We start from the raw sequence: 72,089 nt of genomic DNA, 5'->3' as shown, positions 1-72,089 counted from the left end.
TGGAGCTATCAATGTTAGCCTTTACCACATGAATAAGCTGTTCATGTTCATAATGTCCAGTTGACAAGGATACACATAAGACCTAGAGGATTCACTGTACCCACTGGCACCCACATATCAATTGGAAGTGTAATTTATGGTCAGGTTATAACTACAAGTATACATTGTGATGTCCATAGAGTTGTAGGTCATACAGGATATCTGGAATCCGGACAACCAGCCTCAACTATCAAATGGTTGAAAGAGGAAACATGTTCAGTGACAAGAAATGAGGTGATGTGCAGAAAGTAAGAGCACCTTAAGTGCCATGCTGGACCACCACAGACACAGTCCTTGAATGCCTCCTGCATGTCCTCAGGCCTCTGGATTATCAAATGTCCTTCCGTTCATTCACAGACACAATGTTGCAACATGTTTAAAACTTCCTTTTGCATCCTCCACACAGGTCTTCAGTTAGCTGGGCTTAGCTTTATGCCCTTTTTGGTTAAAGCAGTTCCTTTTTAAATTAAGTAGTGTAGCATATATTTTTCCACAGCATTGTACAACAGCAGGGTAGTTCTGTCGTCGTAGCCTTGGTCCAAGCCTAGTTGGAGCAGATACTACACTATTGGATGTCTTAGTCCGGTGAGTTCTCCGATGTGTGCTACATGACAAAGGGAAATCTAGAGTGAATTCAAGGAATTGATTTTAAAGGATGAGTGAAAAGTGTGCCACCTTTTGAAAAAAATATATACAATAATATTCGAGTGCATTTCCATACAGATCTGCATCCAGCCTACCCAGGAAATAAACCAGCTCAGACTTTTGTTGTCTGACAAGGATCTGTCTGGGAAGCTGACTTCTCCAAGGCCAGGAAAGCTGGAGAAACCCAACACTGAATGAAATCAAAGTAAGCACACACGAAAAAGGAAGGATACCCAGTTGTGTGACACTGCGGGGGTTACTCAGTGGGTCAGTAGATACTCATCCTATTGTCACAGATACAAATTAAAAGACTTTTCCTGTCAATCAGCTGCAACCACCTATCAGTCTTCTCTTAAACTGCTGATGGGTCAGTAGGTTAGGGGTCGAGATAACCCTTGGATGTACTCAGACAAACCGGGTCTAGCATTCCTTCCAATGGAATAACAAAATCATTGTTGAACATTAAAGAAAGTCTTAACACTTAAGACCACTGGGCAAAGAACACACAAGCCATGCCAGAACATACAGAACATCCCATGCTAACCAGAGTGACTCCAATCATCAGTTGGCTGACCTCCTGTGTGAGCTACAGGGACACAACAAGCTTCAGAGGCCTCCTTGCAATTGCCCAACTGACCTGCTGCATCAGGACTTGGCCGGACCTGCAAATGGACTTGCCTTAGCCCAACTTGTTCTGCTAGTGTAAGTCTCTGATCCCCAAGATGTGACCCCATCCAAGGTCATGGACCCTTTGCTGGTATCATAGTGAACTCCTCCCCATGAAAATGTTCAAAAATCTAAATGCCTGGGCTCCTCCCATCTGCATATGGCCCCTCTGCATCAAGACTCTGCTGCTTGCGATGACTACCAATGCGAAGCTCTGGTGAGACATTCTCTGTACACGACAGGGGCTGCCAGCGCCAACCAGCAAAGCCACAACAGCACCTCATCCTACAGCAAAGACCACCCACAGTAACTGCCAAAGCGAAGCTACAGCATGGATCATCTGCAACACACAACTGGCTCTTCATGCTACAACGATGACAGCCTGCCTTGCCTGGCCTGCTCTTCGCACTACAGAAATGGCCTTATGTAACACTCTACCTACTCCTCAAGGTTTCTTTCACCATGAATGGAACACTTCTTGCCAGCTCAGAAGCTAACTCTTCAGTGGGACTAAATTGGTCCCTGTATCCGACCCCATCACTGTGGGCCTGAACTTGTGACTTAACCCCACTCTAGTGGATTCAGATGACACAAGTAGCACTTTGTGGCTTTAGGTGCTATTTTTCACTATACTCTTTAAAATTGAATATCTCAAGGTAAACTAAATTACATTTTTGTCATTCTGGTATTTCAATGTACTCTGTTTTTCTAAATTGGTTTGGATTTTTCTTGTGTTGTGTTTTCACTTTATTTTTTAGTGAGCTACAGAAATACTTTATACATTGCCTCTAAGTTAAGCCTGGCTGCTTTGTAGTAAGCTGCCCGAGAGTTAAGCACAGGGCAATTTAGTGAAATTTTTTGGTTCATCCTCACAAGGATTGTTGTTGTTGCTTGAGTGGGGTTTCCACCCTACTGAACCAATAACCCAATTTTGTACAATACTGATCACAGGTTTCTTCACAAATGTAATCAAGAGATGCTCCCTGAAAGGAATCAAGTGGTCTGGTGATTGAACCAGATATTCAATTCTAGTGCCTCCCTCATGGAGAAGAGCCAACATTACAACTTTCTGTGGCTCTAATGTAGGCATTCAGGTGCCAATTCTACAATATTTAGGAATTCCCCCATATACAAGATCTATGTCTACAACTCACTATTCCAACCACAGGTGTAGCTGCCCAGACCTACACTTCCAAATATTTAAACTGAGGTCATATGAACTTGAGTGAAAAGACAATTAATAATCTTGAGCATGATTTTAAAGATCTTATATCTATACTGTGGGAGGGAAGGAGTTAGATTATTGTGAAACAAGTATTTAACATATGGAGAGAACAAGCAAACTAAAGTTAGGGTTTCTCTGTAACATATGTCAGCCTTGGGTTTCAAAAAATGGTCGCCGAAGTGATCAATAACAATTTTTGAGTTTTAAACTCCAATGCTGTGCAATTCCATCATTTATGCAAAAACAGTTCAATTGCACAAACCAACTACCAATCACTTTCCAATTCCCCTTTTTCCCCAGGGAGAGCCATAGCTAACTAAGCCTAAGGATGGAAATGTAGAGATACTGCAATCTAGTATTAGGGTGTGTGTGAATTTTGCAAATTATAATTTTGTGCAATAATGCAAACTTTCGATAAAATTACACAAAATGATGCTAAATAATTAGAAATGTGAAGTTGGCCTTTACCTCTATATTTTAGCGGAGAATGCATCTTCGAGTCCATTTTGTATGTGAGAACCTATTTCACATAAAAAAAGCAAAAAACCCACAAGTAAGGCGAACAGCAGCCACTCATCTTCTGTTTGTTTGTGTTGTTCCAGAGCTCACACAATAGGAATTTTACCCAAAACACTCTAAATTATACAACATAGCATAATGACATCATTTAAAAAACATTGCATAGCAAGTATGATGCAAAATGACAGTAATTACACAAGATTACTACGGTGTAACTAACATTTCACCTGGGCCTACTAGTAAGCTGATTTCCTCCCTGGATACCTTTATTGTATTGGGCTCATTCTCATCTACTGATGATTTAGTTAGCTTCTATAAGAACACACTCCTAAATATCATTAATGAGCTTTGCCTGCTTAACTTGTCCATGGCCAGAGACTATGTGTGTTCATCACTGAGAAAGCCTCATGTGGAACAGAAGAATTGGGAAGCAGGACCACCTTACCTCAGATATAACTGTTGGAAATCTGTTTTGGAGCTCCAAGATATCTTTTAGGGAAATCAGAAAAGGGGGATCCAGGTAGCTCTAAACTACCTTAAAGAAACATTTAATGCTTTATAAGAAGTAAGTTTCATTCCCCTCCCTTTAATGCTGCCCCTTTACAGATGACCTTAATATTAACTTAAAAGCACCTCATTTATAAAAAATTCTGCTATCCAGGAAGATTATGTTGGCAAGTAAGGCTGGAAAAGGGCTTACATTCCTGGAAAGATTTTTCTCCTAACCCCACTAATAGGGTTCTTTCACACAGGCCTCTCTTGTATGGAGTGATAATCTGGAAGGGAAAGCATGATCTCCTTTTTTTAGTTTATCATCTATCACTACTATATTTCATAGAAAAACCTTGTTAATACTATAGCAAGAATATGTCTCAATGCATTCAGGACCAGTCGTGGTAGAAGGCTGTGTCAATCATTTATATAAGTCATAGCAATAATAATTAATGCTTCATTTTAATCACTTCATCTAGAGACTGAAAAGATCAGGGGTTACTCCAATGCTATAGAGTGGATGCTGCCTGTTCTCACCATATTGCTTGAGCTCCGTTTATTGCTAAATTGGGGAAAAGTTTGAATTTTCTCAACTTCATCGTCATTTGGAAACTCATTTCTTAGTGGGCAACAAGCAGTCAGATATACATATGGGTAGAGACACTAAACCAGCCCTCCTAGATATAGGAAAGAATTGCTTTGCCTCTCATACAATTTCAATGATGGAAGGAAGTTTACAAATATTTGCATATGCTGGGTTTAATCTGAGGTGGCATGATGGGCAAGCAAATTATGGGGTTGAACGCTACACTAAGTGATTGCCAATGGTTAGACTATTTGCTAGCATTCCTCCAACCACGTTTTGTGTGTTTGATGTAAAACCCTAAGTAGCCACGTGTATGCCCAGACATGGGTAACATCCTCACTGTGCCACTGGATCCAAACTTCACACAACTAAAAGGACCCACAGGTCTTGGGTTGGTTGTGTTCTGGTTCATAAAGGACTTGGCTTGGCAGATCGGGCTGGACTGTTTCTATTGAAGCGGTACCAAAGCTGGTTTGCATATGTCTGGGTGTAACCAGAGGTGGTATGTTGGGAAAAAAACATGATGTGTTAAAATGCTACTCTAAGCAATTGCCAGTGGTTAGTCTATTTGCATGCATTAATCACATCATTTTTTGTGTGTTCAATGTCATTTATCATCAGGCATGGTCCTGAAAATGTTTCTGGTTGTGAGAATACCTTAGTCTAGATGCAAACAGATTATTAATCTCAATAGTACTTTTAAAACACAAACATACTCCACACAGCCACTTACTCACCTATACAGTTATACAAACACACCAACTCACTTATTCATACAGATACTAACACATACTCACTCACCTACACAGTCACTGACACAAGCACCCACTCAATCATACAGCCACTTTCACAATCACTCACTCACACATACAGTCACTTATATAATCCAACTCTCACCTATACTGCCTTTCACATATGATGTTACTCACCCATATACCACTGACACATCCATTCACTCACTGACACAGCCATCCACACTCACTCACCCATACAGCCCCTCTGAGGTGCACTCATGAACCTATATAGCCAGTAATTCACCCACTCACTCATCCATGCAGGGAGACACACACACCCTAACCCACCTACACAGACACTCATACACCCATACAGGTACTCAGACAACCAATCAATAACCTATATAGCCACTCATGTACCTACTCACCAACCCATGCAGCCACTTACTTACCAACTGAGAGATTGATAGACATTCACACAATTTAGTCACTCACACATACATTCACTGCTACACTTATAATCACTCGCTTATACAGTCAGTCATGCACCCTCTAAATTATCCATACAGGCACTCACATACCCACTGATTTATCAGTACACCTTGGTGTATATATATTTAACACTTATGAACTTTTTAAAAACACTCACAGTCACCAGACGATGCAATCAGTGATGTCTTTTGAGATGTCATCAGTGATATCATCAGTGATGTCACTGACCATGTCATGAGTGATGTAATATGTGAGATCGTAAGCAGCACATTACGTGGGCATGAGTTATAGTTATCTCCGCTAATTATAACTGCTGAATTTCTCTGGTTTTGTCAAGTGAAATATCAGCCTAACTATAACGTCCTTGTAACCTTTGGTTTTTTCAGTGAAATTAAAAAAAAATATATATATATATATACACTGGCCCGAGTGATTGTTTTCAGATATATGCCGCTTGGCATTTCTTTGATTTGATTTTCATGAACTCACGTATTTTCTTACATACGAGTCAATTTCTTTTATTGTTGATTGAGCAATATATAATTAATTCACTCATGAATTTTAATTTATCTTATTTAGAAAATAATTTGTGACTGTGTCGCTAATTACTAACGATAAAGTTTTGTTGTTTGAATTGTATAGTCTTTCTTCCAACAAATGTTCAGGATACACTTACATAGATGTAAATATGTCTTCTATGTTTCTGATGATAACCCGGAAATGCTTCTTTAAAAAGACATGGCTGCCCGTTATCTAATGTATGACTTTTTGACAAAGACAGTGTGTCAAAACGCGTCAAGTCAATAAATACTTTATCTGCTTAAATTTATCCTGAGTGCGACTGTTTCTTGCGTTGTTCGCAGCGCGAGATATTGACAGAGATATATATATATATATATTAAATTCACTGAAAAAACCATAGGTTTCAGGGGTGTTATAGTTAGCTGGACTTTTCACTTGTACAAAACCATTGAAATTCCCCCGTTATAGTTAGTTCAGCTAACTATAACTCGCGCGCCCGCAATGCACTGCTGATGACGTCACATATTACATCACTCATGACATGGTCAGTGACATCACTCATGACATCACTGATGACATCTCAAATGACATCTGTGTGTTTTTCTGAAAATTAAATATGTTTTATATATGTATATCTCAAGGTCGATGGAAGAATAAATGGGTATATAAGTGTCTAAATGGATGATTTGTTTTTGAAAAATTGATTGTGTAACTGACTGATTAAGTGTATCATAGTGAATACATGGCTTAGTGAGTAATGTTTAAATATGTAAATATCTGTATCAGTCTCTCACTTTGTGTATAAGTGGCTGCATGGGTTGGTGAGTAGCTACATGGGTGTCTATATAGATTATTAGTTGGTTTTTTGAGTATCAGTCTGAGTGTCTGCATGGTTCGGTGGGGAGTATTACGTAGTGTATAGGTGCATGAATGAGTGACTCACTGTTTGTACGTGTTGAACACAGCATGTGTGCAGGACTGTATGGGTGGATGAGTGTGTGTATGGGTGTGTTAGTGAGTGAATGACTGTCTCAATAGTGTCTTTATGAGTAACTACATATGTTTTAAACTAGCATATGTGACTATTGGTGTATATATGTGAGTACATGTGAGAGTGAGAGATTGAAAGAGTTCCTGTATGAATAAGTATGTGTTTCTATAAGTGATTGTTTAAAAGACTAAGTATGTGTAAGTTTCCGTAGAAGTAAGTGTGGTGGTGTGTGTATAACTGAATATGCAAGTAAATGTATGTTTGATTCTTTATTAGCATGAGTGACTATGTGTGTGAGTAACTCTATGGATGAGTGTCATTGTGTAACAGGATGTATAGGTGTATGAGTACATATGATGAGTGAGTACATGTATGAGTGACTGTATAGGACTGTTGGTGAATGAGTGGATGTGAATGTGGATCTTAGAATTACTGAAGAGGTTGTTGTAACTGGTATTGGTATGTCCATTGTTTTGAAAATTTTAGTCTCTATTTTTGAATGTGTGTATCAAAGGTTATATTAGGGTGAGAGGAGGTCTGCCACTCTATCACAAGGATGATGTCATCAGTGATGTCATCAGTGATGTAATCAGAGATGTCATCAGTGATGTCATGAGTGATGTCACTGACCATGTCATGAGTGATGTAATATGTGACGTCATCAGCAGTGCATTGCGGGCGCGCGAGTTATAGTTAGCTGAACTAACTATAACGGGGGAATTTCAATGGTTTTGTACAAGTGAAAAGTCCAACTAACTATAACACCCCTGAAACCTATGGTTTTTTCAGTGAATTTCTGAGGTTTTTTAAATGCTAATTCCTAACTATAACGTGCCTGAAACCTATGGTTTTTTCTGTGAATTTCAAAGGTTTTGTAAATGCTAATTTCTAACTATGCCTACAGAGATAGGACATGTGAAGAAAGAAGAAAAAATGCACAGAAAGAAACAAAAGAAGTGCAGAAAGAAGCAACAGAAGTCCTCAAATACGAAGATAAGTGCAGAAAGAAGGATAACGTGCAGAAAGAACAAAAAGAAGAGCAGAAAGAAGCCTTGTTGCAAAATCATCCTGTACCGTCAACTTTTTCAGAAGGATACTGGTGGTAACTGAGTCTGACTAACCAGTCCTAGAGCCAGAGCTATGTTAAAAGACACTTAGAATACAGTGAAAACACCTACATACACTAGGGAACATTATGCGTTGGGGTCCCCCTGTGATTAGCATGACCTCCTCTGTAAGCCCCTAGTATTTAATAGGGCATGGGGATTAAAACTACCTCTTAAAACAGGCCACAGGGTGTTTTTGCACACGTTAACTCAGGCCCCGTCCCCTCCCTTCACCACTGTGTAAACACGTCCTGTGTCCGTTTTTAGTTGGGAGATTAAGTTCATTTGAATCCTGAGGGTCCCTAGGGTCCAACTAGCCCACTAGGTACCTCCAGTAAGTGCCACAGAGCTGCGTTGCAGAGAGGTGTAAAAAGTGGCACGGCCTGGACCACCTCTCTGCAATGCAGCTCATTGGCGCTTACTGGAAGCACTTGGTGGGCTAGTTAGCCCCCAGGGGCCCTCAGTATTGAAGGGAAATTATATCCCCAATTTAAAATGTGCTATAGTGCGTGTTTGCACACGTCACCTCAGGCCCCGTCCCCTCCCTTCACCACTGTGTAAACGCGCCCTGTGGCTGTTCTAAATTGAGAGATTAAGTCCCCTTGAATCCTAAGGGTCCCTAGGGTCAAACTAGACCACTAGGTACCTCCAGTAAGCGCCACAGAGCTGCGTTGCAGAGAGGTGTAAAAAGGGGCTTGGCCTCAGAACACCTGTCTGCAGCGCAGCTCCCTGGCGCATACTGGAGATGCCTGTTGGGGGCGCGTTTGCAGAGTGCTGCACGGAGGGGGCATGGCCTCCGGCACGATGCCAGTCTTTTATTTATTTTAATTTTTTAAGAAGGGGGGCTGTGTGGTTCCACTTCTTATTCTAATTTAGTGGCCCTGATGACCCCATCCCCCAGGGCCTGTCTCCTAATTATATTTATTTGACCCCAATCCCCAGGGCCGACCACAGTTTTTTATTATGTTTAAAAAATATATATTTATAGACACACCTAGGACATGCTGGAAAAACTGTACGTACCTATCACCATGACGATTTGCGTGATATTCATTAAAAGGCGACTATGCATGCAATGAATCCACGTGGAATGTATTTACACCACTAGTGAAGCTCTGACATGTCTGATGCCCTACCGTGCCTAATCCCGGTAGACACCCTTGTCGTTTATTTATACAAACATGGTTAGCTATTGACGGGCACATTTAATACACATGCACACCAAGCCATTCAAAGGGGATTCGACAAAAATTCGACCAAAACCATGCAAGAAACCCCCCTCATGGTTAATAAAACACACATCCACTGCCGGGTGTGTAATACTTTTAATTTTACTCTCTGGAAAGGGGACGAACATCACTTGAGAGTCACAGCGCGCTCCTGACAGAGCCCAATGCTGTGTTACACCCACCATTGCCTGCCGAGTGCCACACACCTCTGTGTTGTATTCCACTAGCTAGTGCATATGCTATGACACTCTCATGCCCATGTGCACTGTAACACCACCCCGTGAATATGTCATGCAATACTTGTCTTTGCACGGGTTATATTGCCCCATCTAACGTGCCTTCCTCGATGCCTATGTTATAACGCACAGTGCTATGCCATACATAATACAATCTGGGATCCATATCTTTGTCACAGTGCATATGCAAAGTTACACTCCCCCGCAACATATTTTATATTACAACTTTAGAGACTAGTTAGGTTACACAACACTGCCCTGTGCATATTACACTCCAAGGCGCATATCGCATAGCACGCGCTAGTGCCTGTGCTATCTCGGGCTCTCCAATGAATCTGTCATTGCGCACAATGTATTGCATATTATATTTCACGCCCGGTTCATCTTATATCACACTTTTTGGTGCATAGTTTATACCATACACTATATCTAGTTTTCATTTTCAATCGTGCTCTCAGGACTATGTTCTATATAACACTGTGTTCACCTACCCTTTTCACGGGCATTACATTTTGCGATAGGGGGTGGAGGGTCAGGGGGTGTTTCTGCCAAGTGAGCCCGGAGTCACAGTCACAAACGTCCTCTTCTTCCTGAATAAAAGTGAGATTATGCTGCATACTTGTTCATATTTTAAGTAGTTCGCACAGGCACAATGTTTTAAAAACAATAAAGTTCCTAATACCGCCTTCTCTGAACAGTTAGCTTGCTGCCCCATCCCCCTCCTCCCTATCCTCTGTTGTGTGAATCCATGGACTAGCCTCCTCCCTCCTGCCATGCATGGTCTGATGTGCTGCCACTGCCCTCAATTTAGTATGATGTACCAGTCCGCTCCTCCTGCCCTCCATTGCCCAATTCTATGCCCCATCATTGACATCCTGCTTAAACTCTGTGCTTAGGTTGCTGCCCCTATTCTCCTTCCCCCTGCCCTCCGATGTCTTTGTGCATGCCCCTGCTCCATGCTTTTTGCCCACCATGTCCCATGGACCTGCCACTCCTATCTACTCTGAGTGTTCTGTTGAGCTGCCACTCCCCTCCCACCTGCCTAGCATTGTCAGATGACTGTAACCTGTCCCTGCCACCTCCACCCTGCCTGTCCACATGCCATGCCCCTACCCTCTTCCTCCTGTCCTACATGGTCCATTGTACTGCCACACCCTTCTGCCCTCCCTGGTCTGTTGTGCTGCAACTGCTCCTCCTGCCTGCCCCGTGTGGTCTGTTGTGAGGCCCCTTCCCCTGAACTTTCTTGTCTGTGCACAGGTCCTGACCCTCCCTTCTATCCTCCATCGTACTTTGTGCATGCCCCTGCACCCTCCTTCTTGCCCATCATAGCCATTGTGCTGCCACTAACCCTCCCACTTGCCATGCATGGTCTTCTGTGCTGCCATGGCCCCTCCCACCTTCCCTGTGTGGTCAGTTAGCTGCCCCTGACCCCCTCCCACCTTCCCTCCATGGTCTGTGTGTATGCCATCACAGTCTCACTGTTGCTCTTCATGGTGTGTCTTGCTTCTAGTGCCCATCCTGCCTGACCTCCATGGCTATCTTGCTGCTCCTGCCCTGCCCCCTTGCCCCCAGCCCTCTGTTTACATGTGCAGACCCCTACTCCCTCCCTCCTGGCTTGTCTGTTCCATTGTAATGCCCCTGATCCGTCCCTCCTGCCCTTTATGGTCTGTTATGCTGCAGCTTTCTCCCCTGTCTGTCCATTATGGTCAGCTAGCTACCATTGCCTCTTGCCCCTCTGTTCTCTGTTGTCCATGTGCATGGTCCTGTCCCCTCCCTCTTGCTTTCTATGGTTTGTTGTGCTGCACTCCCGTCCTGAATGCCCTGTGTGGTGTATTGTGCTGCTGCAAACCCTGATGCATGCTCTGCAGGGTCAGTTTGGTGCACCTCTCCATGTCCCTCCTGTCCTCTGTTATCCAAGTCCATGTCCCTATCCCATTTCCTTCCATGATCCAATGTACCATACTTGCGAATATTTTGAACTTGGTAAGAGGGAGATTTTGAAAAAAAACTGGGGTATTGATTTTCCCCTTTGAGTTACATTGAAAAAGAGGATATTGTAGACAGGAGACAGATCAAATAAAGCCCATTTGAGCTTAAAAACATTGGACGTTTCCTGGCTGAATCGGGTCTGTTGGCATGTATGGTTGTACTACCATTGCCTCTTCCTTCTGCCCACAATGGTCTATTACATTGCCACAGCCTTGAAGGAGGGTAGATTTTGTATCACAGGGGGCCCCTGGCCCGTTCTGTCCACACCTGAAGTATGAGACCCTTGTCCTTGCCCTGCCAGCCGCATTTGTAGGCCGTATTAAATTGACCAGCGGGTCCTGTGTTGCTATATAATTATCCTGAGAAATCCTTACCACTCAGCCAGCATAAAACCCCTGTGTAGGCCCTTCTGTTCAATATGTAGGCCTCTTTGTTAAATTGACCATAGCTCTGCAATTTTAGTGTATAGCAGTCTGAAGGCAGGTCTGCGAGGCCTTCTGCTCCAAACTAGTAGCCCCCACCCTACCCGAGTGCTCCGTGCTCGGTATCAAAGTTCAACATCCCCCTGAAGCTGTCGACATACAGTAGGCTGCATCCTGGACTGGTACTTGCTTCCTGGGCAGGTTTCCCGCTTTTAAGGAAGTGGCAACCGCAGAGCGTCAAGTTAGGAGAACTGAGGAGATTTTATACATGAATATATTGAATTCCCGTACAATTCCCATTATTTTCTGCTTGCTCTATGGAACTTACGATAAGCGATTGGCCTGAGAGACTGACCTTTTCACCCAGTCCATTGTCAGCATTAAGTGGGTAAATGACGAAATGTCTGGTAAAATCTGCAGACGAAGCTTTTGGGTAGCATACGTAGGTAGATGTAGCGTGCAAAGGAACCCACAAAATGATATAAAAAGGGAGCACCCACAGATATCGACGGACTACCTCGCCGTCTGTATGTAGGTTAACAGGCTGTGCAGGTTTTCCCCAAGAGCTGGGAGCTCTTGTCTTCCTTTGCTTAAAATGTCTTGCTCTGCTTTGCTTGAACTATCTTATTCTATTTTACCTATATGAAATGTCATGTTATGTTTAACTATTGTTCTCTTAACTTTTGCATTTAAAAGATTTTGTATTGTAATTGCAGGAATGCTTGCTCTAAGAGTAAACATGAGTGTTCCTAGGTAACATTTTCCTTGGTGTAACTTGTTTCTCATGATGCATTTATAGATGTGTTTTCTCTCTCTCTCTGTCAGTACATTAATTGAGATACAGAGAATATCATGACAGCTGTATGATTATCTGTATTCTGTATTTTGTACTTTATGTCTCTATTCCGCGGTTTCTTTGAAGTTGCATCTTCTCATTAAACTGCCATTGTATTCTGCCTCCAATTCCATGTCTCATATGTCTGTTTTCTTCATTTTTGGAGCAAGCGTTCCTAGGCACCCCGGCTCAAATTAAGGTGCCCCTTTTGTCCCTGACTCACTCTCCTGCTCAGTTCTGTGGTGGCTCCCGGAGCTCTGGGGACCGCCCCTAGCTTCCTAGACCCGTAATAGATCTTCCCTCCAACAGCCTCTCTTGCAAGTCCTGTATTGTTGGTTTGTTGCCCCTGCTCCCCTTTCCACTGCCCTCCATAGTCTGTTGTGCTTCCACGGCCCTTCCTGCCTGCTCAGTGTGGTTAAATTGTTGCCTTTGCACCCTCCTACCTGCCTTCAATTTTCAGAGTCCGTGCCCCTGGCCTCTGCCTCTCAACAGTATCCTAATGAACAACTAGATTGCTAACATTCTATATTTATTACAAAAGTGTGGAACGCCTGACATCATCTTGATGTAATCAAAACTGTAATACCTAGAGCATTTCCTTTAGAAATTACATATATGAGAGGGTCTTATTTGCATCAAAATTATGGTTAGTGCTCTAAAAAACTAAAATGAGGACATATTTTCTGAGTTTTCAAATAGCGACAAAGAACTTTTAAATTATTTGTAATCTTTATGTTTTTTTATCCAGTTGACCACTTGATTAAATGTTGCACTTAGGGGAGAGGATGTGGTGTTACTTCCAGAGCTGCAGACTTTGCAACTGGGGAACCAGGTTGGAGTTTCTGCTTCAGCTCAACATTCTGTGATTCTGGTCAAATCACTTAACCTCCCCATGTCTACAACCAAAATGAATTTGATCTTGTGTGATGTAACCAATGCTCATGTAAAGCACTCCAATACCTGACAAGTCTCCACTATATAAAACTGCAAAAACGCAAAATAATAAGTGTTTTGCACACTTCTGTCATTGGGCTATATTTGGGCTACATCTGGGTGATTTTGGGCTACATTTGGGCTCTTTTGTCTCTGGTGGCCATCTTGGGAGATTTATTTGTTATGAAGTTTCCTAATTTCCTCATTTACTGCAGTCTCCTCAGTAGGAAATACTTTCAGTTTTTTACTTTGATTCCATCAAGAAGGCATTCAGATGTGTCACACATTTGCCATAAATTCAGAATGTTAGCACTCTTTTTGCTCATTAGATCACTGTAGTAAAGCTACTGCTCACCAGGGAAAACTGCTGCTGGTATTGAAAGTGCATGTTTCAGTCTGCATGTCAGAATTATTTAATGAAATAGAAGAGGATTTGAGAAGTCACTCAAAATGTGCCCTAATTTTTCTTTCTGCAGCACTAATCATACTTTTTATGGGAAAATGAACCCCCTCATTTTGTTCCTTTATAAATTAAATGTTTTAAGAGTTACCACTTTAATCCAAGCAAGATGGCTTCAGGTGTGCCATACGTTTATCATAAGTAGGACTGTTAGCGCTCTAGTTGTTCTTTGGAACACTCTGGGAAGCTGCAGTAGAACACAAAGGAATCAACTGACAGTCTCTGCCCTTGTTGGATGTACATGTTTTACTGAGAATGTCAGACTTCATTCTCACATGACTGAGAAAGATAATGTGAATTTACAGAAAATAAGCTCTCAGTTTAGCTTATAGATCACCTTCCAAACCTCTGTGGGAAAAGCATGAGAAAATATTTTTCTCTCAATCATGATATCCCAGCAGAAGGCTTTTTCACATGGTGAAATCACCTTAGAACATACCACAATTCCTAAAATGAGTATGGTACCATCAACAAATGATTTATAATGTAACTAAAGTCTTAAAACCTTCTATTAACTGCAATGCTTTTTAATGAGGTGCTATCATGCATATTGGTCCCAAGATGGCTGCCAACACTTCTTGGATGAAGTGCTGACAGCCAATCAGATCTCAGGATGAGATGTGTGGTTAGGCTCCGCCCACATATATATATGCTTTTAAATGCTATTTTCTCAGGAAATACGAAACAGATTTACACCAGACCTGTAAAAGGCACTTCCTTGACCTTATGGCTACCTCTCTGCCAAATTTCAAGTAATTCTGTTCAGCCGTTCGGGCTGTAGCTGTGTCTAAAGGTCCTATGGAAAAATGCATGGGGAAAACGCGTTTTGGGACCCCCCTTCTTTCTCGGCCCCTGCTTGACGAATCACCCCGAGACTTTTAGGGTAGGAGCTTAACGGAGTGCCCCATTAGTTTTGAAAATTTCGCGAGGATTCATCAACCGGCGCCAAAGTTATTCAAAATAGAATTTTGAGATTTCCTATGGAAACTAGGTTGTAACTATAACTATCTACTGGCGACCGCCAGTAGATAATATATAAAAACCATAGGTTTCAGGCACGTTATAGTTAGGAATTAGCATTTAAAAAACCTCAGAAATTCACTGAAAAAACCATAGGTTTCAGGGGTGTTATAGTTAGCTGGACTTTTCACTTGTACAAAACCATTGAAATTCCCCCGTTATAGTTAGTTCAGCTAACTATAACTCGCGCGCCCGCAATGCACTGCTGATGACGTCACATATTACATCACTCATGACATGGTCAGTGACATCACTCATGACATCACTGATGACATCTCAAATGACATCACTGATGACATCACTGATGACATCATCCTTGTGATAGAGTGGCAGACCTCCTCTCACCCTAATATAACCTTTGATACACACATTCAAAAATAGAGACTAAAATTTTCAAAACAATGGACATACCAATACCAGTTACAACAACCTCTTCAGTAATTCTAAGATCCACATTCACATCCACTCATTCACCAACAGTCCTATACAGTCACTCATACATGTACCCACTCATCATATGTACTCATACACCTATACATCCTGTTACACAATGCCACTCATCCATAGAGTTACTCACACACATAGTCACTCATGCTAATAAAGAATCAAACATACATTTACTTGCATATTCAGTTATACACACACCACCACACTTACTTCTACGGAAACTTACACATACTTAGTCTTTTAAACAATCACTTATAGAAACACATACTTATTCATACAGGAACTCTTTCAATCTCTCACTCTCACATGTACTCACATATATACACCAATAGTCACATATGCTAGTTTAAAACATATGTAGTTACTCATAAAGACACTATTGAGACAGTCATTCACTCACTAACACACCCATACACACACTCATCCACCCATACAGTCCTGCACACATGCTGTGTTCAACACGTACAAACAGTGAGTCACTCATTCATGCACCTATACACTACGTAATACTCCCCACCGAACCATGCAGACACTCAGACTGATACTCAAAAAACCAACTAATAATCTATAAAGACACCCATGTAGCTACTCACCAACCCATGCAGCCACTTATACACAAAGTGAGAGACTGATACAGATATTTACATATTTAAACATTACTCACTAAGCCATGTATTCACTATGATACACTTAATCAGTCAGTTACACAATCAATTTTTCAAAAACAAATCATCCATTTAGACACTTATATACCCATTTATTCTTCCATCGACCTTGAGATATACATATATAAAACATATTTAATTTTCAGAAAAACACACAGATGTCATTTGAGATGTCATCAGTGATGTCATGAGTGATGTCACTGACCATGTCATGAGTGATGTAATATGTGACGTCATCAGCAGTGCATTGCGGGCGCGCGAGTTATAGTTAGCTGAACTAACTATAACGGGGGAATTTCAATGGTTTTGTACAAGTGAAAAGTCCAGCTAACTATAACACCCCTGAAACCTATGGTTTTTTCAGTGAATATATATATATATATATATATAACGGGGTATTTCGTCAAGAGTGCTCCTGTGCACCAGGAATCAGAGGGAAAACAGGAACAGACGAAGACTAACCCAGGATGCAAGTGAGAGAATTACTTTATTTTCATTTTACAGCAATGCCTGCATGACGCGTTTCAGCCTACGAAAGGCCTTAATCACATGACGCCGAGGCTAAGCAGGGCAATTTAAAGTGCAAGTGCAAAGTATGTAACCTACATGATTGGCTAACGCAGAAGTGGCGTGATAGACATGGAAGAAATATATTGGAAATACTGTACATGACAATACGTAGTTCACTTTTAGTAAAATACATAAAAGCAACGAACATTGATAAACAGTTGGTAAAACAATCCTTAAAAACAAAGAAAGCACAAATATAAAGTGCGATCTAAATTTAAGGTAAAAACCAATGGGCAGTGGCAGTTTAAAACAAGCTTTAAATGTTTTATAAAAAACTAAACACCTGCATATGCAACAACGAAATAAGCTGTGCAAAATACGCAATATGTGCAAATGAGACCCAAGTGGGTAAAATCCTGATCATGTACGTAATCAATGAGCATATATGATAAAAATAACCATCATAGATGAACACTAGCATGTCTATATCAAAGCACCAATCAAGATAGTGCTTAGTATACAAAGTGCAAAAAATAGTGCTATATTAAAACCAATCTTAATATAATATAAAGTAATGTTTCAAAAATTGTGATTATTTCGGCATACTTAAAAGGTATGGAGGCTATACATCAATGGAACAATGGATATAGGCATCTTTAAAACTGATGGAAAGAGTTGATGAAAATGGTATGATTACAGACAGGTGAAGAAATCTTCACTAGCGTTAAGACCCACAGGGGTCTTAGAGTCCAGTTCAAGAATATAACGGGTTTCTAACGCACGGAGAAGGGCCTCACGATTGCCTCCTCGTCTCAACGGGGGCACAGAGTCGATGACAAAGAACCTAAGGAGTTCACTTTTGTTGTCATGACATTCCTTAAAGTGGCGTGCAACAGGGTATGGGGGATCACTGCCATTGATGGCCCGTATGTGCTGGAGTATCCGCTTGTGGACCTGCAATTTGGTACTACCAACATATTGCAGGCCACACGGACACTCCAGCACATACACCGCAAATTCAGTTCTGCAGGTAAGGAATTTGGTGATGGGGCGAGGGATGTCACAGAACGGAATGCAATATTCCATCTTGTTAGCCCCATGCCTGCACGCTTTGCAGCTAGAACAGCGTTTGAAGCCCTTGCTCGATTGCAACCATGTTTTAGTCGCAGCATTTTCAGGACTGGATTTAACTAGCGCATCCTTCATCGAACGAGCTTTTCTGAATGTAATGACTGGACTAGCTGACATCAGGTCCCCAATGACAGGGTCATTACAAACAAGGCTCCAATTTTTCTTAAGTACTTTGCGTAGAGCCTGATGTTGACGATTGTAGGTCACAATTAATCTGATCGGTTGATTAGTAGGTAAGCTCGTTTCGATAGGTACAGACTTCTTTAGGGCCTCTCTCCTAGGGATGCGATTGGCTTTTTGAATTGCACTATCAACCATCGCAACAGTATAGCCCCTTTGCAAAAAACGTGCCTCGCTAGCTTGTTGAGCTTTAACACATTCTAGGTCAGTGCTGCAAATACGCCTTATATGCAACATCTCCCCATAGGGTATGCTGCGTATGAGATGTGCCGGATGGTGACTTGAGGCATGCAACACTGTATTACCCGCAGTGGGCTTCCTAAATAGTCGAGTTGTTAACTGGTCATTGCTGGCCACGATCTCTACATCTAGGAAGCACACCGACTCCTGGCTTATGTGGGACGTAAAGCAGAGGTTGAGAGTGTTAATGTTAAGTGCACTAATGAACTCAAGGGCTGCCTGTTTGGTACCCCGTCATATCAAAAAGATGTCATCGATATAGCGGAGCCATACACTTACATGTTTGGAAAATGTGTCATGGTGTTGGCCAAAGAGGACCTGCTCCTCCCAGCAGCCCATATGCAAACAGGCGTAGCTGGGAGAAAAACAGGCCCCCATGGCTACACCCCTGACCTGTTGGAAGTATTGGTTACCAAACATAAAGAAGTTGTTGTACAAGCAAAATGAAATCATATCAAGTAACATCTTATTATGATTGGCTAGCATAATGGGTCTATTCCCCAGATAGTGTACAATTGCTTTCAAGCCATCAGAATGATGTATGCTTGTATACAACGCTGTTACATCAAGTGTAATCAACCAACAAGTGGAATCCCAAGGAGTGTCTGCGATTTTTCTTAGAAAATCACCTGTGTCCTGCACAAATGACGGTAGGGTTTGAACATGTTCCTGCAAGAAATTGTCAATGTACACAGATGTGTTTTCCAATAACCCCCCACAGGCTGAGATGATAGGCCTGCCAGGAGGCTTGACGGGGTCCTTGTGTACTTTGGGGATGAAATAAATCACCGGAGTGATTGGATACTCATTCTTGAGGTACTTAAATTCATCCTGGCTCAAAAGTCCGGTACTTCTCCAAGCAACCAAACGTGCATAGAAGTCATTTTGTGCTTTCCTCATTGTAGCTGCCTCACACCGTTTATAGCAGAGAGGAACATTAAGCTGGCTATGGGCTTCATCTAGATAAAGTTGACGAGGCCAAAGTACTACATTGCCGCCTTTGTCTGATTGGCGGATAATGATGTTGTTATTTGCCTGCAGTTTTTTAACCAACTGGATATACCAGGTATTCTGTGCGGTGTGTTGCGTTTTTTCACGAAGCGTGGATGCATAAAGTTTTTTCATGCCTGCTATAGATAATTCGTGAAACATGTCTAGATTATCATGCAGCATCAATGGAGAAAACGTTGATTTGGACTTAAATTTGGTAAGGCCTGACACATTAGGAATCAATTCATCATTAGTACAACTGGAGCTGGAATCTTCAGTATGCAGTTGTTGTAGATCTTGCAGCAGTTGAAAATCACTGGCTCTAAGTCCATGAAATTGTGTAGCCATAGGCAGAGGTTGGGGTCGTGGTGCTGGAGGATTAAGCCGAAAATACTTCTGCAGTTTCAGCTTGCGAATAAACTTGTATAAATCTATTTGTATCTTGGAATAACTGAAATTGCTGACTGGACTGTAGGACAGGCCCAAATGGAGGATTTTGATGTCGGCTTGGCTCAATTGAATATCTGTGAGATTTAGAACAGATATGGAGCTGCTTTCTACCCCTTCCAAATGATGCCCAACTACTGTTTCTTCCATTTTCTGTTGTAATTTCTTTTTGGCTTGGCGCTTGGAGGCTGCTTGTCGGCGCGCTCTGCGCTTTTGGTTGATTCTTTTACACTGTTGGAGTTTTGGGATCTTGGTCTCAAAGTTTCGCGCCGTTCTTGTCGCAAGCAGTCCACCTCTTGCGCTAGGGAATGTTTGGTAAACCCCAAACGCATTAAGTTACTATGGCGTTCACTGTCAGACTCACTGTCGGGTACTGAGCTCAGGTCAGAAATTGAAGATGGCCCTTGATGTACTTGAGTAGCACTTGAGCCTGGCTCAGATAACACTTGCATTGGAGGTGGTTTGGAAGTCTTGATGGCATCGAACTTCCTAGCAAAGGTGAAAATCCGACCTTCTTGATAATCGATTTTGTCGCGTTGAAATTTAAAAGCCTTGCGTTTTTTGATTATTTCCTCCTCTTTGCGAAGACGAAAAACCATCTCCTCCCTGAATTTAACACAGTCAACAGAGGAATCCAAAGCACAGATTTCAGTCTCGACAATGTCAATCTGGGTCTGCAGTGCTGCGCGGTCACTCTCCGCATATTTGACCAAAATAACCACCAACTTGCGCGATGACTCCAGGTTACACTCCGCCCATTCATTAAGCATGTTAGGGTCAGGTTGCTCATAGCTGGGTGCCAGCATTATTCGAAGCCCCCGAGGGATGCGCCCCACCTCTAAATAACGATTCAAGGAGCGGTGCTCCCACCATTTGGCTTGTTCAGCCTTCATCAACTTTTCCAGCCGTTTAAAGATTTTGCGTGGGTTAGGAGTCCCACTGATGTGCTCAATTGTTTGTTTTACGATGTTAGACCCACCAGCCGGTGAGTCATCAAACACACCGATGGCTGCCTCCTCCCTGCTTCTCAAGGTGTCTGCAGACATGGCGCTGTATGTATCGAAACACAAATGTGTACTCACGGGATCCACGGGCAGTTGGAGAAAATCAGAAACTGCCCAAATCCTCTGCACTCCTTCACCGCAAAGTACAGCCAGACACCCCACCGGAGTGAATCCCTTTGCGCTTACGATGTCGTCCGACACTCAGCAACTCGGGTCCACCGCCGATTTCGGGAGTATTACAGGTGATGCGGGGGCTGTAGCGGCTGAACCTGACAGGAACAAGAGAGACCTTCCGGAGCACCGAAAAGAACTGCTTCCTGCCGCTTAGCCCGTTGCGAAGGAGGGGTCAGTGTAGATACCGGAGAAGCAAAGCCGGTAAAGTAGCTAACGGGGTATTTCGTCAAGAGTGCTCCTGTGCACCAGGAATCAGAGGGAAAACAGGAACAGACGAAGACTGACCCAGGATGCAAGTGAGAGAATTACTTTATTTTCATTTTACAGCAATGCCTGCATGACGCGTTTCAGCCTACGAAAGGCCTTGATCACAAGCGCCGAGGCTAAGCAGGGGCAATTTAAAGTGCAAGTGCAAAGTATGTAACCTACATGATTGGCTAACGCATAAGTGGCGTGATTGACATGGAAGAAATATATTGGAAATACTGTACATGACAATACGTAGTTCACTTTTAGTAAAATACATAAAAGTAACGAACATTGATAAACAGTTGGTAAAATAATCCTTAAAAACAAAGAAAGCACAAATATAAAGTGTGATCTAAATTTAAGGTAAAAACCAACGGGCAGTGGCAGTTTAAAACAAGCTTTAAATGTTTTATAAAAAACTAAACACCTGCATATGCAACAACGAAATAAGCTGTGCAAAATATGCAATATGTGCATATATATATACATCATGTTCCACAAGTGTCCACACTTCAGGACACACTCACCATCGGCAACTTCATTCCATAAGGCAGCTGCGCATACAACAATCCATTGGTAAAATCACCAGCCTTACGCGTTTCAGACATCTCCTTTGTCCTTGATCACAGGCAGCGAGCAGCAGTTAAATGGAAGGCACAAAAACGGCTGCTTAAATAACATCAATAACTTTATTGGCCCCAGGTAGCCTCACTGAATATCCACAGATGTCTTATGGGATCAGTAGTCTTTATTTAAAGCCTCAATTCGTATTAGAATTCATGCTGCCATTCGAAATAATAAACACAATTCAGCCATAAATGGGCTCCCCATGGAGTGTGTAATACGTTGCCAAATAAATAATTGCCCTGCCAATGGTCCGATAACGGCTCGAATTTCACAGAGCCTCTAGGCCGCTTCTTCTGCAGTGGTGCAGTCACATAAATAGAGAGAGAGATTGTGTGTAGGGGGTATCTTAAATATTGACATCTACCGATTTCTGTTTCCATTCAGATGAATACCCCGGTTGGAAAGAGGTTCTTTTCTACTACCTCATCTCTCACCTTTCAGGTTTGTCAGCTGCTGGGGACCAAACCTTGAACCATTTATTTGTCAGCTGCTGGGGCTCAAACCATGAACCATTTCTCACTCCCTTATTGAGATTTACTTGACTGTCATCTTCAATATCTCTGGCTATGCTGGATACCTTCGGTTCACCTTCCTTGTTGATCTGGGGAACTGGGAGTTCCTCTCACCTCTCACAGCCTTTCTTGTTCTCAGTCACTCCTAGTCCTGCACAATTTACTTTTTCAAAATTATACACCAGGAACTCATTTGCTTTCTAAAGTGGTTTCAACTGTGATCACCAACGTGTCCCCTTGGAGAGGGAAATCAATACTTTGGGCCCCAAGGGTGAGCTAACACTTTGGTGGAAACAATTGCTATGTATTTAGTGCATGCTCCATGTGATGTATCATATGTGTTTTGTGTCTTGTTCACTTAGCACTAGGTGTGATCTTACTCTTAGTTGTAGGCTGAGTCAATTGCTACCAACTGGTTCATCTCTCTTAAAGAGCAGCTTCTTTGGTCGAGAGCCACCCTCTCTTCATAGATCCAGTATAAGGTGGGAAATTGTGCACGAATCCCTTTTTATGGACCACTTTTTCCTGTTCATCTCTTTATGATTCATGAGACTTATCTCTTGCAGACCCAAAGCTATCCCCAGGAGGACGGCTTTTTGTAGACTTTGGTTTTCCCTGTGCACCAACAAACCTGCAAACCTCTCCTATATTTGAAGTATTTGCCTGCCATACACTAGTTTTCTTATGGGGCTTTCAGTCAATATTCCTAACCACTGTACATACAAGAGAGCAACCTATCTGATAGCACGTTTTCTCTATCTGAAGAATGCTTTTGTGCAGCCTCAGGCTTGATTGGTATGTGCGCCTAGCAGACCGCTGCTTAGAATACTTTTAAAGATCTACCGACTGAGAAATATTTTTCATTGAGATAACCGAATAATAGTTTTTGTCCCTCCTGCTCCTCAATAAATGCATTCAACAGAGTAAAATAAAATAAAAATGGCCTCAGGGCTTTCAGGCACCCATTGTGGAGAAAACAATGTTACTCAGTGAAGCTTAAAATATTTCAAATAACCTCCCTACACGTTTTCAAAATGAGATCTATGAATTTTCGGCACCGTAAAGCTCTGCTTGCTAAGCACAGTGGAGAGTTGGGTATGCTTTGTGTGGGACAGTAATGAGCCATGAACATTCTGCTGCAGTGTGAATCTAGTCTGAGCATTGACAGCAAATTGCTTTTCATATATGCTAGCGTGCACATTTTCAAGCCAACATATGCATTATATTATTTTAATCTGTGGTCTTTGTAAATATAAGCGTTTCCACACTTTTCAATTTAGTAACGAGAATGGAAGGTTTCTTTCTTACAAGAAAGTAATTAATGAAACAAACTTAAAATTAAAAAAAAAATCACCCCATAATCCAATATTTTATAACTAACATAACGAAATCAATAAACAGTGAGTACAGTTTCTGTCACTGCCATCTATACAATTGGGAACGCCGGTGTGATGTACTATCCAAAATGGCCCAATTTCAGACAGTTCCTGCTCCACCTTCAGGGCACCAAATCCATTCTGGGCTTTGTTCTATATTTGTCGATATTGTTTCATCTAAACTGAATGCCACAGTTTGCTACACCAGTAGGGCTTTCGTGTTAGACTTACACTTTTAAAAAATGTCTATTCCACCAATGTCCAAAATCATTCATATAAAAACTCATAATGACCCTTTAATTCATCCCTCTTTCAGATGGTTTCTCACAGCCAATGGGTAGGCAGCACTGCGGTCCTGGCCAAATTATGGCCCATCAGTCCAGGCTTCAGTCCAAGTGAGTGTAAACTGCACACCTGACATGCAGCTCCTCCCCTTCTCTTGCACTGCCTGGTGAGCTGTGGTGGGGCCTTTTCTGTCGTGCTAGATAGGTAAGATACTCATGTCAAACACTTTACTTTCTCATCTGTAGCCTTTATCACAGTGGCTTCCTACACCAGCAGCAGTCTACCTTTATTTCCCACATTCCAGATAAACCATGACCAGACACAGTCCCAGAGCCTGGCGTGGCACCATAGTCGTGGTACAAACCCTCCTCTAGTCTACACATTGATCACTTCTCTTCTGAGTCCCATCTGCGTGAGTCCCTAGAAAGAGTCAAGTCAGCCCACTAAGGAGGCCAGGACTGGGAGCTCAGCAGCGCTCTCAGATGCTGTTTACTCTCCAGGGCCCACGGGGCTTAGGGGTGCAATAAACGTTTGGATTGAGCCATGGCAAGAATGGGAGTCATACACAGCCCTGGACATATGTTGTAACCATCTCTGCTTCCTTCCTCTTCTCGCTCTAGCTCGCTTTCTTTTCATCCCTCCATTCTCTGCCCCTCTCTCTCTCTTTCTCGCTTCCTCTCTCTCTTGAGTGACCCCAGCCGTACCTGCTGCCTGCTGTAATTAGCATCCATGACCTGGAGAAAGTGACCGTGGCATCAGCGGTGGCCGTGGAACTTCAGAACTGCTGTCCTTCACAGGGTCCAACCCTCCCTTCCCCCAGGTAAATGTCTGATGGGAAAAATGGCCCGCCCAGCATTGGTGGGAGCTCGGGGAAGGCATGTGGGAAGGAAGAAAAAGATCCTAGACTGAGGGTGCCCAAACTGTGCTTCTTTGATACTGTTCTCAGCCTCTTTACAGGAGTGCACAGCGTTCGTTGGGGGGGGGGGTTGGAGGGGCGAGTACTGAATTGAGGACGGTTATGCTTTCGCATGATTTGTTGGCTGCATGGTACATCTAAGCTCTGACGTAGCTGTGGTTCCCTGTCATAAGGGATGCCTACATTGAGTCGCAGTTTTTAGCAAGCAGGCTTTTGGACTCGGCGATATAAACCTCTTCACTTACAGCAGGAAAACACAAAACTACTCATCCTGTGATACAAACTGCAGCTGCCTATGCAGCTATATCTAGCTGATGGTGTCAAACAGCGTTGGATTGGTAACACAGGCACTCAGGCAATGCCCAAGGGGCCGGTGTCCGAGCTCCAGCTGTAGGCTGCTTTTTGAGCAGCCTTTGGGGCCGAAATGGGCAGTTTCTGCATTGTTCGATACCGCCAGCGGTCCAGGGGGTGCCTGAGGGTCCTTTCTGGAGTCAGATGGGCGTTCATCACCCCCCTTTTATCACCGGAAAGAGGTGTCACTCCCTTTCTCTCGCTGGGCTGGCCCATTAATATATGCATACAGAGTGGGGGCAGGGGGCCTGAGCAAAAGTTGCCTCACTTGTTTTCAGGTGTGTTTCACAAGTGTAAACTAATGCGTACATTTTTGTTTAACGCCTCCACCTTTTTAATAACATTTCACCGAAGCAGTGTTTTACGAAAAGGCAATATGCAAATGTGGGCCAATTTTTTTTAGTGTGCCTGGGCCGATTTTTAATCCCAATCTAACCCTGGTGTCAAACATGACATGAGGCTACGTGGTATCTATAGCTGAGACCTTTAGGTACCCTCAGGACAGGGGTACTTACTGTATGCAAACACTGCTATAAACAAGCAATTGCAATGCAAAAGGTCTCGCAATTACGAGAGTTTGAGCTATTGGCATTGTAAATGACAATGCCTTTTTATGTGTTGTTTTTGAAACAGATAAATAAAAGACATTGGCATAGCTCAAACTCTCGCAAATGTGAAACCTATTGCATTGCAAATGCGTTCGGCAAATGCGTTCGGCACCCGTGCAATAAAAATTAAGCAAAAGGATTAAAAGAGAGAGTATCCAACCACAGGCAGGACACAGCTATTCGAGAACATAGTGCTCAGAGACTGAAATTAAACCCTACCACGTAACAGGGGGTGTCGCCATGGGAGGATACAAAATGAGAGAAGGCGGTACTAAGGAGGGACTACTAAGCCTATTGACCAATGAACAGCTACAGTTAACAGTGGACAATCACACAATCCAATGAAAATTATGGGCGGAGAGTGGGCGGGGCTTCAAGTCCCTACCTGAAAACAGCATGCCTCGCAGGGCATGCGCTGCCCATGCTCGTCCTAAAAAGAACTTAGCTGTAAGCATATCTTTCAGTGAGTACACTCTTTCCTCAATTACTCAATGTAATTTCTATTACTACCGGCCCCTTTAGCTATTATTTCTATGCAAATTTAGACCTTCAAGTAGTAAAAAGATCGCTTCCCAGAATATTTGAGTGTCCATATGTCCTCCTCACCATCAAACAATCTTAATTCAGCTCACAAAACCATAAAAGAGTACAGAGCACAAAAAGCAATAATGTGCAGACGTTAAAACTTAGCAGCAATTTTAACGATTACATAAGTTAATGTATAAGGTGATTGGGCGAAAAAGGGGAATATTAACAACAACATGCGAGTAACTACCATTTGAATTGTGCGTGAAGATGGGGAATATTGAGGCAACAAATAAATAATCCAGCTCCTAATGAAACAAACACTTGGTTGTCTATAGCTCATTGAAAATACTAAAAACAGGTTAAAATAAATAAAACAAGGTTAAAACATTACTTGCCCACCATATGTCATCTTCGAACCCTGATCCTCCTGCCTTCCTTTTGATATGAACTGTAGTTAAATGACCCAGTTTCCCTCTAACATGTCCCTTTTGAAGGTCCCCGGCATCTCTGTTCACTATTTGTTCCACAGTTGTGAACAGTTTAATCTGTTTTCCACACACATATATCCTCAAAAGTTGCACCTTTGAGTACACCTAGCTCACGTAAACATGCACTTATGAAGCCTGATTTATAAATCCTCAGCAGGTTGGTGAGTTTCAGTGGTTCACGACTTTTTTTTACCATTAATTCACCGCAAAACATGTCTGTTTCTCAGTGCAAAGGCAGAGAAGCAGCAACACATGGCTGTTTGTTCTGCATGTAGCTCTACTTCACAGAATGCAAAACATAGCTTCAACGAAACCCTATGACTTACTACGTTCACTAATCGAAAGTAATAAATCGAAGCAGGGGCTGATATCAGGGAAGAGAATAAATGCTAAGATGTATCTTAGAGAAAAAAACAACATTTTGTTTAATTGACTGGGGCAGTGGGGAGACCTCAGCTATCCGTGTGTCAAGACCTGCACATCTAGACTTGTCATTCTAGTTCTGGGATAAGCCGAAGACATGTGGTTTTATATACCCAAAAATGTGCTCTTCAGGTCAGCTCCCTTCAGCTAGTGGCTTGTTTTGGTGAAGCCCACACGATGTTGCTCTTTTAAAGTGTGTGTTTCATTTTGGTTCTGCCCATGACAGTCCACAGATGTTTACTATTTGTGATAGACACAGAAAGGAATTGCTCTTCTACACATTGTAATAATGGTAACTTATATTGCTTATAAGTTGCTTTACACCGCCCTTCTGAAGCACTGTTAATGACCGATATTACTATTACCCAACTTATCGCACTTAATTTACTGACCTACACCGAAGGCCGAGTCTGCATTCAAAGACGTTTTAAGGCATGGGCAAAGTGGGCTCTGGCCCAAAGCCCCAGCCTTTCAGAGGCCCCCCTCAGAGCCAGTTCTGTTCTGTAGAGAGCCTTGTCCCAATGACCTTGAATATTTCGTAAACAGATTGATTTAAATAGTTTTCCTTTAATTTATTTTTAATGCGGTTGATGTGTGAGAGTGCATTACATTTAATAATAATAATATTTTGCAGAGAAATGCTGTGTTTATGTTTCATGCAACCTCCCTAAAAAAAGTTTCTTTTAGTTGAAAATCAGGACCTCACATATGAGAAATGGGAGCGTGTCACGGAAATTATTCACAATATTATTAGTTGATGCTGTGTTACAATATGGAAAACACACGTCACTATCCCTGAATATTAGATGTAAACACATTTAGAATTTGGACAAGTGTGTATGTGCACTGTCAGTGCCCTGGCCAAAGAGGGCATGAAAGAGCTACAAATGGATCATAAGTTCAAAGTTGTTCCAAAGAGGGGCCCTAAAAACTACCTTTTGCCCAGGGGCCCCCAAATCCTTAAGATGTCCCTGTCTGCCTTGCTGGGTTTTGAATGTATCTTCTGTAACACACTGCATCTTCACAGCGGCGTTCTTTCATCTCAATGAGCCATCCTACTGGCTTATGATGGATGGATGACCACTCAGAGTCCCTTTCGTATCATACTGTTCAGCTCTCCCTGACCTCATGTGGTTGTCAGTGAATCTATGGCTCAGGGAGGCAGAGAGCAGCCTTCTGTACACAAGGTGAACTGGGGTCCCTTCTCATTTGTGAATGTGGGTGCCAACATTTTAAAAGCATTCAGTGGTCCTACAGACCACTGCCTGCTCTTAAAAAATGAAAAGGTACGTTTTCATTTTGATTTTGGAAAGGCATCCCAATAGGCTGTATTTCAATAAAAAAATTGCTTCATTTAAAAATCAATCACAGACGTGGTCTGCTGACTCCAGCAAGCTACCATCCCTGTGATAACAGGCCAGATCCTCAATGGGTCGCAAATTACGACCCGCCTCATGAACATTCATGGGGCAGGTCCATTGTAACCCGATTGGGAATCGCAAACAGTGTCTGGGACACTGTTGTATATTGCATTTTGCAACTCGCTAATTGCGAGTCGCAAAATCTGATGGTCATACATCTGGCCCAATATGAAGAAGCAGGAGTACCACCAATAAAATTACAATCATTTGGTATGTATCTGAACAAAAGGTTTTAAGGGGTTCTTTTAACACCAAAGCAAAATATACAGATCTATTCAGTGTATTGGTTGTACATATTTATGTACAGTGTTTCACTGAGATAGAAATGTGGGATCCACTCTTGATACAAGGAAATACTCTGGGTGAAATACCCCACATCCTACCACAAGTGTGTCCGGATTGTCAGGTCAAAAACTCCAGACCAAATAATTTCAGGCCCGGAGACATTGGGTCAGAAAGAATTGCTGCAGGGAAGGTTCTGTTGGCAAAAGCATTGCCTGGGCCCCCGTTTAGCCCCTGCAGCAGTCTGAGGGAGCAAATAATATCCACCCCAGGCAGGCACAAGATTGCCTTTAATTCCTACTCCCCCAACACATGACCTGCCATCCCCACCCAACAACTGCATTCCAGAAGACACATTCCGCTTGTTCGGAGCAGGCAGAAAATGACAGTGTTTTATCACAAAAATGGTGAAAAACTAACAGTAAAGCCCCAGTACATCTGGGTGTGAGCAGGTATGCCCCATTCTTTGGGGGAACCCATAATCGCCAGACTTTGCAGTGGAGACATTGAGCAATATTTCAAATTCTGGCCCTTTGATATCTCTGCAGCAAAGACCAGACAACTCATACAGAGGCTGTTATAGTGTAGTACAGAAAGGAACATGCCACAGGGGCAACTGTACAACCCACAATGTTAGTGGAGGCATATTTTCCCTACCAGTACCTAACAGAAGCCATGCTGCTCAGCCAGAGAGCTCTGATATACACATATAGTCGTTATATGTGCAGGGTCGTTTCTAGGTGTTTTGTCACCCTAGGCAAGAATTGAAAAATGCCGCCCCCTCTCTTTTATCCGTTTCAATGTCCATTGCTTAAATCCTTACAAAACATAAGTAGTATAGTTTAAAAAAACAACATCCCTGAACAAAGACCAGCAGTACACATTTTATAAACTAAAATAAGGAAAAGAGCTGATAAGGATCACATTAAAAGTTTTCCACTCAAGTCAGCAACCAGGTATTGCAGAACCTCCAGGAATGGTGCACTTCCACACCTGGGAAAAACAATGCTGTTCAAAGAATGATGAGAAAAAGAAAGTAGCGCTTCACTGATAAACTCTATAAAGTGGCACTAATGTGTTTGGGTGAAAATAAAACCAATCTGGCCACTTTGCGACCACTCTGTAATGCTTTATTTTGTTATTTATTTTTCGTATTTTGCACCCATTTTCCTCTTGGCCCTGGGGCTGCACTTTGGAACAAAAAAATGTAAGAAAAAAAGGATATTTCCAACAAAAGTGTTTCTTCCATCATTGGATCCATTTAATAGGGGAACGAATGAAGGAACGTAGAGGAAACAGAGGGTAAGAGACGTTTATTGAAGCTGGGATCGGGTGTTTTATGCATTTAAGAGGCGGGTCTGTGAGAGATTCAGAGAGAGAAATGTAATGAACTGCATCTGAAATGTGGTGAACACACCCGTTAGCTACATTAACCGCACAACCAGAGATATCTCCGGGGTCTGTGGAGGAAAGGGCAGCAATGTGGAGGGAACTTTCGATGTCCCGGCAGTGTGGTTACAGGAACCTAGACTCTGTTCAACTGAGGATATTTCTTTGTCAAGGGCACCCATAGTATTTATTGGATAGTTTGATATTGAAGAACTGGGCTTACCTTGAGTCTTAGGTGTCGGTAACTAGCGCTTCCCTATTGTGAGTGTTGAGGGAGAAGCAAGGGGCCAAGAGGGGGGCCCAGCCTTGTCCGGCTGCAGAAGGGCCCGCTTTTGGCCTGGTTTTAACCCAGGCACTTGCCTCGGCACGCCGCACGCCTGCAGAGCCTGGTGCACTAAACTGAGCTTGCCGCTCATTGGCGCCTTCCTCCTGGGCTCGTGCTGACAGCTAGAGGCTGTAGTCCCTGAAGTGGCCCCTTTTGAGAAGCAAGTACGGCGGGAAAAGGTTGAAGCATCATTTTTAGCAAGTATGAGGAGCTGCGATAGAGAGACAGAAAGGAAGGTAATAAGAGGAAGAAAGAGAGGGGGGCGGCAGATAGCGGGAGAGCAGGAAAAGTGGACACTTCAACCACTGATCTTACCTTAATACACCTGCTGGACACCTAGGGACTCCCACGCGCAACAGAAGCAGGCTGCAGGGTAGGCCAACCAGTCCTTGCCTTGACTCCGCCTCTCTCTCTCGAGCTCCAGACAACAGCACTTTGGGTCTACTGCGCGCCCTCGCCAAGGCAAATGCAGGGATTTAAAAGTGAAAAAAAAAATGATGACAGGCCTGCCCCTCGTGAGATCATTGGTCCATTCTTTCTGGGGGCAGGCCAGAAACAAGAAACGGGGCCGTCATAAGTAGCGGGTTCACGCTATGAATGATTGACGGCCCTGATTGTTACAGACATCTGTGGGCGCCGCAGAAACCACAAATTTTGCGCACACAAGGGCAAATGTCCCAACTTCCTTTTGCCGCCCTAGCCCTTTTGCCGCCCTAGGCGGCCGCCTAGTCTTGCCTAATGGTAGAAACGGCCCTGTATATGTGCCAAGATATGCAGGCGGACTGTGTACAGTAATAGACTGATGCCTCTGACTCATCTGAGCATTGCCATTGCTACAGCTTGTTTAAGGAATTTAGGTGTTTTGCAACAGGGGAAAGGCCCTTTTGAGGTTACTACAATGAACAAAGGGAACTGCTACCACAATGAATCTCACAAACATGATTGCTTTTTTCTACTCATAATAAATCATCACCCAAAGTACAACACATAAATATCACACACAAGTATGCGCCAAGCATGTAACTGTCACATCCAAGCAAAATGAAACTTGCAAACTGTGTACCTCCAAAAAGGGTAAATCCCTCAAAAGAAGAACCCAGATTTACTATAATTCTGCATCTAGGTTGTGTCACGTTTTTGCCGCAGCCCTGAAGGAAAACCGATTTTTGGATTTTCAAACCCATACAAATTGCGTTTTGCATGGCTTTGTAAAAGAAATGTGTGAGAAAGTCATTATTTTTGCCCTGATAACTGCCATTTTTGTAATTGATACTGGTGGTACCTGAGTCGGACTGTGCCCTGGGCTCTGCTAACCAGGCCCAGGACCAGTGCTCTGAATAAAAAGGTATATGGAAATTAGGTATAATTGCAATTGGCAACAACAGACCCCTGTACGTCCCTAGTATATAATAAGGTAAGGGGATTAAAACTACTGATGAGTCCCTAGTATATAATTGGACAGGGAGGTTTAGAGGCCAAAATCCAGCCTTCTAGCAGCCTCTCCTGATTGGTCAGCCTTAAAGGGCTTAGCCAAGTTGCTTTCATGAGGTGATAAGTGGCCTGCATAGATCAGTGGTTATCTGATGGGGTGTGCTCTGTAGCTGCAGAGAACAGGTCAGGACAGGGACTGGGTAAATCAAACTAGGCTTTAAAGAGAGCTGGACAGTAAGGAGTGCCAGCCAGGCCTACCCCCTCTTCCTGTTCCCTTAGCCAGAAGGCAGGCCCAGGAATTGAATTTTCTGAAGGTCTGGATGGGGATAATTAATAGAAACGAGCCACACCAGTCGGGTGGTTTAGTCATGTCTCACTCTCCTGGAGAGGAATTCTCCATCTTGAATTTTAAAGTGCAGTGCATTGTGGGACAGGAATATGCCACACTTTGGAGGCAGCTGTTATGCTTTTGGATTCCACTCTGCACCTCATTGGACAGGGGTGCTCCCCTGCTTGTCGCCACAGATCATTGAATAAATATGTGGGAGCTGCATAGCAACTTGGAACTGCTGCCTGTAACTACAAGGAGAAGAAGTACTGTTCTGTTGGAAACCTGGGCTGCACCCCCAAGGATTGCAATCTGAGGGACTGCTCCTGCTGCACACTTGGCACTACAGCCCTGAGGACTTTGCCTTGCTTCAAAAAGGATTAAGGAGAGGACTCCCTGAAAGCAACAGGTTAACAAAGCTTCCCTGCACCATCTCCCTCAAAAAGTCCCCAGCCTGGAGTAGGGATTTGGCCAGGTGCAGTATGGGAATTGTAGTCCCAAATTTTCAAGGACTATCTCAAAGCTTCTAGACCCTTGGATGAGTGTTTTGGAAACGTTGAACCCTCAAGGGGAACTTCAGGAAGAAGTTCAAGAAGTTTGGAGTAATGTCTGGAAAAAGCTCCATAAGGGGAATGACTGGATGTCAAAAGTCAAGCCGGCTACCTTCAAAAGCGACCCAGCCTGGATTTCATGTTCATCACGCTGAAAGCGCCAGAGTTTGACTTCCAGGATTTGACCTGGGCCTCACGAGAAGCAATCCTATGACATTGCATCAAAATCGCCTGCTGGAGGGGACCGCACGATGTAGAGAGAAAATCCTCCAGAAAGGTTTCTAAGTCTGAAGGTAAAATTTTGACTGGAGCCTCCTGCTTAGTGTACCTGACTAGAGCTCCATTGCAGTCAGCCTCAAACTTCGAGTTTGTCCCAGTTATGCACGACCTGATGTCTCAAGTTGGCACTATATATTTTTAAGCACTAATCTTTAAAAATTCATATCTCCAGTTCACTATATTGTTTTTTTGTCATTTGGTGTAATTTTAAAAATAAAAATGTTTTCTATTTTTATAAATTGGTGTGGGATTTTTATTGTGCGTTGTGTCTTACTTATTTAATGTATTGGTGGTTTTAAATGCTTTACATACTTGTCTCCTGAGTTAAGCCTGCCTGCTCAAATCCACCTACCAAGGGTTGAGCCTGGGGTTAATGTACTGAGACCTTGAGTGGACCTTATCTTGTGTTAGTGGCCTTATTGCTAGTGGTAGGTGCATACTTACCCCTACTAACAATACACCTTCCAACCAGCTGCTTTGCTTTACCTTGCATCCAGTAGGGAATAAATGTGTTATGCATGGTTGTTCCCATGTATCTACCAGTGTTAATTTGTAATACAATAAGTGCAGGGCCCTCTTCAGGAGGCCACTGCACTTGCACCACCCCTTCCAGCACTGCCTACGACAGTACCAGTCCAACTGCTAACATCCCAATCCTATAAGTGGGACAATTCAGACTATTTCAGGCCCCCAGAGCTATAAGAATGGCTTACATGGCAGATATTTGTCATTTTTAATGTATATCGAGTTAATAAGCACCAGTAATTGTGCAAGTCTCTAAATTAGTCAAACAGCACCACCATGTAGCAGACTGTTATAAGTGGCAGTGTTGACAATGAAGTGCCGGTGCAAAACACCAGAAACCAATGGAGCAAATGTGGCTCTGGCATCTACCCATGTATTTTGACACAAACCCATAGAAACCTCAGACTTGGATTTGGACCAAAATGGTGTGCTTACCTGACGCTGGTGTGACAAGGCAAAATATCTAAATATCTTTATTTCCCCTTGTTTTTTTCTCTTTGTGTGTTGGATTATGAAGCACACATACAAAGAGGAAATAGCCTCAAAGGATAGTTTTTGTGCATGGTACCTACACCCGTAGAAAAACTGATGTAAGGATGCGGGTTTTGTTACGAAGCAACCACAAGTGCATCAGCACTAGGAGAGAGCAGAACTGTTCCATGCGTTTGAAAATGACACAGTTCTGCTCATTCCCTTTAATAGATAATGTCTCCAGCACACATGAGAAACAAGTACATTAGTTAAAATAGCATGCTGTGAGCATCAAGTAAGACAAAGTGCGATGATTCTTGAGATTTTCTTTCTTTTATTCCTTTGTTCATCCAACAGCCAACACGTGTTTCGTCGCACAGGGTATTACACCTGCGACTTTATCAAGGCTGTACATAATACAAAACAAAAAACAGGCAATGTATCACCTAATTTGATTCTGGATGTGCATAATAATAATCAGTATAGTCAGTGATATGCCTCGAAATTAAATGAAGTGAGGTCTGTGCACCCATGCACAAGGTCGATGAGCGGTGAAGATATCAAGTTTTTTTGGAGGGTAAAAGGTTACCCATGGAACCCAAAGGATGGAAGACAAAAGATGCGTCACCATTTAGAAATAGTGAATACGGGTGTTGAGCCCTTCCAAGGTGAAGACTAGAAGATAATCACGTGTGAACACAATTAAAAGCTGAATATAGAATAAATGTGGCAGAGCTTGATGTGAAAGTGCCTCCTCATTATATACCCAAGGTGTAGATGAAGAGGAAAAAGTGTTCTTATAGAGCTACAGCCATATAAATACCTATGTTCTTCTTAGTCAAATCTGTAAAGAATATAAGAACCTTTAGTGAACCGGCTACTCTTTGTAAGTAGTAACTGTAGTCTTCCAGATAGGGAGGTAATGTTTCCTACTTTATTCGCGGTGATAATTTCAACCCGCAATAAGGGGTTCTAGAATGAAGGCGACGTTCGTGGTGATCCACTATCAGGGATCCTAATATGTTCCAAAATTCAAGGAAAATATTCCTAAAATGGAAGTGAGCCGAAGGTTAACAAATGGGCTGTATTCTAATGATAAGTCTCGAGTGTGAATCAATAAAAACGCTATCAACATAAACATTGCTTGTGCCTATTCGTATGCAAAACTACATAAATAGAAACAAATATTTAACGTCACCCTGCTTCACTGCTCTTATGTGTTCCCCAATTCTTTCACGTAGAGTCCTGATCGTGCTACCAACGTATCTTCTTTTGCATCTACACTCTATTATGTAGACAACAAACTTTGTCAGACAGTTGATATTGGATTCTATTTTGTATGTTTTGTTACCTGGTCCCTCAAATTCTGTTATATGGTTGCATGCCCATTTGCAGGCACTGCAACCATTGCATCCATGGAAACCCTTAGTTCGTTGTGTCAGCCAGGTTTCTTTTATTTCTAGCCTGGGATAGCTTGGGCTGAGCATGTTCCTCAGAGATAGGCCCTGTCTTTATGTTATGGTGGGTCTGTCTGTGATGTGGTTACTGAGGGATCTGTCTGCCCTAAGTAGATGCCAGTGTTTTTTAAGACTGCGCATCAATGTTGCTGAAAGGTTGTTAAAACCAGTAATTACTCATACTGTGTCCCCCTTAGGTTTTGCCTTACCGCCTTCCTTCAGTGTGTCATGCCTTAGGACCTTGTGTATCCTTTGTTCTGCTTTCATTAGTATGTCCTTCTTATAGCCCCTGTTCTGGAAACGAGCTAGCAGACTCTTTTTGCACTCTTCATATTCAGGTTCGCAGCTGCAGTTACACCTTACTCTAATGAATTCACCATATGGGATCGCCCTGATTTGATGCGCAGGATGTGCACTGGATGCGTGTAGTGATGGAGCAGGGTTTTTTCTTTAAAACCGAATACCTGTTTCATTTTCGCATGTTATAATTAAAAGTACTACTGATTAATTATTAACTACTAAAGATATGTTAAAGTTGTGACTAATCAACCTTATTAACAGAAGAATTACACTTGGGAACGCTATTGCATGTCTAAAATAATAAGTGAACTAAATTGGTGAGCCATTGACGGATTAGAAGTTGCTTATGTGCTGTTATTGTGTTTGCGCTTATAATTAATATGCATTAATGGCTTTTGATGTCGCAAATGGCTAGATAAATACATACACATAAGGGTATTAGCAGGGGAATAACACTGTATAATCATTTCTGTGCAGTAATTCTGTTTTATGCTCTATTTCACTTAAGTTGACCAATGTGGCCTACCAGAAAAATGGCTACCACCCGCAGCCTGCATTCGAGTTGATGGAAATTTTTGCAAGGAAGCTTCGCGCTGCCTGTGACCTTGCCCTCTCGACAAAACTGAAAAACCATGATCATGACGACAAATCCAGGACAGATGCCAAGCGCCCCTGAACATGTTACAAACCCGAATATTGAACTTATGAACTGATGATCCCATGACTGGGATACAAATTATCTAAAAGAGACATCCGTAGAAGTATCGAATTAGACATGGACATCTTATTTTTCTATTCATTATTTGGAACGATCTAAGTGTGAGAAAGTCTCGCACAGTATCTTAAATGTACCAAGATGACATTATTTCCGCCATTCATCCGTTTGGAATAAAGATTGTAACATTTCAGAAATGTAAATTTTAGTATAAATATTGGTAGACTAGAGAATTCTAGTGCCACTTCTTCCCGAACTGATGATCAGAGGTCCCGACGCTGACGGAGAGGACGGTGACTCTACATAACGGCTAGATACTCTATCTATTTTGCTGAGGACCGGTTCTGACTTAGGATCTGACTTTTAGCCAGAATAGGTAAATATGAGAGAAATGAATTTGCATTTAATTGGCTTTTCATGCAGTTTTAGATAAACGATTATTCTGTTTGAATCACTGTGTCGGGTGGGTATTTTATTGTCATGTTTATTGAATTTATTTACATTTATTTGAAAATGTTTTCGCCAGATTTATAAGCAACTAGTAGATGCCATTGACCTCAGGGTAGTTATTGAAAGTGTTTCTCCTTATACAGGGCACGGATAGAGTGATAGGATGAATGTTGGTGTAATGGGCCCCACCAGCGTGTGATGTGTGTGTGTGTGTGTGACTGTGAGATCACTCCGTCCGTGGAAGTAGAGGAGATTCGGAAGCTCCGATCTGCACCAGTTTCTTGGTAGCAGAATGATGGTTAACTATTGTCTTGATCTGGCAAAATTGCGTGTTTAATAGGCTTGTTGATTATTGATTGATTTGTACTAACACTATATGTCGAAGTTGTATTGAGTTTTATGTATTGTGCACGGCTTCTGGGATGTAGGGAGTCGGTGACAGTTCCGTAGTAAGGCAGAGGGAGTGCTGTTCTCGGAAAAAGGCGGGATTGTTGGCCCTGTATGCAGACAGGGGAAACGTGTGACAATTGAAGTTGCGCGTCACATTGTCTGGGTTCGAAGAGGTAGCATCGCCGTGTGTTACCATCAGAAACGTATTTTCTGTGTGAGAGAAGTGTATATGATAGCGAAGGTTATCTGTGAAATTCTGGTCTTAGGTCTCAGGGATCCGTATGGGATTCTGTAAAAACTTACCACTGGAAAGGTAATAGGTATTTACTGAGCTTGGTAGAAGGACAGAGCAGAGGTAAGCGCTGCTTTGTTAACGTGTGATATAATTCTGTAGTAGGACAGACTGTTCGCTGTTCTCGGGAAAGACAGAATTCTGTGTGAATGTACTACATTTTCTGGTGTGAAAGTGCATAAATGAGAAGGCATTCTGGTTAATTGTGAAACTCTTAGGAGCATTCCAGAGAAAACAGTTAATTGGTGCTTGTTAGAAGGGTAGAGTAGAGGGATGTGCTACTTTATCAACGGAAGTAACGATTCTGTAGTAGGGTAGAGGTAAGCGCTGCTCTCGGGAAAGGCAGAATTCTTGTGGGAAAGGTCTTTTGCTGTTCTGTGGCTAGCGAAGCAGACAATGGAGATGTTTGTATATTGTAACTAACAGACTCGTAGGAGTTGAAACAAAGTCTACCAAGTAGTCTTGTAAAGGAGGGGTAGACGCGAGAGACAGGAGACAGGAGCAGAAGCTGCTGCAGCGACTGCTGACGTCAGGAGACCGCGCTGTGATTGGACAGTGGGTTGGAACAGAGGAAACACGGTGATTGGTGTGCTAGTGTACGCCGCGCAAGGATTGGAAGACATACAGGGTGACGTAGACGCTCCAGGATTGGTGCATTGGTGTGAGTCGCGCTGGGATTTGTGGACTGAGTCAGTGACATAGACGCTCCAGGATTGGTGCGTTGGTGTGAGTCGCGCTGCAATTGGACAGAAGATCGTACAGTTGTAGAAAGACAAAAAGGGTTGGGGAAAATAAGGAAATGTATTACCACGCTGAGGAAAAGAAAAAGAAATTCTTGTTTATTAAAGTAAAGAACTGGTTTGACAAGGATAAAGATATTGTGACTAGGGAAGGACAGTTACTTCCTCTGATAAGAACCCCCGCATCCTTCATGGGTGCAAAGTATGGGTATCATACCTGTATTTGGTTAGATAACTGGGTGAAGTATACGAAAGAAGATGGAGTTTTAGCTTTCCCGGAACAAGGCTCATTTAATCTGGCCATCCTGAGAAACTTACGGGAGCGAATGATGTGTCTAGAGCCTCGGCCTAGGCCGACGCAATTTGAAGCATTAACTGAATGGGAAGATGAAATGCATGAACGAGAAAAGCAGAGGGGTGGAGGGAGTTACAGGTACATGTTTGGGCGAAAGTATGATCGTGAAACCCATCATGACCGGATGAGAAGGTGGCGTGATGCCAGTATGACCGAGGGATTATATCCTGTAAGAACAGCAGAGGAGTCAGAAGGGAGAAAGTGCACAGAGAAAGAACATAATGTAGAAACCAGGAGATATGGGGCAAATGAGTCTGATGACGATGTCTTAGAAGACATGCTCTATAAAAGACCACCCCCGTATAGACGAGAACCAGAGGTAGGAACAGCAGTGACCCCGATGAGAGATACCTTGTGGATTATTAAGACAGAGGGTACCACCCCTGGGTAAAAAGAGAAAGTGAGAGAGATAAAGAGAGAGAAAGAGAGAGAGAAAGAGAGAGAGAGAGAGAGAGAGAGAGAGAGAGAAAGAGACAGAGAGAGAGAGAAAGAGAGATAGAAAGGGAGAATGAAATTGAGGATGAAAAGACCAGAGAACTAGCAAGAACTACCTTTGAACTGACAGAGAAAATCAGAGAACTGACTAAAAATCTTGAGGCAGTTACAGTGCCTGTGACAATAGGCCCAGTTATGCCGATTTTTGACAAGCAGAGGACGGGGGAAAGTGGTTTGACAGTACCATATGTGGGCAATAGATTGATTGTTCCTCCGGAGCAGGCAGAAATGAGAGCAGGAGAAACACAGTGGAGAACGGGAGAAAATCAGTGGAGACATACCATATGTGGAGGAGAATTGAGTGTGCAGACTAATTCAAGTTTGAATTCTGGATGTGTGGAAGGGAACAGAGGATCAATCTTAGAACCACAAAGAGTGGCAGAGCCAGGGGGTGCAGAAAAATCTGTGGGAATAACTGCTGAAGATTTGAATGATTGGCTGAAGGCTTTGCAGAAGAAAGAAAAAGAATCCCAGAGAATTGATGTAGCTAGGCTACGTATGTAAATGGAGGAGATGATTGTAGGAACAATCCCTATAGAAACGCTGAAAAATTGTCAGGAAGGGGAGATCCTCTTCCTGTGTAAGAGCATCACATGGAGAGCAAAGAACATACATGACAGGTTGAAAGGAATAGCCAGTGAAATGGGGATTGACATGGACAGGGTAAAAGCTTTACAAAAGCCTTACCGAGTGGATTTTACAGATAAGGACATTGAGAATCTGAACAATGCAGGCCGAACAGGGCAGATCAAGGAGATGATTGCTTTGTTGAGAAAATGGGGAGACGTAGAAAGATGGAGAGACAGATGGTACAGAAAGCGAGAGGATGGGACAGATAGAACTTACTCGACATTCCCCCTGAAAGAAAAGGAGAAAGCAGTGACAGCCTACCCTATGAGGGAGATTCCAGGAGGTGGGTATGTACATGTCCCATGGACCAGACAGGATATTTTATCATTTACAAATGATTTCCCTCGACTAAGGGAGAAGCCCGTCGAGTGGTATAGACAGGTCGACAGATTTGTGAAGTTGTCAAAAGTGCTGTGGATTGACCTGAATAGTCTGTTTGATATAATTGTACCAGCAGACCTGTGGGCAGAATGTAAAATAGTAATAGACTGGCCCACGAAGGAATACCCGAGAGATCCAAAGACAGGAGCTCCAGATCCGGAGGTCATGAAGAAGTACGAGCTGGTTATGGCCTTCTTGAAAAATAAGGTACCCCCCAAGGAAACAGATTGGGTTAAAATAGATCGAACACATCAAGAATTGAAATAATCAGTCCATGCATATTATGAAAGACTAATATTAGCTTTCAAACAGTTCAGTGGAGATGAACATCTGGGTGACAAGGACCTGAGCCATTTTGTAAATAGATTTGTGTGTGGTTTGCGGCCGGAAATCAGTGAAATGATAAGGCAGCATACCGTAGACTGGCAGAGCAAGAAGATTGATGAAATTCTGAGGCATGCAAAATACTTCAGTGATGAGATTGAGGCAAAGCAGAGGAATAAAAGAAAAGGCAATGTGGGCACAGGTGAAAGTTACAGAAAGACAGGAAGCTCAGTTGGTTGAACAAGCAAATAACCCAGGAAATAAACCCAGGTTTGGTCCAGGAAAAGGGAAAGGAAACATAGAGGAAGCCAAGAAGAAGTTCCCATGCCACAACTGTGGAAAATTAGGGCACTGGAAATCCGAGTGTAAGAATCCACCGTCTACTAATGATGACAATCCATCATTGAATTCACAGGTGCAGAGTGAGGGGTGTGGTCAGCATCGGCAACAGCAGAAGGCTGATAAGCAGCAGAATCAGGTGCCAAAACCACCCTTGCCACAGAGAAGAGGATCCCAGAAGTACAGCCAAGAGTCGGGGTTCTACGATGAAGAGCAGGTAATCAAGCCAAAATGCGCAAGCGTTGTATCCCAATACTGGCTGAAGAATGAAGGAAGTGACTCTGAGGGTGACTTCTGACGGTGCCGAAGAGAGGAGGAGGAGTGCGTACTTGGCGCAACTCTAGAAATAGACCAGGCAGGGCCTTTTGTAGATGGGAAAATTAATGGTGAAAGTGTTACTTTTTTAGTTGACACAGGAGCCACGAGATCGACTGTCAGGTCAGCTGATATAAAGAATCTTCCTCTCTCGGATGAAGCGATCCAAGTAGTTGGTGTGTCCAACACACAGATTAAAACTTTACTTACTGAACCAGTAAGGGTTAAAATAGGGAAATTCTCAAAATGCACAGATTTGTGGTGTGTGACACTAGTCCTGTGAACTTGTTAGGCAGGGAACTGCTGTGCAAGATGAATTGCACTATTTTCTGTACTCCAAATGGAATAACCTTTGAAACACCAGATGAAGATGTTCTATACAGAATGACCATGGATAACAAGGAATGTGAGGCTTTGGGAACATATGCTATATTTAATCCAGATGCATTACCCCCAGAATTGAAACAGACAGTGAAAGCAGCAGTTTGGGATTTTACTGGAGAAGATGTAGGTCTGATGAGAAATGTAGATCCAGTAAAGATTACTGTAAAAGAGGGAGTGGCTTACCCAAACATACCACAATATAGACTGACACCTGAAATAATTGAAGGAATAACACCCATAATTGAGAAGATGATTCAGCAGGGGGTGTTAAGAGAAATATTGAGCAGCCCATGTAATTTACCAATAATGGGACTGAAGAAACCTAATGGAAAGTTCAGAATAGTACAGGATTTGAGAAAAATTAACAAGATTGTTGTGTCTTGTTGTCCCATTGTGCCAAATCCATCAGTGATTTTGTATCAGATTCCCCATGATGCAGAATGGTATACTGTGATTGATTTGTGTCATGCCTTCTTTTCAATTCCATTGCATCATAACAGCCAGACAATATTTTCTTTTAGATTTGGAGAGCGGATTTTGGCATGGTGCCGAATTCCACAGGGGTATACAGAGAGCCCTTCAATATTTAATCAATTGCTGAAGAAATCTCTGGAAAGTCTAACAATGCCTGAGAATTCAGTCTTGGTCCAGTATATTGATGACCTGCTTGTGGCATCAAAAACCAGCGAAGCTTGTGAAGTAGACACAATTGCTTTACTGAATCACTTGGCAGATGGAGGATTAAAGGTATCTCCAGCCAAATTGCAATTCTGCAAGAAAGAAGTCCAGTACCTAGGACATAACATTGAGAAAGGTCAGAGAAAAGTGACCATTGACAGGATTAAGATCATTAGGGGAATGAGAGCCCCAATGACACAAAGAGAAGTGAGAATGTTCCTGGGAATGGTGGGTTACTGTCGTCAGTGGATAAGTAACTTTTCCCTGATTGCCAAACCATTGATTAAATTGACTAAAAGTGAGGTGAAAGACCCATTGGAACTAAACCCAGAAGAAATGGCTGCATTTAGAGAGTTAAAGGACAGACTATGTGAGGCTCCTGCCCTAGGAATGCCAGATTACGAAAAAGAATTTGAGCTGTATTGTAGTGAGAGAAATGGATGTGCACTTTCAGTGTTAATCCAGAAACATGGACGCCTGAGAAGGCCGATTGCCTACTTCTCATCAACACTTGACCCAGTAGCTGTGGGTTTACCAGGTTGCCTAAAAGCAGTAGCTGCTACCTGTAGAAGTCTGGAACAAAGTGAGGGAATCATAATGGGATATCCTGTACGGGTATTCGTACCTCATGATGTGGCAATCCTTTTAACAAGGAGCCGGACACAGTTCATGTCTCATAGTCGGCTGACTAAATATGAGAAAGTCATTCTTGGTGCAACAAATGTGACCCTGGAGAGATGTGTGAATGTGAATCCAGCGACACTGTTGCCTGATGCTGAATGTGTGGGAGTAAGGAATGAAGTTGATCATGACTGCCTGGATGTGCTTGATTACTGTACAAAGCCAAGACCAGACATAAGAGATCTGCCACTGCCTGAGAGTGATCATGTGTTGTTTGTGGATGGATCTTGCTTGAGAACGGATGAAGGAACACTGAGTGCTGCATATGCTGTGTGTACAGTTTCAGGAGTTGTTGAAGCATCACCTTTGAAAGGAGTTAAATCCGCTCAGGTGGCAGAATTGGTGGCCTTAACAAAAGCCTGCAAGATTGGGAGAAATGTGAGAGTGACTGTGATGACTGACAGCCAGTATGGCTTCGGAGTTGTCCATGATTTTGGCCAGCTATGGCTACAAAGAGGTTTCCTGACCTCAAGTGGAACTCCCATAAAGAATGCTGAAGTGGTTGGAAAACTGCTAGAGGCGATACAGCTGCCTAAAGAACTAGCAGTGGTAAAATGTGCTGCTCATGGTCAAGGTGATGATTTTGTCACCGTTGGGAATAATTTCGCAAATGACATAGCACAATACTGTGCAAGAAACAATCATTCCATTAATCGGAGTAAAGAAAGAGAAATATCTTCTTGTTCCTTGATGTTTACTAATGAGGTGGGAACATGGGAGGAAGTGAAACAGTTGCAGGATGAGGCAGGAGACGAGGAAATGAAAGATTGGGTGAAAGCAGGTTGTGCACCAAGGTAAAAAGGTCATGTGTAGGTCTATAGGGATGGAAGACCAGTCATGCCAAATAGCATGCTATCAACAATGGCAAGGATGTATCATGGCCAAGGACACCTGGGGAGGGATGCTGTGATAAGGGCCTTTAAGCAGACCTGGTATAGTCCAAAATTCAGGTTGATAGCAGAGAGTCTCTGTCAGAGATGTCTGATATGTCAGCAATTCAATCCTGGAAAGAAAGCAGTGGTGAGCCTAGGAACAATAGGCAGAGAGGGAGGACCCTTCACAAGAATGCAGATAGACTTCATTGAAATGCCCCCAGTCAACAGATTGAGGTATGTCCTGGTGGTGGTTTGTTTGTTCTCCAGGTGGGTAGAGGCATATCCAACAAGAAGAAATGATGGGATAACAGTGGCCAAATTACTGTTAAGAGAATTTATCCCAAGGTACGGGTTCCCACTAACCATTGAATCAGGCAGAGGAGGACATTTTTATAATGAAATCATGGGTCTAATCTGTGAAGCATTGAGTGTAGAGCAGAAGCTACATTGTGCCTACCGACCAGAGGCTTCTGGTGTGGTTGAACAAATGAATGGTACCATCAAAAACAGAATTGGCAAAATGTGCCTAGCCACAGGAATGAAATGGCCCGATGTCTTGCCTCTAGTCCTGATGACCATTAGGTCTACTCCAGACAGAACAACAGGTTTGAGTCAACATGAAATTATCATGGGACGTGCTATGAGACATGCCTTTGTACCAGTCAACAAGCTGATGACTATAACTGATGACATGATTTTGGATTACTGTAAAGGCCTGGCTGACGCAGTTCATTCTGTGTTTCACCAGGTTGGAGAAGACGCTACCACACTTGAGAAGAAACCAGCCCATGATCTGAGCCCAGGGGACTGGGTAAGGATAAAAGTCCACAGAAGAAGGAATTGCCTGGTTCCAAGGTGGGGAAGGCCAAGACAAGTCATTCTGACCACAACGACTGCTGTGAAGTGTGCTGGAGTGAAAAATTGGATACATGCCAGTCACACACTGAGAGTTCCAAATCCAAGAGACGGCACTGGAAAAGAATACTTTGAAGAATCAGATTCCAGTGATGATGCAGACAGCGAGACATTAAGAAGGAAAAAGAATCCTGAAAGTGGGGAAAGTGAGTCAAGAGAAATTTTCATCCCACCAGAAGAGGTTCTGAAAAGAACAGTGCAAACCGCAGAGGCGAGTTCAGATTCTGAAGAAGTTCCTGAGGTTCCAACTAACGGTAACCAACACAAAAAGAAAGAAAGAAAAGAAAAGAACATTCCAACAGAAGTAAGACCTGAATCAAATAAGGAACTTGGACAAATTCCACCTCAGATAAATATTGAAAAAGAAGGGACAGACCAGACAGAGAGGGACAGATTGCGGAAAAACCCCGAGGAGGTGTAGGGAACATCAACAATAAGCTAGGTGAAGGGACAAGTAGACAGCAAGAAGATTGCGTGTTGGAGACCCGAGGAGGGACAGAAGTAGGGAAATCTCAATTGGTGGAAAAAGAGGCTGTTGGAGAAAAGGAAGTGGTTGGAGAAAAGAAAGCTGTTGATGAACCAGAGGCAACTGAAACAGAGTCTGATGAAAGTAATAATGAGATACATGGAGGACGATTTCTGAGAAAGAGAACTTGGCTTGGAGAAAGAAACAATGAAGAAGGAAGACAAAAGAAAAATGCTAAAGGAGATCTTTGGCCGAATAAGATAAAGAGACTGAGATATAGACTGACACGAGTTAACTCTTCGAAAGCTGAACAAGTGAACGAAGTGTCAAGGTAAAATCCTACAAAAGAAGAAGAAACAAAAATACCTGAGAGAACTACAAGAAAAAGGAAACCAAACCAGAGGTACAAGTCACCGGAATGGACGTATGTGGCACTGCCTGAACAAGGAGAAGAGGCAGACAGTCAAGGAAGTCCAAAGGAGGCTTTACTGAAAGAGGTTGCTGAAGAAGAGGCTGTAGGAATCCTGAGAGTTATCTTATCCGACATTGGAGAAGAGACGGATGTTCAGGACTTGATACAGTTTGATGATGATGAAGAAACAGTGAAAAGTGATGAAAACCCAAATTGAGTAAAATCCAAAGAAGTCACTTGAAGAAGAATGTGAAGAAGTAAAATTAAGAACTAATAAATTGTAATAATCTGGTGGGTACTTGCTACCCTAAAAAGTTCTGTAGAGGAGTATAAGAGGCTAAGTCAAAAGACACGGTCAAATTAACAAAATGGCTAACAGTGAGAATAATAAAAGTAGATGTACCTTTCTGAAAAGATGGTGCAAGATGTGCTGCTGCTGTACAGGTTTACTAATGCTGCTTTGGAGCGTGCTTGCTCTATTGATTTCTTTTAGAGTCACTATAGACACTTTAGAAGGTCACACTGAGAACAGAACTAATATAGGGAAGAGTTCACAGAAGATAGTACCAACTAGAACTAGCAATGTGCATATACATAAGGATAGGTCAATTAATGATTTTTCTAGCAATGTTTTTTCTAAATTGTTGTATGAATACGTAAAGACAATAGAAGTAAGGGATTGCTACGTTTGCATGCAATTACCTGCCTCTGTTTCGGAAGGAGTGACTTATCATCATCTTCCGGCTACGTATGGAATTTCATGTAGTGTGTTGATTAGTATATTTTATCAGTTAGGGAGATTAGATTACAATATGTCTAATATAGATAATATTCTTGGGCAATTGCCTATGAATAAAGCACTGAATCCTGCAAAAGAAGCTAACACTTTAGGTGAGATTTTTTTAGAAACCAAAGAATTAACCTTAGAATATGTTTTTAGAATCAATTTAACTTGCAGTTTGAAGGGAGAAGAGAAGAATTTTCTAGACATGGTTGAGAGAAGAAGGTTGAACATGCACAAGAAAGCAGAAGGGCATAAAATGAGTGACACAATGTGGGATATTGAGAAAGAAAAGGATTTGAAAAATGGAGCCAGTCCAACTATGGCTATAGATGCCCCACAGAAAGGCAAACTGTGCATTACTAGGAAGAGATCCCAGTATGATTATTATTTCATAGGGACTAGTGAGTGCCATGATACATACTTTATTGCAACCGGATGGGGATTTAGAGGAGGAGAAGATCCAGTTTTTCCGGGAGTGTATTATATTTGTGGGAACAAGGCTTATTACCGTTTGCCTGACCATTGGTTTGGCACATGTTATGTTGGCCTGGTCTTTCCAAAGATTTTTCACATGGATAGAGTAGATGATGCTGAACTGTCAGGAATCCCCTCCCGCACATGGATTCCCTCCCACGATGCCACTTCCGTGAACCTGGTGCGCTTGGAGGAGAGCGGACTACAACTGCCAGAATGCCCTCCGGCAACAAGTGTCTTATGCAACTCAAGAGTTCTAGTTACATAACACCAAGGGTAACGCCTAGTTTTCGTGTTATGCAACTCAAGAGTCATGGTTATACAACGCCGAGAGTACTACTTAAGGAGAAGAACACTGGGACTCGGCGTCGGATATTCTGATCTTTGCCGGAGTACCTGGTTGAGGTACACGGACCCGTTGGAGAGTTGAGCGGCGGAAGGAACAGTCTAAGGAGCGGAGGAGAGGTGCTGGCGTGTGCTTCCTGCCCGTGTCCTGTCCCGTTCTGAGTGCCGTATTCAACGTCATTGGGCACAAGTACCGTTGGTAGAGCCGAAGCTCCCAACGGCCTGACAATTGGAGAAAACGAGGTTGGTGCGAGCCGAAGCTCCCAACCCTCGTTACTTGGGTAAACACACGCCTGGAGCTAAGACGCTATCCAGGAGGTGTTTCCGCGTCTTAGCCATCAACACTCGTAGGAGAACGGGGATGCTCCCATCCATTCTCTGCACCACCTTGGGTGTCATCACTTAAACCCGGATACAAGAGACGCACACTAAGAAGTGTTCCCAGCGTCTTTGTGTTGTGGCAGTACTCTGGGGGATACTGGTAGAGCGGCTGTTCCCAGGTGGTAGAGAGCCCGGCCGGGTGACTCCCACGTGCCCCCCGTAGATTCCACAACCTTGGAACTACCCTTCACAGCGGTCGAGTGGCATTGTCGGCCACTGCTTAGCACTGTGCCCTCCGTTGGAGCATACCGGGTCCGGTGTGCATGCGGAGGACGGTTAGAAGAGCTGTGAATGGGTATCGTACTTTAACTGGTGATTCCAGTACCGGTATTCTTTGTTGTCTGTAGTTGTTTATCTGTTTATTAAATCATCCGTAACCTCCATTTCTCTGGTCCGTCGTCTGTTTGTCCCAACCCCGAGAAAGCCAGGACGTTACATGAACATTCTAACCCATTAACACGCTATAGAAGAGAAACATGGACAGAAATTGTAGGAGATATTTTTGGAGCTTTAATTCCAGCAGTGGGAATTTCTTTGAATGCATTTGGCATTCGGAAGCTGTCAACAGTGGTGGATCGCTTGTCAACAAGCACCGCTGGAGGCTTTCTTTTGGTTAATACAGAAATGGTTGCATTGCGTGCTATGGCGATGCAAAATCGACTTGCCCTTGATATTCTTTTGGCAAAGGAGGGTGGAGTATGTGGAATGCTGAAAGATCAACATTGTTGCACTTACATTCCTGATGAAAGCAAAGATCTAAAAGTTTACATCAAAAATATTACTGATTTACATGAAGAATTAGTACCACTGGAAGCTGAAAGTATCTGGACTAAAATGGCTAATAAGATGATTGCTATTAAAAATGTTGTAGCTAAAATAGGTAGTACCATTTTTGGTAAGATATTATTTCCATTAACCTGTGTAATTGTTGCATTATTGATTCTTAGATTAGGGTGTATGTGTTGTAGATATAGAAGAAATAAAAAGAAAATCACAAAAGAAAATGTTAAAAGAAGAGAAAAGAAACCAGAAAGAGATCAACAAGAAATAGAATTAGAAGAGCTAAGAGAGAGCATGTATATAGAAACTAAGAAAGAAGATGAGATGGAAACAAGAGTTTGAAAAGAATGAACAAGAAGAATTTTGAATTCTTAAAAGGGGAATTAAATAGATTTTTGGGTTTTTGATTTTTGTGGTGATAAGATATCACCAAAGGGGGGATTGATGAAGCAGGGTTTTTTCTTTAAACCCGAATACCTGTTTCATTTTCGCATGTTATAATTAAAAGTACTACTGATTAATTATTAACTACTAAAGATATGTTAAAGTTGTGACTAATCAACCTTATTAACAGAAGAATTACACGTGGGAACGCTATTGCATGGCTAAAATAATAAGTGAACTAAATTGGTGAGCCATTGACGGATTAGAAGTTGCTTATGTGCTGTTATTGTGTTTGCGCTTATAATTAATATGCATTAATGGCTTTTGATGTCGCAAATGGCTAGATAAATACATACACATAAGGGTATTAGCAGGGGAATAGCACTGTATAATCATTTCTGTGCAGTAATTCTGTTTTATGCTCTATTTCACTTAACTTGACCAATGTGGCCTACCAGAAAAATGGCTACCACCCGCAGCCTGCTTTCGAGTTGATGGAAATTTTTGCACGGAAGCTTCGCGCTGCCTGTGACCTTGCCCTCTCGACAAAACTGAAAAGCCATGATCATGACGACAAATCCAGGACGGATGCCAAGAGCCCCTGAACATGAAATTTGTTACAAACCCGAATATTGAACTTATGAACTGATGATCCCACGACTGGGATACAAATTATCTAAAAGAGACATCCGTAGAAGTATCGAATTAGACATGGACATCTTATTTTTCTATTCATTATTTGGAATGATCTAAGTGTGAGAAAGTCTCGCACAGTATCTTAAATATACCAAGATGACATTATTTCTGCCATTCATCCGTTTGGAATAAAGATTGTAACATTTCAGAAATATAAATTTTAGTATAAATATTGGTAGACTAGAGAAGTCTAGTGCCACTTCTCCCCGAACTGATGATCAGAGGTCCCGACGTTGACGGAGAGGACGGTGACTCTACATGACGGCTAGATACTCTATCTATTTTGCTGAGGACCGGTTCTGACTTAGGATCTGACTTTTAGCCAGAATAGGTAAATATGAGAGAAATGAATTTGCATTTAATTGGCTTTTCATGCAATTTTAGATAAACGATTATTCTGTTTGAATCACTGTGTCGGCTGGTTATTTTATTGTCATGTTTATTGAATTTATTTACATTTATTTGAAAATGTTTTCGCCAGATTTATAAGCAACTAGTAGATGCCATTGACCTCAGGGTACATGCAGATTGGTTAGTTATTGAAAGTGTTTCTCCTTATACAGGGCACGGATAGAGTGATAGGATGAATGTTGGTGTAATGGGCCCCACCAGCGTGTGATGTGTGTGTGTGTGTGTGTGACTGTGAGATCACTCTGTCCGTGGAAGTAGAGGAGATTCGGAAGCTCCGATCTTCACCAGTTTCTTGGTAGCAGAATGATGGTTAACTATTGTCTTGATCTGGCGAAATTGCGTGTATAATAGTGTCAGAACTGCTTTACGGCAGGGGGACGATTCCCTCGGAGGCAGATGACCTTGTCCCAATTCCAACCTGCCCAAGCCAGCGACAGGTGAAGGCAACTGTCACTGACTTCAGCTCGGGGGAAAGGGGAAGTGGAAGACAAAACAAGAGAGACTGCCTCTGGACTCTGGTCGCTCTCCTCACTTCTATATTCAGAAAGGAAGTCACCTGCAAGAGAGGACACAACATATACTTGCCCAAAGTTCTCAATTACTTCTCTTGCCCTCTCTCTATTTTATACCCATTTACCTGAGTCTCAGCTGAGGCTAGCTCCTCTCTATATGCCTTGTCTGAATTGTGTAATAATCTGATTGACTGGAAGGACCACTCTCAAGAGCTTGAATGTCACCTTGTTTTTATTAAGTTTCTCATATAAGAAAACGTAGTGTATCCAAAAAGTATAAATAAGAAGAATATACTGAGTTCCTTATAAAGTAGTTCTCAATCAATTTGGAAGTCCAACCATAACTTAGTTCTTTTCAGTTCAGTTCTCAGTGACCTCTAGAGCTCTAGATTGAATGGTTCCTTGTTACTGCTACTCCTTATCACCAACAGTTTCTTTTGTCTGAATGCGTGAACCTTGAAAATCACTTGAACACTCTTACTTGTGAGACGGGGGCTCTTCTCTTCACAGAAGCTGCTCCCCTTACCAATCTTCGACTCTCGCATTTCTTGCTCAACGGAGGCCTGAAGCTGCTCTGGTCTTCACCTTTTTTCTCTGGTAAAGAATTTCAGAAAAGGCTTGAGAAAACTAATATACATGAAAAAACTACAAGATAGCATTCACTACTTCCCTACTGAAAACTTTGAGTCGCCTTATATCTTCTCTGAGGTACTTCACTGGGTTGACGCGAAGCGCTGAGGGAAAACGCTCCTGTCAACGGTTTTCAAATCGTTGAAGTGCGCCGCGCGATCTCCGCGCATGCGCATCAGCCCATCCAAGCGTCTCGAGGGCGTACAACTAGACCGCGCACCACCACAGGAAGTGGACACAGTCAAGTCTCGATCCCCTGCTAAGGGGTGCTTCAAATTACCAATAACTGCACACAGGAAAGACCTCCAACCAGGACTAATTCTCCTCCAACGCGGATACTTGGCTGCAGGGATCTTTATGGAGACATGTCTTTCCTTGCCATCGTGATGCCTAGCATAGACGGGAGCGTTCCTGACAGTACTTCCCACCAAAAGGCGCTCCCCCAATCTAGGCTTTGCTGGATTGGCTTTATGAAATTCACGGATCAATCTTGGAGCATGAATGTTGGTGTGAGGCTCCCATGATCTTTCCTCTGGACCAAAGTTCTTCCAATCAATCAGATAACACAATTTACCCTTCCTAAACATGGAGTCTAAAATTTTGTGTACCCCAAACTCCTCTTCTCCATCAATCAAAACTGGTTTAGAAGGTGCCTGACTTCTCAAGTTAGGTGGACTCTTTTTAAGCAGGGATACATGAAACGTTGGATGGACCTTGAGATAGGAAGGCAAATGGATTCTGACTGTCACTGGATTTAACATCTTGTCAACTTGGAAAGGACCAATAAAGCGAGGCTGAAACTTTCGATTTTCTTTTAACCTGAGGTTCCTAGTGGATAGCCACACTCTATCTCCTGGGCTAAAAACTGGACTGATTCTCCTTTTCTTATCTGCCTGAGTTTTATAAGAAGTCTTAGCCTTAGTTAGATTTTCTTTCACTTGAGCTAGAGAATTTTGAACTTCTTTTACAAATACCTCAACTGCAGGGACTGGGCTTTCTTCCTTGTCTAATATTAAACTAGGATGTCTACCATAATTTAGATAGAAAGGTGAATTTCCTGTGGAAGAATGCTTGGCATTGTTATAGGCGAACTCTGCTGCCCACACCAATTCTGACCATTCTGACCTTTGATCTAATAGATAAAGCCGGAGGTACTGTTCTAGATCTTGATTTACCCTTTCTGTCTGCCCATCTGTTTCCGGGTGAAAGCTAGTGGAATAGTGGGCATCTATTCCTAACCTCTTAGTGAAGGCCTTCCAAAAATGGGAAACAAATTGCGATCCTCGATCTGAAATTAAAACCTTTGGAATTCCATGTAACCTCACAACATGTTGGGAAAACAACTGAGCTAAACTTGGTGCATTGGGAATTTTCTTAAGTGGGACAAAATGAGCCATCTTTGAAAAGGAATCTACCACTACTAGGATGGTATTAAATCCTTGACTTGGAGGGAGATCTACAATTAGATCCATAGAAACCGTATGCCAAGGATGTGGTGGAGTGGACAATGGCATTAACAGCCCTTGCGGGGCCTTACGGTCTGATTTCCCTTTTAAACATCGTTCACAAGTGGACACAAACTGTCGTATCTGCGGTCTCATCCCTGGCCACCAAAAATTCCTTTCCACTAATTCAACTGTCTTGCAAATTCCTTTATGACCCGCTAATAGATTGTCATGGCAGGACTTCAGGGCTTTTTCCTGGAGAGCCTTTGTTGGAAGAAAAAGACGATTTTCATAGTAAGGTAATTCATTCTTTAGTTCTCTACCTTCCTCCTCCAAGGCCCATTGATTCATTTCTGCTCTTGTCATCGATCTCTTAATCTCAGTTGAAAAATCTGAAAGATTTGTGGCTGATGTAATTTTCTCCTCCGAAATTATAAATTGAGACTCCTGGATCTTTTCTTGGGAATTGGAGTCGATTCTGGAGAGTGCATCTGCTTTAGCATTACTGGCCCCAGGCCGAAAAGTGATTACAAAATTGAAGTCCGCAAAAAACAAGGACCATCGCAATTGCCTGGAAGTCAGAGTGCGAGCAGACTTTAAAAATTGCAAGTTTCGATGGTCAGTGAACACTGTGACCTTGTGCTTAGCTCCCATCAGGTAATGTCGCCACTCGACAAAAGCGCATTTCACTGCCAACAACTCCTTGTCAGCAATTGAATAATTACACTCTGGTGGAGTCAACTTTCTGGAAAAATAGGCTACTGGGTGGAGTTGCCCGGTGTCTGCATGGCGTTGAGAGAGAATTCCTCCAATAGCGGCATCCGAAGAATCAGCTTCTACATAGAAAGGATCTTCAATCTTGGGATGCAGTAAAACTGGAGACTGAGTAAAAGATTTCTTTAAAAATTGAAAAGCCTCTTCAGCTTCTGTTCCCCAGATAAACTTCACTCCTTTCTTCAAGAGACGAGTAATGGGGGTTACCACACGGGAAAAATTTGGGATGAATCTTCGATAGAAATTGGAGAATCCCAAAAAACTTTGAATCTCTTCGACATTCGTTGGAGATGGCCACTCTTGCACTGCCTTCACCTTGGTGGTATCCATACTGACGCCTTGAGGGGTGAGCACAAAACCCAAAAACTCAACCCTTTCAACATGGAACGCACACTTCTCCAATTTTACGTAAAGGTGATTTTCAAGCAACCTTGTGAGAATGGCTCGCACATGTTGCACATGCTCATCCTTGTTTTGTGAAAAAATCAAAATGTCATCGATGTACACCACAGCCACTCGGTCCAAAAATTCTCCTAGGATATCATTTACAAAATGCTGGAAGGCAGCGGGAGCATTGCACAACCCATATAGCATTACTTGATATTCGAACAATCCATAACGGGTGCGAAACGCTGTCTTCCACTCATCGCCAGCAGCCACTCTAATCAGATGATATGCCCCTCTTAAATCCAATTTAGTGTACACCTTGGCATCTTTTACTTGATCCAGTAACACTGAGATCAAAGGAAGAGGGTAACGATTTTTTACAGTCACTTGATTTAAGGCTCTGTAATCCACACATGCTCGAAGATCTCCATCTTTCTTGGGGATAAAAAATAGGGGAGAGGAAACTGGGGACTGGGAGGGGCGTATGAATCCATTTGCTAGATATTGGTCTAGGTAAGATTTCAAAAATTGATTCTCAGTTTCGGTAAGGGCATATATACGGCTGCAAGGGAGCACTGCCCCAGGCTCTAGTTCAATCTTGCAGTCATATGGGCGATGAGGGGGGAGTTTTTCGGCTTCTTTTTTTCCAATCCCCGAAAGCTTATGGTAAAGGAGACTACCAAATGGGGAGCGGCAGACTGTAAAGTGTTCACAACTTGCTGAGGTTCTTGAGCTGTCTTAGTCATTGCTTCCTCCCGCGCAGCTCCTTCTACGGGTGAAGCCTGTCTTTTCCCTGCTGAGAAACCTTTGGTCTTTTTGGGCACTCTTTTACAAAATGCCCTGCTGATCCACAATATAAACAGAGTTGCGCACTTCGTCGACGTTCTTTTTCCTCTTTAGTCAGGGGCCCTCTAACGGATCCAATTTGCATTGGTTCTTTGGTGGAAGCCCCTTCTGAAGCCTTGTGAGTCTCCGTCTTAACTCGGTCAAAGCGAGGAGGAAAAGGTCGAAAGTCTTTTTTCTTTTCATTGCGCCGCTCACTCAATCTGTGATCGAGCTGTAGCACCAAATCTATCAGTTCTGAAATTTCTGTGGGTCTTCGAGGAATTTGGGCGAGCGCATCTTTTAGTTCATCCTTTAATCCTCTATAAAATATGGCTGCTCTCTTTTCTTCGGGCCAATTAGTCTCTACAATCAATTTGTTAAACTGCGACAGATATCCTACGAGGTCTCGAGATCCTTGCTTGAGTTCCAACAACTCATTATCCGTAGCTTGGGATGCAGAGCGTCGATCAAAAATCCTAGAAAATTCTTTTTTGAAACCTTCAAAATCATACAAAACAGGGTCATTCCGGGTGACCAGAGACATAGACCAGGCAGCTGCATCACCATTCAGATACAACAGGATAAAGGCCACTTTAGATTGATCTTCAGCAAAGATCACTGGGCGACATAAAAAGTGCATTGAGCACTGAGTCAAAAATATTTGCGCCTTAAGAGGATCTCCACCAAATCTTTCCGGGGGCGCCAAAGGAATGATTGGCGAGATTGCATGAATGACTTGAGTGGAAATGTCTGCAGAGGAGGGGTAACTTGACGAAGGTGGGGGACCATTATGAACTGACCCTGAAGCCACCAACTCATCTAATTTCTGCCTAGTTTGCATGGATTCTTGACCAGACCTCCTAACTTCCTCCCTCAGGGATTTGTTATCGTCTAGGGCACTATTTAATTGTTCCTGCATATTGGTCAAAATGCTAGTCAAGGATTTTAAATCTATACCCTCAGCCATACTGCCCGGGAGGGAATCTGCAATCCTCAATTAAGAGGTAGGCACTTCAATCTGTCAGAACTGCTTTACGGCAGGGGGACGATTCCCTCGGAGGCAGATGACCTTGTCCCAATTCCAACCTGCCCCAGCCAGCGACAGGTGAAGGCAACTGTCACTGACTTCAGCTCGGGGGAAAGGGGAAGTGGAAGACAAAACAAGAGGGACTGCCTCTGGACTCTGGTCGCTCTCCTCACTTCTATATTCAGAAAGGAAGTCACCTGCAAGAGAGAACACAACATATACTTGCCCAAAGTTCTCAATTACTTCTCTTGCCCTCTCTCTATTTTATACCCATTTACCTGAGTCTCAGCTGAGGCTAGCTCCTCTCTATATGCCTTGTCTGAATTGTGTAATAATCTGATTGACTGGAAGGACCACTCTCAAGAGCTTGAATGTCACCTTGTTTTTAGGAAGTTTCTCATATAAGAAAACGTAGTGTATCCAACAAGTATAAATCAGAAGAATATACTGAGTTCCTTATAAAGTAGTTCTCAATCAATTTGGAAGTCCAACCATAACTTAGTTCTTTTCAGTTCAGTTCTCAGTGACCTCTAGAGCTCTAGATTGAATGGTTCCTTGTTACTGCTACTCCTTATCACCAACAGTTTCTTTTGTCTGAATGCGTGAACCTTGAAAATCACTTGAACACTCTTACTTGTGAGACGGGGGCTCTTCTCTTCACAGAAGCTGCTCCCCTTACCAATCTTCGACTCTCGCCTTTCTTGCTCAACGGAGGCCTGAAGCTGCTCTGGTCTTCACCTTTTTTCTCTGGTAAAGAATTTCAGAAAAGGCTTGAGAAAACTAATATACATGAAAAAACTACAAGATAGCATTCACTACTTCCCTACTGAAAACTTTGAGTCGCCTTATATCTTCTCTGAGGTACTTCACTGGGTTGACGCGAAGCGCTGAGGGAAAACGCTCCTGTCAACGGTTTTCAAATCGTTGAAGTGCGCCGCGCGATCTCCGCGCATGCGCATCAGCCCATCCAAGCGTCTCGAGGGCGTACAACTAGACCGCGCACCACCACAGGAAGTGGACACAGTCAAGTCTCGATCCCCTGCTAAGGGGTGCTTCAAATTACCAATAACTGCACACAGGAAAGACCTCCAACCAGGACTAATTCTCCTCCAACGCGGATACTTGGCTGCAGGGATCTTTATGGAGACATGTCTTTCCTTGCCATCGTGATGCCTAGCATAGACGGGAGCGTTCCTGACAAATAGGCTTGTTGATTATTGATTGATTTGTACTAACACTATATGTCGAAGTTGTATTGAGTTTTATGTATTGTGCACAGCTTCTGGGATGTAGGGAGTCGGTGACAGTTCCGTAGTAGGGCAGAGGGAGTGCTGTTCTCGGAAAAAGGCGGGATTGTTGGGCCTGTATGCAGACAGGGAAAACGTGTGACAATTGAAGTTGCGCGTCACATTGTCTGGGTTCGAAGAGGTAGCATCGCCGTGTGTTACCATTAGAAACGTATTTTCTGTGTGAGAGAAGTGTATATGATAGCGAAGGTTATCTGTGAAATTCTGGTCTTAGGTCTCAGGGATCCGTATGGGATTCCGTAAAAACTTACCACTGGAAAGGTAATAGGTATTTACTGAGCTTGGTAGAAGGACAGAGCAGAGGTAAGCGCTGCTTTGTTAACGTGTGATATCATTCTGTAGTAGGACAGACTGTTCCCTGTTCTCGGGAAAGACAGAATTCTGTGTGAATGTACTACATTTTCTGGTGTGAAAGTGCGTGAATGAGAAGGCATTCTGGTTAATTGTGAAACTCTTAGGAGCATTCCGGAGAAAACAGTTAATTGGTGCTTGTTAGAAGGGTAGAGTAGAGGGATGTGCTACTTTATCAACGGAAGTAACGATTCTGTAGTAGGGTAGAGGTAAGCGCTGCTCTCGGGAAAGGCAGAATTCTCGTGGGAAAGGTCTTTTGCTGTTCTGTGGCTAGCGAAGCAGACAATGGAGATGTTTGTATGTTGTAACTAACAGACTCGTAGGAGTTGAAACAAAGTCTACCAAGTAGTCTTGTAAGGAGGGGTAGACGCGAGAGACAGGAGACAGGAGCAAAAGCTGCTGCAGCGACTGCTGACGTCAGGAGACCGGGCTGTGATTCGACAGTGGGTTGGAACGGAGGAAACACGGTGATTGGTGTGCTAGTGTACGCAAGGATTGGAAGACATACAGGGTGACGTAGACGCTCCAGGATTGGTGCGTTGGTGTGAGTCGCGCTGGGATTTGTGGACTGAGTCAGTGACGTAAACGCTCCAGGATTGGTGCGTTGGTGTGAGTCGCGCTGCAATTGGACAGACGATTGTACAGTTGTAGAAAGACAAAAAGGGTTGGGGAAAATAAGGAAATGTATTACCACGCTGAGGAAAAGAAAAAGAAATCCTTGTTTAGTAAAGTAAAGAACTGGTTTGACAAGGATAAAGATATTGTGACTAGGTAAGGACAGTTACTTCCTCCGATAAGAACCCCTGCATCCTTCATGGTTGCAAAGTATGGGTATCATACCTGTATTTGGTTAGATAACTGGGTGAAGTATACGAAAGAAGATGGAGTTTTAGCTTTCCCGGAACATGGCTCATTTAATCTGGCCATCCTGAGAAACTTACGGGAGCGAATGATGTGTCTAGAGCCTCGGCCTAGGCTGACGCAATTTGAAGCATTAACTGAATGGGAAGATGAAATGCATGAACGAGAAAAGCCGAGGGGTGGAGGGAGTTACAGGTACATGTTTGGGCGAAAGTATGATCGTGAAACCCATCATGACCGGATGAGAAGGTGGCGTGATGCCAGTATGACCGAGGGATTATATCCTGTAAGAACAGCAGAGGAGTCAGAAAGGAGAAAGTGCACAGAAAAAGAACATAATGTAGAAACCAGGAGATATGGGGCGAATGAGTCTGATGACGATGTCTTAGAAGACATGCTCTATAAAAGACCACCCCCGTATAGACGAGAACCAGAGGTAGGAACAGCAGTGACCCCGATGAGAGATACCTTGTGGATTATTAAGACAGAGGGTACCACCCCTGGGTTGAAAAGCAGTTGCTCTCTGGCGGAAAGAGAAAGAGAGAGAGATAAAGAGAGAGAAAGAGAGAGAGAAAGAGAGAGAGAGAGCGAGAGAGAGAGAGAAAGAGAGAGAGAGAGAGAGAGAGAGAGAGAAAGAGAGATAGAAAGGGAGAATGAAATTGAGGATGAAAAGACCAGAGAACTAGCAAGAACTACCTTTGAACTGACAGAGAAGATCAGAGAACTGACTAAAAATCTTGAGGCAGTTACAGTGCCTGTGACAATAGGCCCGGTTATGCCAATTTTTGACAAGCAGAGGATGGGCGAAAGTGGTTTGACAGTACCATATGTGGGCAATAGATTGATTGTTCCTCCGGAGCAGGCAGAAATGAGAGCAGGAGAAACACAGTGGAGAACGGGAGAAAATCAGTGGAGACATACCATATGTGGAGGAGAATTGAGTGTGCAGACTAATTCAAGTTTGAATTCTGGATGTGTGGAAGGGAACAGAGGATCAATCTTAGAACCACAAAGAGTGACAGAGCCAGGGGGTGCAGAAAAATCTGTGGGAATAACTGCTGAAGATTTGAATGATTGGCTGAAGGCTTTGCAGAAGAAAGAAAAAGAATCCCAGAGAATTGATGTAGCTAGGCTACGTATGGAAATGGAGGAGATGATTGTAGGAACAATCCCTATAGAAACGCTGAAAAATTGTCAGGAAGGGGAGATCCTCTTCCTGTGTAAGAGCATCACATGGAGAGCAAAGAACATACATGACAGGTTGAAAGGAATAGCCAGTGAAATGGGGATTGACATGGACAAGGTAAAAGCTTTACAAAAGCCTTACCGAGTGGATTTTACAGATAAGGACATTGAGAATCTGAACAATGCAGGCCGAACAGGGCAGATCAAGGAGATGATTGCTTTGTTGAGAAAATGGGGAGACGTAGAAAGATGGAGAGACAGATGGTACAGAAAGCGAGAGGATGGGACAGATAGAACTTACTCGACATTCCCCCTGAGAGAAAAGGAGAAAGCAGTGACAGCCTACCCTATGAGGGAGATTCCAGGAGGTGGGTATGTACATGTCCCATGGACCAGACAGGATATTTTATCATTTACAAATGATTTCCCTCGACTAAGGGAGAAGCCCGTCGAGTGGTATAGACAGGTCGACAGATTTGTGAAGTTGTAAAAAAGTGCTGTGGATTGACCTGAATAGTCTGTTTGATATAATTGTACCAGCAGACCTGTGGGCAGAATGTAAAATAGTAATAGACTGGCCCACTAAGGAATACCCGAGAGATTTAAAGACAGGAGCTCCAGATCCAGAGGTCATGAAGAAGTACGAGCAGGTTATGGCCTTCTTGAAAAATAAGGTACCCCCCAAGGAAACAGATTGGGTTAAAATAGATCGAACACATCAAGAATTGAAAGAATCAGTCCATGCATATTATGAAAGACTAATATTAGCTTTCAAATAGTTCAGTGGAGATGAACATCTGGGTGACAAGGACCTGAGCCATTTTGTACATAGATTTGTGTATGGTTTGCGGCCGGAAATCAGTGAAATGATAAGGCAGCATACCGTAGACTGGCAGAGCAAGAAGATTGATGAAATTCTGAGGCATGCAAAATACTTCAGTGATGAGATTGAGGCAAAGCAGAGGAAGCTAAAAGAAAAGGCAATGTGGGCACAGGTGAAAGTCGCAGAAAGGCAGGAAGCTCAGTTGGTTGAACAAGCAAATAACCCAGGAAATAAACCCAGGTTTGGTCCAGGAAAAGGGAAAGGAAACATAGAGGAAGCCAAGAAGAAGTTCCCATGCCACAACTGTGGAAAATTAGGGCACTGGAAATCCGAGTGTAAGAATCCACCGTCTACTAATGATGACAATCCATCATTGAATTCACAGGTGCAGAGTGAGGGGTGTGGTCAGCATCGGCAACAGCAGAAGGCTGATAAGCAGCAGAATCAGGTGCCAAAACCACCCTTGCCACAGAGAAGAGGATCCCAGAAGTACAGCCAAGAGTCGGGGTTCTACGATGAAGAGCAGGTAATCAAGCCAAAACGCGCAAGCGCTGTATCCCAATACTGGCTGAAGAATGAAGGAAGTGACTCTGAGGGTGACTTCTGGCGGTGCCGAAGAGAGGAGGAGGAGTGCGTACTTGGCGCAACTCTAGAAATAGACCAGGCAGGGCCTTTTGTAGATGGGAAAATTAATGGTGAAAGTGTTACTTTTTTGGTTGACACAGGAGCCACGAGATCGACTGTCAGGTCAGCTGATATAAAGAATCTTCCTCTCTCGGATGAAGCGATCCAAGTAGTTGATGTGTCCAACACACAGATTAAAACTTTACTTACTGAACCAGTAAGGGTTAAAATAGGGAAATTCTCAGAAATGCACCGATTTGTGGTGTGTGACACTTGTCCTGTGAACTTGTTAGGCAGGGAACTGCTGTGCAAGATAAATTGCACTATTTTCTGTACTCCAGATGGAATAGCCTTTGAAACACCAGATGAAGAGGTTCTATACAGAATGACCATGGATAACAGGGAATGTGAGGCTTTGGGAACATATGCTATATTTAATCCAGATGCATTACCCCCAGAATTGAAACAGACAGTGAAAGCAGCAGTTTGGGATTTTACTGGAGAAGATGTAGGTCTGATGAGAAATGTAGATCCAGTAAAGATTACTGTAAAAGAGGGAGTGGCTTGCCCAAACATACCACAATATAGACTGACACCTGAAATAATTGAAGGAATAACACCCATAATTGAGAAGATGATTCAGCAGGGGGTGTTAAGAGAAATATTGAGCAGCCCATGTAACTCACCAATAATGGGACTGAAGAAACCTAATGGAAAGTTCAGAATAGTAAAGGATTAGAGAAAAATTAACAAGATTGTTGTGTCTTGTTGTCCCATTGTGCCAAATCCATCAGTGATTTTGTATCAGATTCCCCATGATGCAGAATGGTATACTGTGATTGATTTGTGTCATGCCTTATTTTCAATTCCATTGCATCATGACAGCCAGCCAATATTTTCTTTTAGATTTGGAGAGCGGATTTTGGCATGGTGCCGAATTCCACAGGGGTATACAGAGAGCCCTTCAATATTTAATCAATTGCTGAAGAAATCTCTGGAAAGTCTAACAATGCCTGAGAATTCAGTCTTGGTCCAGTATATTGATGACCTGCTTGTGGCATCAAAAACCAGCGAAGCTTGTGAAGTAGACACAATTGCTTTACTGAATCACTTGGCAGATGGAGGATTAAAGGTATCTCCAGCCAAATTGCAATTCTGCAAGAAAGAAGTCCAGTACCTAGGACATAACATTGAGAAAGGTCTGAGAAAAGTGACCATTGACAGGATTAAGATCATTAGGGGAATGAGAGCCCCAATGACACAAAGAGAAGTGAGAATGTTCCTGGGAATGGTGGGTTACTGTCGTCAGTGGATAAGTAACTTTTCCCTGATTGCCAAACCATTGATTAAATTGACTAAAAGTGAGGTGAAAGACCCATTGGAACTAAACCCAGAAGAAATGGCTGCATTTAGAGAGTTAAAGGACAGACTATGTGAGGCTCCTGCCCTAGGAATGCCAGATTACGAAAAAGAATTTGAGCTGTATTGTAGTGAGAGAAATGGATGTGCACTTTCAGTGTTAATCCAGAAACATGGACGCCTGAGAAGGCCGATTGCCTACTTCTCATCAACACTTGACCCAGTAGCTGTGGGTTTACCAGGTTGCCTAAAAGCAGTAGCTGCTACCTGTAGAAGTCTGGAACAAAGTGAGGGAATCATAATGGGATATCCTGTACGGGTATTCGTACCTCATGATGTGGCAATCTTTTAACAAGGAGCCGGACACAGTTCATGTCTCATAGTCGGCTGACTAAATATGAGAAAGCCATTCTTGGTGCAACAAATGTGACCCTGGAGAGATGTGTGAATGTGAATCCAGCGACACTGTTGCCTGATGCTGAATGTGTGGGAGTAAGGAATGAAGTTGATCATGACTGCCTGGATGTGCTTGATTACTGTACGAAGCCAAGACCAGACATAAGAGATCTGCCACTGCCTGAGAGTGATCATGTGTTGTTTGTGGATGGATCTTGCTTGAGAACGGATGAAGGAACACTGAGTGCTGCATATGCTGTGTGTACAGTTTCAGGAGTTGTTGAAGCATCACCTTTGAAAGGAGTTAAATCCGCTCAGGTGGCAGAATTGGTGGCCTTAACAAAAGCCTGCAAGATTGGGAGAAATGTGAGAGTGACTGTGATGACTGACAGCCAGTATGGCTTCGGAGTTGTCCATGATTTTGGCCAGCTATGGCTACAAAGAGGTTTCCTGACCTCAAGTGGAACTCCCATAAAGAATGCTGAAGTGGTTGGAAAACTTCTAGAGGCGATACAGCTGCCTAAAGAACTAGCAGTGGTAAAATGTGCTGCTCATGGTCAAGGTGATGATTTTGTCACCGTTGGGAATACATTCGCAAATGACATAGCACAATACTGTGCAAGAAACAATCATTCCATTAATCGGAGTAAAGAAAGAGAAATATCTTCTTGTTCCTTGATGTTTACTAATGAGGTGGGAACATGGGAGGAAGTGAAACAGTTGCAGGATGAGGCAGGAGACGAGGAAATGAAAGATTGGGTGAAAGCAGGTTGTGCACCAAGGGAAAAAGATCATGTGTGGGTCTATAGGGATGGAAGACCAGTCATGCCAAATAGCATGCTATCAACAATGGCAAGGATGTATCATGGCCAAGGACACCTGGGGAGGGATGCTATGATAAGGGCCTTTAAGGAGACCTGGTATAGTCCAAAATTCAGGCTGATAGCAGAGAGTCTCTGTCAGAGATGTCTGATACGTCAGCAATTCAATCCTGGAAAGAAAGCAGTGGTGAGCCTAGGAACAATAGGCAGAGAGGGAGGACCCTTCACAAGAATGCAGATAGACTTCATTGAAATGCCCCCAGTCAACAGATTGAGGTATGTCCTGGTGGTGGTTTGTTTGTTCTCCAGGTGGGTAGAGGCATATCCAACAAGAAGAAATGATGGGATAACAGTGGCCAAATTACTGTTAAGAGAATTTATCCCAAGGTACGGGTTCCCAGTAACCATTGAATCAGGCAGAGGAGGACATTTTTATAATGAAATCATGGGTCTAATCTGTGAAGCATTGAGTGTACAGCAGAAGCTACATTGTGCCTACCGACCAGAGGCTTCTGGTGTGGTTGAACAAATGAATGGTACCATCAAAAACAGAACTGGCAAAATGTGCCTAGCCACAGGAATGAAATGGCCCGATGGCTTGCCTCTAGTCCTGATGACCATTAGGTCTACTCCAGACAGAACAACAGGTTTGAGTCCACATGAAATTATCATGGGACGTGCTATGAGACATGCCTTTGTACCAGTCAACAAGCTGATGACTATAACTGATGACATGATTTTGGATTACTGTAAAGGCCTGGCTGACGCAGTTCATTCTGTGTTTCACCAGGTTGGAGAAGACGCTACCACACTTGAGAAGAAACCAGCCCATGATCTGAGCCCAGGGGACTGGGTAAGGATAAAAGTCCACAGAAGAAGGAATTGCCTGGTTCCAAGGTGGGGAAGGCCAAGACAAGTCATTCTGACCACAACGACTGCTGTGAAGTGTGCTGGAGTGAAAAATTGGATACATGCCAGTCACACACTGAGAGTTCCAAATCCAAGAGACGGCACTGGAAAAGAATACTTTGAAGAATCAGATGCCAGTGATGATGCAGACAGCGAGACAGTAAGAAGGAAAAAGAATCCTGAAAGTGGGGAAAGTGAGTGAAGAGAAATTTTCATCCCACCAGAAGAGGTTCTGAAAAGAACAGTACAAACCGCAGAGGCGAGTTCAGATTCTGAAGAAGTTCCTGAGGTTCCAACTAACGGTAACCAACACAAAAAGAAAGAAAGAAAAGAAAAGAACATTCCAACAGAAGTAAGACCTGAATCAAATAAGGAACTTGGACAAATTCCACCTGAGATAAATATTGAAGAAGAAGGGACAGACCAAGACAGAGAGGGACAGATTGCGGAAAAACCCCGAGGAGGTGTAGGGAACATCAACAATAAGCTAGGTGAAGGGACAAGTAGACAGCAAGAAGATTGCGTGTCGGAGACCCGAGGAGGGACAGAAGTAGGGAAATCTCAATTGGTGGAAAAAGAGGCTGTTGGAGAAAAGGAAGTGGTTGGAGAAAAGAAAGCTGTTGATGAACCAGAGGCAACTGAAACAGAGTCTGATGAAAGTGATAATGAGATACATGGAGGACGAGTTCTGAGAAAGAGAACTTGGCTTGGAGAAAGAAACAATAAAGAAGGAAGACAAAAGAGAAATGCTAAAGGAGATCTTTGGCCGAATAAGATAAAGAGACTGAGATATAGACTGACACGAGTTAACTCTTCGAAAGCTGAACAAGTGAACAAAGTGTCAAGTCAAAATCCTACGAAAGAAGAAGAAACAAAAATACCTGAGAGAACTAAAAGAATAAGGAAACCAAACCAGAGGTACAAGTCACCGGAATGGACGTATGTGGCACTGCCTGAACAAGGAGAAGAGGCAGACAGTCAAGGAAGTCCAAAGGAGGCTTTACTGAAAGAGGTTGCTGAAGAAGAGGCTGTAGGAATCCTGAGAGTTATCTTATCCGACATTGGAGAAGAGACGGATGTTCAGGACTTGATACAGTTTGATGATGATGAAGAAACAGTGAAAAGTGATGAAAACCCAAATTGAGTAAAATCCAAAGAAGTCACTTGAAGAAGAAAGTGAAGAAGTAAAATTAAGAACTAATAGATTGTAATAATCTGGTGGGTACTTGCTACCCTAAAAAGATTGGTAGAGGAGTAGAAGAGGCTAAGTCAAAAGACACGGTCAAATTAACAAAATGGCTAACAGATGTACCTTTCTGAAAAGATGGTGCAAGATGTGCTGCTGCTGTACAGGTTTACTAATGCTGCTTTGGAGCGTGCTTGCTCTATTGATTTCTTTTAGAGTCACTATAGACACTTTAGAAGGTCATACTGAGAACAGAACTAATATAGGGAAGAGTTCACAGAAGATAGTACCAACTAGAACTAGCAATGTACATATGCATAAGGATAGGTCAATTAATGATTTTTCTAGCAATGTTTTTTCTAAATTGTTGTATGAATACGTAAAGACAATGGAAGTGAGGGATTGCTACGTTTGCATGCAATTACCTGCCTCTGTTTCGGAAGGAGTGACTTATCATCATCTTCCGGCTACGTATGGAATTTCATGTAGTGTGTTGATTAGTATATTTTATCAGTTAGGGAGATTAGATTACAATATGTCTAATATAGATAATATTCTTGGGCAATTGCCTATGAATAAAGCACTGAATCCTGCAAAAGAAGCTAACACTTTAGGTGAGATTTTTTTAGAAACAAAAGAATTAACCTTAGAATTTAACTTGCAGTTTGAAGGGAGAAGAGAAGAATTTTCTAGACATGGTTGAGAGAAGAAGGTTGAACATGCACAAGAAAGCAGAAGGGCATAAAATGAGTGACACAATGTGGGATATTGAGAAAGAAAAGGATTTGAAAAATGGAGCCAGTCCAACTATGGCTATAGATGCCCCACAGAAAGGCAAACTGTGCATTACTAGGAAGAGATCCCAGTATGATTATTATTTCATAGGGACTAGTGAGTGCCATGATACATACATTATTGCAACCGGATGGGGATTTAGAGGAGGAGAAGATCCAGTTTTTCCGGGAGTGTATTATATTTGTGGGAACAAGGCTTATTACCGTTTGCCTGACCATTGGTTTGGCACATGTTATGTTGGCCTGGTCTTTCCAAAGATTTTTCACATGGATAGAGTAGATGATGCTGAATATTCTAACCCATTAACACGCTATAGAAGAAAAACATGGACAGAAATTGTAGGAGATATTTTTGGAGCTTTAATTCCAGCAGTGGGAATTTCTTTTAAGCATTTGGCATTCGGAAGCTGTCAACAGTGGTGGATCGCTTGTCAACAAGCACCGCTGGAGGCTTTCTTTTGGTTAATACAGAAATGGTTGCATTGCGTGCTATGGCGATGCAAAATCGACTTGCCCTTGATATTCTTTTGGCAAAGGAGGGTGGAGTCTGTGGAATGCTGAAAGATCAACATTGTTGCACTTACATTCCTGATGAAAGCAAAGATCTAAAAGTTTACATCAAAAATATTACTGATTTACATGAAGAATTAGTACCACTGGAAGCTGAAAGTATCTGGACTAAAATGGCTAATAAGATGATTGCTATTAAAATTTTGTAGCTAAAATAGGTAGTACCATTTTTGGTAAGATATTATTTCCATTAACCTGTGTAATTGTTGCATTATTGATTCTTAGATTAGGGTGTATGTGTTGTAGATATAGAAGAAATAAAAAGAAAATCACAAAAGAAAATGTTAAAAGAAGAGAAAAGAAACCAGAAAGAGATCAACAAGAAATAGAATTAGAAGAGCTAAGAGAGAGCATATATATAGAAACTAAGAAAGAAGATGAGATGGAAACAAGAGTTTGAAAAGAATGAACAAGAAGAATTTTGAATTCTTAAAAGGGGAATTAAATTGATTTTTGGGCTTTTGATTTTTGTGGTGATAAGATATCACCAAAGGGGGGATTGATGAAGCAGGGTTTTTTCTTTAAAACCGAATACCTGTTTCATTTTCGCATGTTATAATTAAAAGTACTACTGATTAATTATTAACTACTAAAGATATGTTAAAGTTGTGACTAATCAACCTTATTAACAGAAGAATTACACGTGGGAACGCTATTGCATGGCTAAAATAATAAGTGAACTAAATTGGTGAGCCATTGACGGATTAGAAGTTGCTTATGTGCTGTTATTGTGTTTGCGCTTATAATTAATATGCATTAATGGCTTTTGATGTCGCAAATGGCTAGATAAATACATACACATAAGGGTATTAGCAGGGGAATAACACTGTATAATCATTTCTGTGCAGTAATTCTGTTTTATGCTCTATTTCACTTAAGTTGACCAATGTGGCCTACCAGAAAAATGGCTACCACCCGCAGCCTGCATTCGAGTTGATGGAAATTTTTGCACGGAATCTTCGCGCTGCCTGTGACCTTGCCCTCTCGACAAAACTGAAAAGCCATGATCATGACGACAAATCTAGGACGGATGCCAAGAGCCCCTGAACATGAAATTTGTTACAAACCCGAATATTGAACTTATGAACTGATGATCCCACGACTGGGATACAAATTATCTAAAAGAGACATCCGTAGAAGTATCAAATTAGACATGGATATCTTATTTTTCTATTCATTATTTGGAACGATCTAAGTGTGAGAAAGTCTCGCACAGTATCTTAAATGTACCAAGATTACATTATTTCCGCCATTCATCCGTTTGGAATAAAGATTGTAACATTTCAGAAATGTAAATTTTAGTATAAATATTGGTAGACTAGAGAAGTCTAGTGCCACTTCTTCCCGAACTGATGATCAGAGGTCCCGACGCTGACGGAGAGGACGGTGACTCTACATAACGGCTAGATACTCTATCTATTTTGCTGAGGACCGGTTCTGACTTAGGATCTGACTTTTAGCCAGAATAGGTAAATATGAGAGAAATGAATTTGCATTTAATTGGCTTTTCATGCAATTTTAGATAAACGATTATTCTGTTTGAATCACTGTGTCGGGTGGTTATTTTATTGTCATATTTATTGAATTTATTTACATTTATTTGAAAATGTTTTCGCCAGATTTATAAGCAACTAGTAGATGCCATTGACCTCAGGGTACATGCAGATTGGTTAGTTATTGAAAGTGTTTCTCCTCATACAGGGCACGGATAGAGTGATAGGATGAATGTTGGTGTAATGGGCCCCACCAGCGTGTGATGTGTGTGTGTGTGTGTGACTGTGAGATCACTCCGTCCGTGGAAGTAGAGGAGATTTGATGCGCAGGATGTGCACTGGATGCGTGTAGAACTGCGTTACAAGCTGTTTTTTTGCGAAAAAGTCTGCTCTCAATTGCATTGTCCTTAATGTATAGTTCTACATTCAAGAATGATACTTTGCTGGTGCTGTGTTCAAAAGTAAACCTAATGTTGTAATCATTATCGTTTAGGTAAGCAAAGAAATCTGTTAATTTGTGTGTCGTGCCAGTCCAGATCATGAGACAGTCATCTATATTAGGCATGGGCAAAAATTTCGTTCCGTTCGCGGAAATTGCGATAATTTGACATTTTCGCGTTCTGCGGAGAGCGCGAAAATGTCAAAATTTCCGCTTTCCGCAGCTTGGCGATAATTTGTTTCTTGCTCGCGCTGTAAAATAATAAATTCTCGCGCGCGCGCGATCGCCTTACCTGAATCCCTGCGTTCGCCGACAAGTTTTCTTGATCCGGTCACATTCTCCATGAGATGTTGGATCGTTTTTAGCCATTTGCACTGTCTCGCGACAGTTCGCGCCCGCAGTGACGTCATGCGTCGCGCGAACACGTCTTTCTTCTCGCGATCATGCACCGCGACACAACTCAAAACAAGATGGCCGCGCCCGCGAGCAACCACATGGGTAAGTTGGCGACCCGCAACCATGCAGAAAATCTCGCGAACATGCGGGAAAAAAAATTCCGCATCTTCGCGATATTTCCGCTTGTTTGCGATAATTTTAAACATTTTCGCGATAATTTGCAAAAGTGGATTTCGCAAATTCCGCCCACCCCTAATCTATATACCTGCCCCAGTACAAAATGGAATCATTCCATTTTGATCCCATGGGACCCCAGATCCTCATCTCCTCGAACCAACCCATAAAGAGGTTCGAGTACGAGGGAGAGAATCTGGATCCCATGGCCACTCCCTACTTTTGTCGACACCAATTCTCCTTGAAGAGGAAAACATTGTTGTCAAGTATCAGCTCGATCATTTCCATCAACATTTCTGGTTCCATGTACTTGCTGACCTGGTGTTGAGAAACTTTCTAATTGCCCCTAGGCCAGTGTCTCGTCTTATGCTTGTGTATAGGGCAGTCACATCTAAAGTGACTAGTGTCATATCTTTTTCCCAGTGAAGGTCCGCCATAATTCCCAGAATATGTTTTGTGTCGCGAATGTAAGACGGCAGGTTTTTCACCAAGGGTTGCAAAAAGGTATCAACATATTCTGAGATTCTCTCTGTGGGTCCATCGTTACCTGATATGATGGGTCTGCCTGGCGGGAAAGGAAAGTCTTTATGTATCTTTGGTAGGGTATATAAACAAGGGTATCTTGGTCTGTCCACCCTCAAGTATGAGAGTTGCTTGTCATCAAGTAACCCCTGCCCATGCCATTGTCTCAGATGTCTGTTGATGTGATCTTTTAGTGCCCACATCGGATTGTTGGAAAGAGGTTCATAGCATTGTTGATCATTAAGTTGTGATAAAATGTCATTTTCATAGTCGCTGCTGTGCATCACTACTATGTTTCCCCCTTTGTCTGCTTCTTTAATCGTAACATTCTTGTCATCCATGAGTTCCCTAAGTGCCTTACGTTCACCCGGTGTCAAATTGTCTTTATTGGTCCTGTCCCGTGTCTTTTTTTTGTCAAGGTGTCTATCTAGGTCCGCAATCACTAATTTATGAAAAATGTCTATGTTGTTCCCTGAGAATAGTTGAGGTGTCCATTTCGATTTGTCTTTCAGTCTACTGGTAATACTGAAGTCATTTGATATATCAAGATCCCGCATAACCATTTCTGCAGTTGTTACCTCATCCTCACAATCGGTGATGGAAAGTAATAGTCTGGTATCTATAATGTCTTGTATTGTGTGTTCGCTAGAGGCAAAGACCCTTTGATAAGGTTGCAGATTTTTATTATCACATCCTAACATTTCAAAATGTTTCTTGATTTTCAATTTCCTAATAAATTTATACAAGTCTATTTTTGCATCACATATATCACCATTGCTTTTTGGACAAAAACTAATTCCCTTTGTGAGTACAGACAATGTATCATCCGAAAGACATTTATCTGATAAATTAACAACATTGACAATATTATTCACATTTGTTTCTTGTTGTTCCAGGATCAGGTTTTTACACCTGGGCGGTTGTCTCCCTGTGCCACCTCTCTTTCCCCTCCTGGTTTTTCTGGCACTACGGGCCTTCTGTTCTTCCTGTTCCCTCGTTTTATTCTCTGGACCTCTGTTAAAAAAAGGCTCCCATTGCTAGACATATGATTGCTTCCCTCACCTTTGTCGGATTCATTGCCGCTGGTATGTGCCGTATCTAATGATGTCGAATTGGAATTTACTGATCTGACATCACTGGCACCTACCTGGTCACCTTTGGGAACTAAGTGATCGTACTTTTTGGCAAATGTAAATATTCTGCCACATGAATAATCACATTCGTCTCTTTTGAGTTTTCTTGTCTTGCATTGTTTGATGTCTGCAAGATGACGTTGCAGAACATCATTAAGAATAGCAGAATTTTTCTCCGTAGCCTCGGTTAAGTTAAGTTGTAAGATCTCTGATTCTAGGAGGTCTATGTCTTTCTGTAATTGGGAGACTTTACGCTCACAATTTTCTATGAGAATTTCCATAAGTTTGTTTGAATTCCCAGTTAGTTCCTTTTCCCAAGAGATCAGTAGATCTGGTTCAAGATCATCATACGTAGATATGATTTGTGATCGGAGACCCCTGGGTATACGTTTGACTCTAATGTATTGTTTTAGAGTGGCGGCGTCCCACCATCGGGACATCTCGCTTTTCCTGAGCCGCTCCAGTTTAATGAATTTTTCTCTCAAGCCTTCCTGTCTTGAGGATTGGCCACCTTGTGCTGTAGTGTTATTAGTCATATTGCTGTCAAATTGTTAAAGAGGTCCTCTGCCTCTCTATCTCGGTTTAGCCTTTCTTTAATAAATGTGGTCATGATGTCTCCTGGGCTGCCTCCTAACCGGACTCAATGTAAAGAAAAGGGAGGTAGTGGTTTGGAGTGTAGGACAATGGTGCCACTTAGGGAGAGTACCATCTATGGAGTATTCTGAGCAGTCTATATTGGTGACGGTGCTGAAAGGTGAGGAGCACCACTAGTCTCCCCAGGTAATTGGCATGTGCCAATTGGCTGAACAGATAATGTCCCCAGCACACGTGAGCAACAAGTACATTAGTTAAAATAGCATGCTGTGAGCATCAAGTAAAACAAAGTGCGAGGATTCTTGAGATTTTCTTTCTTTTATTCCTTTGTTCATCCAACAGCCAACACGTGTTTTGTCGCACAGGGTATTACACCCGTGACTTTATCAAGGCTGTACATAATACATAA

The sequence above is a fragment of the Triturus cristatus genome, chromosome 6, assembly GCF_964204655.1.
Source record: "Triturus cristatus chromosome 6, aTriCri1.1, whole genome shotgun sequence".
Classification (NCBI taxonomy): Eukaryota; Metazoa; Chordata; class Amphibia; order Caudata; family Salamandridae; genus Triturus; species Triturus cristatus.
Note: the sequence above shows the minus strand (reverse complement) of the source record.